Genomic DNA, 65,971 nt, shown 5'->3' with positions numbered 1-65,971 from the left:
CTCTGCTATGAAGCATCCAGTCTCCCCAATGTAGAAGAGACCGTATCGGGAACAATGGATACAATAAATGTTATTGGTGGATGTGCAGGTAAAACTTTGATGGATGTGGAAGGCTCCTTTAGGGCCTTGGATAGAGGTGAAGGAGGAGGTGTGGACGCAGGTTTTGCAATTTCTGCAGTGGCAGGGGAAGATGCCAGGACGGGAGGGTGGGTTGTTGGGGAGTGTGGACCTGACCAGGTAGGCACGAAGGAAACGGTCTTTGCGGAAGGCGGAAAGGAGTGGGGAGGGAAATATATCCCTGGTGGTGGGATCCGTTTGGAGGTAGCGGAAATGTCAGTGGATGATTTGGTCTATGTGAAGGTTGGTAGGGTGGAAGGTGAGCACCAGGGGCGTTCTGTCCTTGTTACGGTTGGAGGGGTGGGGTCTGAGGATGGAGGTGCGGGATGTGGACGAGATGCATTGGAGGGCATCTTTAACCATGTGGGAAGGGAAATTGCGGTCTCCAAAGAAGGAGGCCATCTGGTGTGTTCTGCGGTGGAACTGGTCCTCCTGGGAGCAAATACGGCGGGGGCGAAGGAATTGGGAATACGGGATGGCATTTTTGCAGGAGGTAGCTTCCAGGTAGCTATGGGAGTCAGCGGGTTTGTAAAAAATGTCGATGTCAAGTCGGTCATCATTAATGAAAATGGAAAGGTCCAGGAAGGGGGGGAGGTGTCTGAGATGGTCCAGGTAAATTTAAAGTCAGGGTGGAATGTGTTGGTGAAGTTGATGAATTGCTCAACTTCCTTGCAGGAACACAAGGTGGCGCCAATGCAGTCATCAATGTAGTGGAGGACGAGGTGGGGGGTGGTGCCCAAAGATGTAATGGAACCCAAGTTCCTGGTGCTGTAAGGCAACTGTGCTAACCACTGAGCCACCATGCCGCTCCTAGCACTTAATTCTACCTTGCAGTTCTACCACTTAAAACTCTAAGCTCCTTATAAAACGTACCCCCACTCACTGACCGAGCCCCCCACCCCAGCCACATGCATATGTGCATGCACACACAGACACACGCTCTGTCACAAAAACATTTGTGTTATTGGTGGAGGGAAGAACTGGGAAAGCAGTTCAAATGGTTTGTCAGGACTTGCTGTTGTTGATCTTGCCCTCACACTGAATTTTCTTATATCCTTGCAGGAAGGACTGGGCACTTGGCTTGCATGTTATAAGATCTCTGATTTGTTGGTTAAAAGCAACAGTCGAACTAAAATAACTTGGGCTTCTTTAGGTTTTAGGTTTGTTTTCTCTGAACTGCAGAGAAATGGATAGCAACTTCCTTTATGGAGGGCTTTTGACTCTCTCAATTGTACTCCCAAGTTGTGAAGTTACCTGGGAGCCAATCACATGGCTGTTGGCAGGCAAAAGGCCTTTGTCATTGATAACTGGTCACTACTCCACATACTAATCAGCTACGTGTTGCTGGCTAAATTTCATTCTGCACACATTCTCTGGTGCCAGGTCATCTGCAGCTAAACATCCTCCACTGTTTGAACAAATCACAGAGAACATAACACATACAAGTGCCAGTGGCTTGGTTTTAAAAGGGCAACAACCCCTTCCACATTCCTTGGTTTTTAAAACAGTCCTTTTCCCATTTCTGCCCACAATCAAAATTATAGTATTTAGCCAGCCTATGTAATTGAGACTTTCCGCATGTCCAGTTATGTCTATGCTTTGTCACTCCATGCAAAAAGCCATTAATTGCATTTTCACGTTATTATTTGCCTCTTTACTCTTTTTAAAAAATATCTCTACCCCTATTAGATCCTTTATCCTGATACAGAGAGGTTAAAATGACACGGGGGGTTAGGGGTAGGGGGTTTTGGGGGGAGGGGGTGCTGTCCTTCATGAAGCTGAACATGAGCCATACATATTTGCAGTTGTGGTTAAATGAGGATTGCCAGAAGTATGCTCCAATTAATACCGATAAGGGGTTTTATCAATATATGAGACTGCCACTTGGGATATTGTTAAAAGTCACACAACACCAGGTTATAGTCCAACAGGTTTATTTGGAAGTACAAGCTTTCAGAGCACTGCTCCTTCATCATGTAGCTCGTGGAGCAGGATCATAGGACACAGAATTTATAGCAAAAGGTCATAGCAGCAGACATAGTATCACAAACACATATAAGTCTTTAGGTTGAATTTGCATTTGCAGAATTGTATTTGCAGATACATTCTATGTTGTTCAAAAAACACACAATCTGCAGGCAGTCAATCCATGGGACATTTTATAAATGCCTACTTTGGAAACAGAACCAGTCTGACTCAAATTGGAATACTGTACATACAGACTCTAACCTCACACTTTTAGTGCATTGTCTGAGCTGAGATGTCACTTTTTTTTATAAAATCTTAAGCTATCTCGGGAATGTGGCTTGGAAGAAGTTCTGGGATTTGCATATTAATGAACCAAAACCTGCAACCCAATTTAAAAGATGAAAGACTTAATCGTAATCAAGGTTTGTTCAATATATCACCTCAGTTGTCTGATACTATGATCTTTTACTATAAATTCTGAGTCCTATGATACTGCTCCACTCACCACCTGACAAAGGAGCAGAGCTCCAAAAGCTTATACTTCCAAATAAACCTGTTGGACTATAACTTGGAGTTAGGTGATTTTTAACTTTGTCCACCCCAGTTCAATACCAGCACCGCCACACCGTTTGAGGTGTTGTCAGCCTCTGCAATTTTTCATGGAGTATATTTTGCAAGATCTACACCATGTCACCATTTATCTAGATGGCGTGCTAATAACAAAGAAGACCAATAAGGAGCACTTAGAGAACTTGGACGTTAATAATTTAAATGTTTCTAACAGGCAGGCATACACCTAAGAAGGGAAAAATACGTTCCAGGCATCCCCAAGTGACTCTATACTTGGGTTATAGAGTTGATAAGACTGCGTTAAAGTGGAAGATAAAGTGAGGGCAATCAAAGGTGCCTAACTCCCAAATATAAACCAAAGCTTAAGTCTTTCCTTGGGCGGGTGAGTTATTCGAGAAAGCTCATGCCTAACCTGGCCTCCATCCTGGCACCTTTGCATCAACTCCTAAAATAAGGTTCAGCCTTGGAAATGGTCACATAGCCAAGCTATAACTTTCAGGGAAGTGAAGAAACAGCTATCACCCTCTCAGGTGGTGGTACACTATGAAATCAAGCAAGATCTGGTATTGACATGTGATGCCTCCCCGTACAGCATCACGGTAGCTTTAGGTCATAGATGGCCCATGGAAGAGGAACCCCCAATAGTATATTCATTCAGGACTTTGGCTAATGTAGAGCCTAAGTATGCCCAGATAGAAAAGGAAGGTTGGCGGTCATATTTGGAGTCTGGAAGTTCCACCAATACCTTTATGGACTTAAATTTGCAATGATAACAGACCACAAACCCATGCTGGGTCTATTTAAAGAGGACAAGGCAGTGCCCTCCATTGTTTCTGGCCAAATTCAGCAGTGGGCTCTAATATTAAGTGCATTGAGCTGCCTCACGCTGACAGATACACCACTAGTGGTACCAGCTCTGAAAAATGGTTTTAAAGTTTCTGGACACTCTTCCAGTCACAGCTGACAATTTCAGACCAGTTGCAGAAAGGTCTGGTCCTGGCAAAACAGAAACAGCAGATAGTGATGGGAGAAATCAAACGGCCATCACAACCAGAACTGAAACCTTTTTGGACCTGGAGAGACCAATTACAGTAAAGGACAGACTGTTATTTTGCAGAACAAGAGTGATTATCCTGAGCAAAGGTCGTCACCAGATACTGGCTGAACTCCACCAGGGTCATCCAGGGGTCTCCATTATGAAGACTTTGGCAAGACATTACGTCTTGTGACCAGGCATGAATGCAGACATAGCCACATTGATGGGGCAGTGCCCAGATGCCAGCAAGGACAAAAGTTATGGCCAGCAGCTGTACCCTGTCCGTGGGAATGGCTGTGTAATCCCTGGACTCAGTTGCATGTCAACTAAGCAGGTCCTTTCATGGATTCAATGTTGTTGGTCATTGTGGATGCCTATTGAAAATGGCAGAATGTGCACAGAGTTCATTCGTCAAACACAGGGACAACGATAGAAACTCCTGGAAGTGTTGGTCACAAACAACAGGCCCATCATTTACCTGCAGGGAATTTGAGTGTTTCCTAAAGTCGAATGGGATTCAACATATAAGGACAGCTCCATACCATACATCATCCAATGGCCGGGCAGAAAGAGCAGTCCAAACTTTGAAAGCAGTCTTGAACAAACAGCCTATTGCTTTGCTAGATGCCAAACTGTCTTAGTTCCTATTTGATTATAACAGCACCCCTCATGCAGCTATAGAGACAGCTCCAGCAGAGTTGCTAATGGGGAGAAGACTCCACACCAGGTTAAATCTGATCTTTCTGGACTGTGGGGAGAGTGAAACAGCATCAGGAACACTGATATCAGACACCAGACTCTGTCAAGTGAGAGAGACAATTTATTACAGGGGACAAAATTTGGCGTAGGAAGCACAGAAATGGCCCTGCGTAAGGAAGAGGCACAGTCAAGGTGAGGTCAGGACAAGTAACATATCAAGTTTGAATAGGAGTTAGGTTCTCTGTAAGCACATGGACCATATGAAAGCCACAAATCAATGCCATTGTCACCTGAAGAAGAGAGTGAATCTCTTACTGGATGCTCTGGGCACAAGGTGCGAGCTCCTGTGCTTTTCATGCTGCCCATAACTGACACAAAATCAGAGGAAGTTGACGTAGTACTAAAACACTCCAGGAGGCACTACAAGCAAAAGGACCGGCCTATGCTCTTGAACTCTGAAGGGGAGGGATGTAGTGATTGTAAGAAGGACAGTTAAGTGGATCTCATGGGAAATGATTTCCCTGATTGGGGCTGTTAATCTGGTCTAATCAACAAGCCCTGGCTGACAGGTAAAAAGAGGAATGTCAGATATTCTGACTCTCTGAGAGTTGACTCTGAGGGAGCTGGACTAGTGGCAAGGAGCTTCCATGCGCAAAGAAAACATGATTTGGTGATGGGATACCGACCTCTGTGGAGGTATTTCACTCTCCATCCTCAATTCTAACAGTATACCTGAAGAGCTCACTTGTTCCTTCTTCGCTTGAGGGTATTTAATCAGTTGCCTCTGCCAAGTTCTTCCCTCCCACTAGCTGATCGTGCTGAACATCTGAGACTGTCACCTGTCAAGTGAACGTAAATAGTTCTTCTTCCTTTTCCTGCACCAGTATCTCCAGTACCCCTGAGAACCAGAGCAACATGATGGCTCAGTGGTTAGCACTGCTGCCTCACAGTGCCAGGGACCAGGGTTCAATTCCCGTCTCGGGAGACTGACTGTGTGGGGTTTGCACATTATTCCCGTAACTGCGTGGGTTTCCTCCCACAATCCAAGGATGTGCAGGTTAGGTGAATTGACCGTTCTAAATTGCCCATAGTGTCAGGTGTATTAGTCAGGGTAAATATAGGGTAGAGGAATGGGTTTGGATGGATTACTCTTTGGAGAGTTGGTGTGAATTTGTTAGGCCAAATGACCTGTTTCCATACTGTAGAGAATCTAATATAAACCCATCTTGACCCAATCCAATTTCTCATCTTCATGCTGCCCAATCTGAAAACCCAGCACCGTCCATCAGAATGACAACAACTGGATGGAATGAGTGAGATCTACCAGCGTTTATCAAAATAGGCTTGAACAAAATCCAAATATGTCACAAGATTTTTCATGATCGCCTTTACGAAAGCTCTGGAGATACTGAGGGTGTCGCTGAGGATTTCTATAGCAGAAAGATGGAGATGAGGCAGTGAATTCCAGTATTACAGAGGTTGAAGTAGGCAGTCTTAGTGACAGCGAATATGTGTTTGAAGCTCACCCTGGAGTCAAATAGAGTATTAATAGATAATGTGATTTGAACTGTAACGAGGCAGAGGGAATGGGGTGGAGCTGTTACCCTGACTTTCAGCATTGGGGAAATTTTACTCAGAAAAGATTTCCTCGGTTTGGCAACATTCTGGTTGCAATACTGAAGTTTGGCATGACTTCATAAGAAATGTAGTGTGTTAGCTGAACAGTGGCGTGCAGTTTGTGGCTTGCTGGAGCATTCCAGCTGTTGGCAGTACTGAGTGGAGGGGAGGACCCTGTTGCTTCAGGCAACATGATTTCATGTTCTACAACAAAGACAAACTTAACTTTATTTTCAAGCCAAGAATCCTTCAGTCTCTCAGCAGTCCTTGTACTACTGGTCATGAGAAATTTCAGCATTTATCTTGAGCAAAAGGCGTAGGTTCACAGTTCATGTTCTATTACTTCACATTTCCAGGTGCTTCCTTTTGACTGTAGTATTGAAGAGCTTCAAAACAATAACATGTATGTAAACTAATATCTTAGAAACTGAGATCAAGAAACAAGGTAGAAGCTTTCTCTTGCCTGTACTTAGGAAGAGCAAATGAACACATCACAACTCCCAAAACAAAATCTGTATAAGTAAACAAAATTGTCTCTTGTAACACCCAAAATTAAATGCTTTGCATTTCTTAGAAGTGTTATAATTCTGGATCTGTAATTAGAAACTTCTCTTTCACCCAACACTCCCTCCTGGTAAAATACTATTGTATTTTATTTACTTTATTAATTAATTACTTCAGAATCCCTGCTCTTTGCACTTTAAAGTATTTTTTTAAAACAGAATATCAATTTTAAACTTAACAAGCCATTAAAAATAGAGTTTAAAAAAGGCTAAAGGCCATAACACAAACTGAAGACCTTACTTTTATTTTAAAGACTAGAAATATTCACGACACCTACTAACCAATCAATTGCGCTCTCTCTCTAGTTGTGTTGTGTTATGGGGTTGTGACTTTTATCTGCACCTTCTATCCCCTCCAACTCACTGCTTGTTCAGGAGACTTTACTTCTGGCAGTAAACCTTATGCAAAGTACCTCGTACCCCCTCCTCCAAATTCCCTCTGTGAACCAATTTGCCAGTTATATTCACTTGACCTTTGTCTTACTCAAACAAAGTCTTCACTTATGCTGATATGGAAATAAACACACCATAATTTGCCAGTTCTTTTGGTTTTGTGCAATCTGCTCTACTTCTAATAGCTTTACACTCCTTTCTAGAATACCTTGAGGGTTGATGAGCACCCTGGATGCTTACCTGCACTTCACGGGCAATGTTGTGAAGAATGCTGATACTCACGTGGACAGATCTCATCTGGGATGAGAAAACACTTTGGGAAGAGACAACATTAGTTGCATGACTGTAAATCAATCAGTATGGTGTAAACCCTCTCCATCTCTGTGGTAGAGGTATGTCCCTTGCAAATTAAGATCTGTATGGCACAAGCATGAATTCCATGCAAGTCCATAGAACTTCAAGCTGATGCTCTGGCCATTAAACTTAACAACACTTTATTGGTGCAAAGGGAGCAAAGATATGAAAAATGTCTAACAAACAAAGTTTCATGGTAATAAAACAAGTATTCCTTTGAGGGCAGTAATGCTTGTGCATCAAATGTCCATGCAAAATCATTAGTTTACAAATCTAGCTGCTGTAAGGTTTTCTTTGGCCTGTTTTCTTACTACTGCCATCACTTCTTCATCATCTTCATGATCAGTTACTCCTGTAGCATCTCTGTCAGACTCCTTCTATTGAATAGTGACTATCCTGATCAGATCTTCTCTCATTGCATATCACACAAACTCCCGAAAGACCCTAGGGTGGCCACTTGAAAAATGCCCGGTTTACCTTACATTACCCTGAAATTGTCCAACAGTTACAAGGTTCTTGCTAGTTATGTGGATGAGAGTGGGCACTGCAAGGAGGATGAGAGAACTGCAGAACAAGAAGCCATTAATACGTGGGAAGGAAAAAAGTGTGTTGGGGTATAAAAGAACATAAACAATATAATTAGGGGATAAATACAGTTCTCTGCAGCTTGAGCATGAATCCTAAAGCCTGACTTGCCTGCCTAAATCCAGGGTTATCAACATCTCATCAATGCTAGAGAGGAACTTGGAGTGGAAGGGGAGGGATCCAATTGTTATCTTTCAAACTGAAACCAACAACGGTGAGAGTTGGAGCAAAATATATTAAAACTCAGAGGTAATTTCAAAAATAATCGGCTTGGGATTACTATCTGAGCAACTGTTAAACGGACACAGGGTAAATAAAAGCAAGGAGTTAAACTTGTGGCTCATTATTTGGTGTAGGAGGAATGGGTTTCAGTACATAGAGCACTGTCACCAATACAGGAATAAAAGGGAGCTGTTACTGCTTCACTTGAACCGTGCTGCAACTAGTGTCCTGGCAAAACAACTAACAAGGACTGTACAGAGGGCTTCAAAGTAACTAGAGTATGAGAGGATTTAGGAGAGGGGAAGTGTGGGCTTACAAAGCAAAGGGATGTGGCTACATTGTAGGGCAGCTATTTGGATAGTAATACCAGATGGGACAGGACATAACACAGTGTACAACTTCAAAAACAGTAACAAATAGGGTCAAGGGAGGAGAAATGCTAAAAATTCAAAATTAGTGGGTCTTTACTTGAATTAATTGTACAATTAGAGGTGAATGGTGACAATGATATAACATTTCAGAACTATGGTTACAAGGAGATCAAAGCTGAGAACTGAATATTCAGGGATATATCACTGTTTAAAGGACAGGAAAGGTAGGTGAGGTAACTTTATTAATGTACATTAAAGTATGTTAGCAAGAAACGATCTAAAATCAAAGAGTGTTAAATCCACATTTGCAGAAGAAATAAATAACATGGAAAAGAAACATTGTATGGTAGTCTATAGACAGTTAAAAATTGTGATGTTGTAGGACAGGGAATAAATGATGAGATAATGAGGGCATGTAAAAAAAACAGTGCATTAATATTGGGTGACTTCAAACTTTATGTTGACTGGACAAATCAAATTGACAAAGTAGCCACAAGAAAAAAATTATGTGTATTCAGAGCAGTTTGCAAGAACAATAAATTGTGAATCCAACCAGGGATCAGACTATTTTAGATCTGGTAGGTGTAATGAGGCAAATGGAATAAATTATCTTACAGTAAAAGAATCCCATAGGAAACAGTGACCACAACACACTAAGGTTTACCATTCAGTTTGGGAGTGAGAAACTTAGATTATAAACAACTGTGTTAAACTTAAATTAGTGCAGTTTGCTGGAGAAAAAAATGATTGAGGAACAATGGCAGGTTGTTAAGAAAATATTTAAGACTTGCAACAAACATATTTCCCAGTGAGAAGGAAGTATGTCAAAAAGTGGTAGCCAACCATGGTTAACCAAGAAAGTTAAGGAAAGTATCAAATTGAAAAAAAATACATATAATGTACAAAAGATTTGTGGTAAGCCAAAAGATTAGGAAAGTTTCAAATCCAACAAAAGATGACCACAAAATATTAAACATGTAAAAAATAAACCTTGAAGGTGAACTAACAAGTGTCGGCAAAACAACATGAGGAGCTTACTTAAATATATAAAAAGGAAGAAAATGGCTGAAATGAACTTGGGTGCTTTAGAGATTGAGCCTGGGGAAATAATAATCATAACAAAAAAGCAGCAGACCAAGGTTCAGGCTCACTTCAATCAAGGTGAGCAGATTTTGCTTAACCACAGTCTAGAACTCCAAATGTTCAGTCCTCCCATTGCATTGGGATTTCAGCTGAATGTTTCCCCTTGGCATGAGTTTAGTTTTATCATTTTGCCTCGATCTTACTTTCAAGGGTTTTATTTTTGGGTTGCAAACTAGGCCACTTTGCAGAAATCTTGTGTGGAGCCGCAGGAGATGGGGGAGTTATTAAATGAGTATTTTGAGTCAGTGTTTACTGAGGAAAAGGACATGAACGATATAGAATGTAGGGAAATAGGTGGTGACATCTTGAAAAAAGTCCATATTACAAAGGAGGAAGTGCTGGATGTCTTGAAGCACATAAAAGTGGTTAAATCCCCCGGACCTGTTCAGATGTATCCTAGAGCTTTAAGGGAAGTTAGGGAAGTGATTGCTGGGCCTCTTACTGAGATACTTGTACCATCGATAATCACAGGTGAGGTGCTGTAAGACTGAAGGTTGGCTAATGTGATGCCATTGTTTATGAAGTGTGGTAAGAACAAGCCAGGGAACTATAGACCAGTGAACCTGGCATTGTTGGTGGGCAAGTTGTTGGAAGGAATCCTGAGGGACAGGATGCACTTTATTTGGAAAGGCAAGGACTGATCAGCAATAGTCAACATGGCTTTATGCATGGGAAATCATGTTTCACAAACTTGATTGAGTTTTTTGAGGAAGTAACAAAGAGGATTGATGAGGGCAGAATGATAGATGTGATTTTGTGGACTTCAGTAAGGCGTTCGACAAGGTTCCCCATGGGACACTGGTTAGCAAGGTTAGATCTCATGGAATACAGGGAGAAATCCATTTGGAGACAAAACTGGCTCAAAGGTGGAAGACAGAGGATGGTGTTGGAGGATTGTGTTTCAGACTGGAGGCCTATGACCAGTGGAATGACACAAGGATCAGTGCTGGGTCCACTACTTTTCATTATTTATTTGATGAGTTGGATGTGAGCATAAAAATATATAGTTAGTAAGTTTGCAGATCAATCAGAATCCGAATCAGAATCCTTACAGTGTGGAAACAAGCCCTTCAGCCCAACAAGTCCACACCAACCCCCCCGAAGAGTAACCCACTCAGGCCCATTCAGCTACGCTATATTTACCCCTGACTAATGCACCTAACCTACACATCCCTGAACAATATAGACAATTTATCATGGCCAATTCACCCAACCCGCAGATCTTTGGACTGCAAAGGTGACACCAAAATTGGAAGTGCAGTGGATAGTGAAGAAGGTTACCTCAGATTACAATGGGATCTTGATCAGATGGGCCAATGGGCTGAGGATTGGCACATGGAGATGCAAGGTGCTGTACACTTGTACACTTAATGGTAATGTCCTAGGGAGTGTTGCTGAACAAAGAGACCTTGAGTACAGATTCATAGCTCCTTGAAAGTGGAGTCGTAGATCGATAGGATAGTAAAGAAGGTGTTTGGTATGCTTTCCTTTATGGGTCAGAGTATTGAGTACAGGTGTTGGGAGGTCATGTTATGGCTGTACAGGACATTAGTTTGGCCACTTTTGGAATGTTGCAATTCTGGTCTCCTTCCTATCGGAATGATGTTGTGAAAGTTGAAAGGTTTCAGAAAAGATGTACAAGGATGTTGCCAGGGTTGGAGGATTTGAGCAATAGGGAGGGGCTGAACAGGCTGGGGCTGTCTTCCCTGGAGCATCGAAGGCTGAGGAGTGACCTTAAAGAGATTTATAAAATCATGAGGGATAGGATAAATAGACGCAGTCTCTTCCCAGGGATTGGAAAGTCCAGAACTAAAGAGCATAGGTTTAGGGTGAGAGGGGAAAGATATAAAAGAGACCTCAGGGGCAACTTTTTCACACAGCGGGTGGTACGCATATGGAATGAGCTGCCAGAGGAAGTGGTGGATGGTATTATGATTGCAACATTTAAAAGGCATCTGGATGAGTATATGAATAGGAGGGGTTTGGAGGTATTGGGCTGGGTGCTGGCAGGTGGGACTAGATTGGGTTGGGATATCTGGTCAGCTTGGACGAGTTGGACCGAAGGGTCTGTTTCCATGCTGTACATCTCTATGACTCTATGACTCTATTATGATGTTGCATGAAGCAACAGTCTATCTGACATCTATTGCTTTCCTTTTGCAGCCATCAGTCTAATAGTCACAATCTTTTATCATCTTAAGATGTGATGACACTAATTTATTATATTGTGTAAATTGATTCATCAGAATCATTGGTTGACATTTTTCCAGCAGCCAACTTTATAACCTTGTTTTGCTTCTTTCTCACCAAGTACTTGCTGGCAAAGTGATTCTGCTCCTTGCAGTTAGAGCACTACTTTCCCCAAGCTGAACATGCTTACTTTTCTTTCACGTGATGCCCTCTGCAATATTTACTTCCTGCCTTCCAGCCTTGACTTTTCCGTTGGCACTCCTGCAAATATTTCTTCATTTTCATCAATTTAGTTTTTCATTCAGTCCAAAGTGTCTCTTTGTGTAATGCAAAGTCTTGCCTATTCTCCAGCTGATGATTGATACTCTGAGCTTTCACTCATTTCAGCAGCTTTCTTAAGAAATCATTTCTCCTCTCTCATCAAAAGTGCTGTCACTGTGGTATCTCTTTTACCTAAGACCATCCTATCACAGATGAGATCATCATTCAATTATCCAAACACAAAATTCAATTTGGATCAATTTCACGGATAACCAATAGTCCCTGTTTCCCCTTGACTTCAGATTTTGAATACTGTTCATAATAACATTAGTATGAAGTTTCAAATATGTCTTCAAAATATCTCTTGTCTGGCTTTTCTGTTCCTCAATGAGATCTCCACTGCAGGACAGCTTGAATTACTCTTTCTCCAGGGCTGATAGCAGGATTACAGCTCTTGTATGCTTAGGTTTCTAGATGAATTCTATTACTATTTCATAGTTTTGCCTCTGAGAGAGAAAACATTCCAATTTAATCTCATGCCTCCTTTCATTTCCACAGCAGCAAAGAACAGAAGATGCACAGCCATTTTGACTCACTCAGTAATTCAAAGGGACACTCTTTTCTGAAACTTTTCCCTTGCTGCTTCTTTCAGCAACTGAATATTTTACAGCTCTGAAAATCCATAGATGTTCAGCTGCTCCACTCTGGCACCATATTCTAAGTGATGTGTGATTAATGACTCCTACAGACTGCAGATAAAGGCAGAGGTAGAGCAAAGGTAAAGGTCACATATCTACATCAATCTAGCCAGTATACTTAGTCCAAATAGATAGGGCACCACCTGCTTGGTTCTTAATTAGGTCCATGAAAAACTAGTAGTTGAATAGGACTAATTGAATAGCTTTTTCAATGCATCAGCAGTGGCACAATTGACAGAATGGCCACTTTCTCTGCTGTACCATTCAATTATTCTAGTTTTAAAAATACCAGGTATTTGGCTCCAAGATCTGGAAGTCCATTCTGAGTAATGATCACTCTTAGTATATGTACATTCTGATAGACTGAGGCCACCAAGAAAATGCTGGCCCTAAATTCTCCTTCAATTAATTTGGGAAATGGGAAACATTGGGACTATGTGTATGTATAAGATTGTTATTTGCAGCTTCCTCACCTCAAAATGGTCTGAGATGGGATGGGGAAAAGGGGGAACATTTTTGTTCTCCAGTGCAAGCATACTTTGAATTTTTTAAAAATCCTTTGGTATTTCTCAGGATGAATTACTTCCAAAATGTGTTTTTATAATCCAGAATGTTAGCTGCCACTCTTTTGTTGTCACATTTACCTCTGAGTTAAAAGATTCTGAGTTCAAGTTTTAATCTATGGCTTGAGCACAAAAATCAGAGCAGACACTCCAGAGCAATACTCAGGGATTGTTGCACTGTTAGAGGGGCTGCCTTTTGGATGAGACATTAAACTGAGACTCCAGCCGTTGAGAGTGTGGTACTGGAAAAGCGCAAGTCAGGCTGCAACAAGGAGCAGGAAAATTGACGTTTTGGGCAAAAAATCCTTCGGCAGGAAGGGTTCCAGCTGCAATCTTAGGAGAATGTAAGAGATTCCATGGCAAAATTTGATGAGAAAATGGGTTGTCCCTGGTGTTCTGCCTAATGTTTATCTGTCAGTTAACACCACACCAAAAACTGATTGTGTGGCCAACATATCACATTCTACTTATGAGATCTGCTGTCTACAAATTGACTGCCACATAGCATACATTACAACATTGACTACAATTCCAAAAGTACTCCACTGGTTGTAAAATAATTTGGAGACATATGGTGTTTGCGTGAAGTGCAATACAAACAAAAATCTTTCTTTTAATATCTTGTTTTGCATCCTTGATTTCAAATCCCTACATGGCCTTACCACTCCCTAATGGTGTAATCGCATCCAACATCACAATAATCTGAGATAACTGTGCTCCTCTAAGTCTGCCCTCATTTGCAGTCCTAACTTTAATTGCTGCACCTTCAATTGCCTAGACCCAAAACTCTGGAAATTCCCTCTGGCTTCCATTTCTTCTTTCAGACACCCCTTAAAATCCACTTCTGAAATCAGGTTTTTGGTCATCTGCCTTATATGCACCTCATATAATATTCCTTTAAAATATGATTTGGAGATGCTGGTGTTGATCTGGGGTGTGCAAGTTAAAAATCACACAACACCAGGTTATAGTCCAACAGATTTATTTGGAAGCACTAGCTTTTGGAGCACTGTTCCTTCATCAGATGGTTGTGGAGTATAAGATCGTAAAATACAGAATTTATAGCAAAACTTTATAGTGTGATGCAACTGAAATCATATATTGAAAAAGACCTGAATTGTCTGTTATGTCTGTCATCTTTTAGAATGACCATGTTGGTTTCAGTTCTTTCATATGTAAATCCCAGAGACTTTTTCAAAGTTACATTCTCAAGTGAACTTTAACAATAGGTGCCACGCCAGCTCAGATAATGCATTGAAAGTGAGAGGTGTCCTGTGTAAGGCTGTTTGTGCCCCAGTGTTCAGATTGATTCTATTCTAACAAAAGGATTTATGGAATCTTGCGTAGATTCATGCAGTTTTTCAACGAAATAAAATGCAATTCTGCAAGTATAAATTCATCCCACAAACCCATAACCCATGGCTGATGGGCATTTCAACTCCACTTACCAGCATTCTCCCCGTAGCCCTTAATTCCTTGTGACATCAAGAATTTATCGATCTCAGCCTAAAAGACGTATAGCGTCCCGGCCTCCACTGCACTCTGCGGCAATGAATTCCACAGGCCCACCACTCTCTGGCTGAAGAAATGTCTCCGCATTTCTGTTCTGAATTGACCCCCTCTAATTCTAAGGCTGTGTCCACGGGTCCTAGTCTCCTCGCCTAACGGAAACAATTTCCTAGCGTCCACCCTTTCCAAGCCATGTATTATCTTGTAAGTTTCTATTAGATCTCCCCTTAATCTTCTAAACTCCAATGAATACAATCCCAGGATCCTCAGCCGTTCCTTGTATGTTAGACCTATCATTCCAGGGATCATCCGTGTGAATCTTTGCTGGACACGGTCCAGTGCCAGTATGTTCTTCCTGAGGTGTGGGAACAAAACTGGACACAGTACTCCAAATGGGGCCTAACCAGAGCTTTATAAAGTCTCAGTAGCACAATGGTGCTTTTATATTCCAACCCTCTTGAGATAAATGACAACACTGCATTAGCTTTCTTAATCACGGACTCAACCTGCATGTTTACCTTTAGAGAATCCTCGATTAGCACTCCCAGATCTCTTTGTACTTTGGCTTTATGAATTTTCTCCCCGTTTAGAAAGTAGTCCATGCTTGTATTCTTTTTTCCAAAGTGCAAGACCTCGCATTTGCTCACATTGAATTTCATCAGCCATTTCCTGGACCACTCTCCCAAACTGTCTAGATCCTTCTGCAGCCTCCCCACTTCCTCAGTACTACCTGCCTGTCCACCTAACTTCGTATCATCAGAAAACTTCGCTAGAATGCTCCCAGTCCCTTCATCCAGATCATTAATATATAACGGGAATAGCTGCGGCCCCAACACTGAACCCTGCGGGACACCGCTTGTCACCGGCTGCCAGTCCGAAAAAGAACCTTTTATCCCAACTCTCTGCCTTCTGTCAGACAGCCAATCCTCAATCCATACCAGTAGCTCACCTCAAACACCATGGGCCCTCACCTTGCTCAGCAGCCTCCGTGTGGCACCTTATCAAAGGCCTTTTGGAAGTCTAGATAGACCATATCCACTGGGTTTCCCTGGTCTAACCTACTTGTCACCTCTTCAAAGAATTCCAACAGGTTTTTCAGGCACGACCTCCCCTTACTAAATCCATGTTGACATGTTCTAATCTGACCCTGCTCTTCCAAGAATTTAGAAACCTCATCCTTAATGATGGATTCTAGAATTTTACCAACAACCGAGGTTAGGCTAATTGGCCTATAATTTTCCATCTTTGAGAGTCTGTGAGAGAGTGTTTGTATGTGTATGTGTGTGAGACTGAGTGTAAAGGGGTATAAGTCTGTGAGAGGGTGCGTGTGTGGGTGTGAGTGTGGGTGCATATGTGTGGGCGTACTGGAGAGAGAGAGAGAGTGTGTGTGTGTGTGTGTCTGTGTGTGTGTGTGTGTGTGACAGAGAGAGAGAGAAAGAGACAGAGAGAAAGAGACAGAGAGAGAGTGTGTGTGTGTAGTGCAGTGGGGTCACTAGGAGTGAGACTTTGCCACTGCACCACTCGCAAACTCCTCAATCATCTTGTGCACAAACTCTACAGCATGCGCCACAACCTTAAAATTAAGTTGGAGTCCACACTCTCAGCCTGCACTCAGGATACAGCAGTGCAGTTACAGGACACTGCCAAACAGGCAAGGCGACAAAACTACACCATGTACATGCACATCAAGAACAAGAAACTGGAGAAATTTGGCATCACAACCAGCACTAGCCAAACCTGCCCTGGCACCACAGTGGAAAATGCTATCAGCACGGGGAAGTCAATCATCAACTTATCAAACCATACCCTTCACCCGGAAGAGATTGAAGTTCTTAGCAGGAGTCTCAATTTCTGCCCTACCATCAAAATGACCCCATGGGTCTTGCAGCAGACATAGAAGAATTCATCAGATGTATGAGACACCGGGAATTCTTTCACGATGCCAGCAGTGATCCCACTGAGCCCACTGAGGAACCAAAACAGTCATCACAGGGATCAACCAAAGAAGGAGTCAATTTGGACCCCATCGGAGGGCCACTGCCCTGGGTTTGACATTATGCTCAAACCATCAGGAAATATATAAATGCCAGATTCATCAGCCATTACCACAAAGTAGAGCAAAACATCATCCGGACACAACATGCCATTCATACTCTCAAAACCAATTACAACATTGTCATCAAACCACCAGATAAAGGAGAAGCCATTGTCATTCAGAATAAAACAGATTACTTCTTTGCAGTAACTGAACAACCAGGAACACTACAGGCAAATATCAGCCGATCCAACCAAAGAGCCCACCCGTGAACTAAACACATTGATCAGGACTTTGGATTCAGTCCTTCAGAGTTCCCGATGCGCCCTCATCCCACGTACTTCTCATGTAGGCGACTTCGACTGACTTCTGAAGATATACGAAGCCAACCCACTAGGACGTCCCTTCGTATCAGGCAATGGGACCCTGTGTGAGAACCTCTCTGGCTATGTCGAATGCATCTTGAAACCCATTGTACAGGGGACCCCCAGCTTCGGTCAAGGCATGACAGATTCCTTACAGAAACTCAGCATCCACAGACCAGTCGAACCGGGAACATTCCTCATCAAAATGGACATTTCAGCACTCTATGCCAGCATCCCACACGATGATGGATTTGCAGCAGTAGCCTCAGTACTCAACACCAAAATTGCCAATCACTGAGCACCGTCCTACAATTCATCCACTTTATCCTCCACCACAACGTCTTCACCTTTGACAAATAGTTTTTCATCCAGACACACGGAACAGCCATGGAGACCAAATTTGCACCCCAGTATGCCAACATTTTCATGCACAGGTTTAAATAAGACTTATTTTCTGTACAGGACCTCCAACCAACACAATTCACCAGATATATTGATTTCATTTTCTCCCTCTGGATCCCTAGCGAGGAGTTACTGAAACAGCTACACAGTGATATCAACGAGTTTTATCCCACCATGGAAAACTCTTCAATGTCTGTCTCATTCTTGGACACATGCATCTTCATCAAGGATGGGCACCTCAGCTCCTTCGTCTACTGCAAACCCACAGATAACCTTCTCCAGCTTCCACCTGAAACATATTAAAACAGCCATCCCCTACGGACAAGCCCTAGACCTACACAGGATTTGTTCAGATGAGGAGGAACATGATGGCCACATGGAAATATTCAAGGCTGCCCTCGTAAGAACTGCAAATGATACTCAACTCATCGACCACCAGTTCCAACGTGCCTCAGCGAGAAACCATAATGAACTATTCAGGAGACAGACACAAGCTGCAACTGACAGGGTACTCTTCATTGTCCAGTACTTCCCAGGAGCCAAAAATCTACGCCATGTTCTTCACAGCCTGCAACACGTTATCAATGAGGATGAGCACCTCACCGAGACCTTCCCCACTTCTCACCTTTAAACAACCACCAAACCCCAAACAGACCATTGTTTGCAGCAAACTGCCTGGCTTTCAGGACATCACAATACAACCCTGTCACAACAGATACTGCAAGATGTGAGACAGTGTCAACATGGATACCACCATTATGCATAGGGACACCACCAACCACGTTTGCGGCAGGTGCTCGGCCTCATGCACTGCAGGCAAGGATGTCCTGAGGCATGGTACATTGGTGAGACCAAGCAGAGGCTGTAACAATGGATGAATGGACACCGCACAACAATCAACAGACGGAGTGTTCCCTCCCAGTCGGAGAACACTTCAGTGGTCCGGGACAGTCGATGCGCAGACCTTCAGGTGACCACCCTCTAAGCCGGACTTCAGGACAGGCAACTACGCAAAGTGGCCAAGCAGAGGCTGATAGCCAAGTTGGGTACCCATGGAGATGGCCTCAACCGGGACCTTGGGTTCATGGCACACTACAGGTGAGTCCACTTCACTACACATACTCTCTCTCTGTCGCACACACACAACACAAGCTCTCTCTCATACGCTCACACATACACTCCCACACTCGCACCCATACACGCACCCTCTCACAGACTTCTACCCCTTTAACCTCAGATTCACACACATACACATACACAAACGCTCTCACACTCATACACCCCCTCCCCCCCCCGAACATGTGCACGCGCACACACATATGAGTTTGTGGGATGAATTTGCACGTGCAGAATTACATTTTATTTTGCTGAAAAACTGCATGAATCCATGTAAAAGTCTATAAATCTCTTTTTAGAAATAGAATCAATCTGAACATTGGGGCACAGACAGCCTTACACTGGGGACCTCACACTTTCAATGCATTATCTGAGCTGGCATGGCACCTATTGTTAAAGTTCACTTGAGAACATAACTTTGAAAAAGGTTCTGGAATTTACATATGAAAGAACTGAAACCAACATGGTCATTCTAAAAGATGAGAGACTTAACAAACAATCTGGGTCTTTTTCAATATATGATTTCAGCTGCATCACACTGTAAACTTTTGCTATAAATTCTGAGTCTTACAATCTTATATTCCACAACCACCTGATAAAGGAGCGGCGCTCTGAAATGTAATGCTTCCAAATAAACCTGTTGGACGATAACCTGGTGTTGTGTGATTTTTAACTTAAAATATGTTGATATGCTTCATCAGATTAAAATCATTCACAAAGTGAATAAAGGCAGGTGTTTGACTCATTGTCTGCCTATAAAATTCTATGAGAACCAGAGAGGATAAATGCATGTCCTTGTTAACTAGAGAGCCCAGGTTTCATAATTTAAAGAAATGGGAAATGCCACTTAGAACTGAAATGAGAAGAAATTTCTTTATCTAGAGTGATTATGGAATTCTCTGAAACACAAAATGATCGAGGTCAAAACATTGAATGTTTTCAAGGAGTTGGATATGCTTCTTAGGGCTAAAGGGATCAAAGGGGATGCAGAGAAAGCAGGAACAGGTTGCTGTGTGACAATACTATGACTTTAGACATCTCATCACCTCTGTCTTAAAACATTTCTTTATAATAAAACCAGGACAAAATAGACCTCTTATTGAAAACTCATAAAATACACAGCTTGTGAGGCCTTGGATTTTACTTTTCAGTTGGAACAAAAGAAATAGCCTGAATGGGTGTGTTTAAGTTCTCATAGAACTAGGATTTTTAGGTTTTTTTAAGTTTTCAGTAGTAGCCGGTGCTGCTGAGGTTTTGAAGAAGTAGAAACTATTTTTCCCTTTCTTTATTACGGCTAAAATTTGGGGGTTCTCTTGCTGCTGCTGGAGTTGCTTTTTGAATTTGCCTTTTGCCAAAGGATTATGAGATGTTATTCTGTTGGAACAGTTAATTAGTAATGGCTATTGTGTTATTATTCTGTTAAGTTTTCCAATAGAGTTAAATTATTCCAATTTCTTTATTCTTTCTTCTGTTGTACTTCACTGGAGTGGATGAATAAAGCATGTTTTGCTTCAGATCTGGTAATTTGACTAATAGAATTGCATCTGGGATGCTGCATCTTACACTTATCTTTAAAATAAGAAAAAGTTAGGATTTAACTATCTTATTAATTTATTTTTGAGAGGATCTAGTCTAGTCCATAACAATGGCTTTAGATGATCGTCCATGAATATATTGATTGACAGACCAGACTCGAAGAGTGCAGTGACACATTCCCACTTCTATATTCTATGTTGCTACAGCCAAACTGGATACAAAATTAGCTTGAAGGTAGGAGACAGAGGGTGGTGATAGAGGGTTCCTTTTTGGACTGGAGGGCTGGAATCAGTGGTATGCCACAAGGATCAGTGCTGAATGCCCTGTTTTTGATCATTTATATAAATGATTTGGATGTGAATATGGGATGCATGTTCAAATAATGATCAAAATTGGTGAGTAGCAAAAATAACCTCTTTTATTCAGCAATCACAGCACAAGTTTGAGGCGGCAATAGAATCGCAAAATACAGTTCTTACAAGAACCCATTATACACAGTTCTAGCATATATTAAAATTCCATTACTGTGGTGTTACATTTTTTATGTATAGTACATAAAGGTTTAAAGGGCTTCTGTCCTGGGAGACAGGAGATGGGTTAAAATGTGCTAATGCTGCCAGCTACTTTTGATGGGTTGTCTGTCGGGTCTGCTTGAATAATTATAGAGACATAGAGTCATAGAGAAGTACTGCATGGAAACAGACCCTTTCGGTCCAACTCGTCCATGCTGACCAGAGATCTCAACTTAATCTAACCCTATTTGCCAGTACCTGGCCCATATCCCCGCCCAAACCCTTCCTATTCATATACCTATCCAGATGCCTTTTAAATGGTGTAATTGCGCCAGCCTCCACCACTTCCTCTGGCAACTCATTCCAAACACACATCACCCTCTTGTGAAAAAGTTGCCCTGAGGTCCCTTTTATACCTTTCCCCTCTCACCCTGTGCCCTGGAGTTTTGGATTCCCCCACCCCAGGGAAAAGAATTTGTCTATTTATCCTATCCATGCCCCTCATGAATTTATGAACTTTTATAAGGTCACCTCTCAGCTTCCAACACTCTAGGGAAAACAGCCCACCTCTTCCTATTGCTCAAATCCACCAACATTCTTGTAAATCTTTCCTGAACCCTTGCACGTTTCACAACATCCTTCAGATAGAAGGAGACCAGAATTGCATATATTATTCCAAAAGTGGCCTAACCAACATTCTGTACGGCTGCAAAATGACCTCCCAACTCCTATACTCAATACTCTGACCAATAAAGGAAAGCATACGGAACACCTTCTTCACTGTCCTGTGACTCTACTTTCAAGGAGCTATGAACCTGCACTCCAAGGTCTCTTTGTTTAGCAACACTCCCTTGGATCTTACCATTAAATGTATAAGTCCTGCTAAGATTTGCTTTCCCAAAATGCAGCACCTCAATTTATCTAAATTAAACTCCACCTGCTACTCCTCAGCCCAATTAGGAGGTGTTAGCCCTTTTGTCTTTTAAATTAAGAAACGTTAGTAAAAATACCAGTCCCATATGCTCTAAATAAATTAGAAATCATCATAAAAGAATAAAGAATATTAAACTGATTATTAAACTGAATTTTATTCATTCATGCAATTTCATGCAAGCGCTATTTTGTCTTAAAGGGGTAATGGCCCAGTTAGAAGATAATTAACATGTACTTAATTTATTCAGGTCCAGGAGATGGTTGGTAAGGGCTGCTTAATATTATAATGTGTCGTAGAGACCTGACAGGGATGGTATAGTTCTGTGTGGGATGCTTGGTGAGGGCTGATTAATATTATAATATTTCATGAAGACTTGATGGAGATGCTGAGGTAAACACTGCTTGTAGCGGGGTGATAAGGTGTAGGAATGCAGTGATGGGTTTGAAAGGGTTTTTTTAAATTTGGAAAATATAAAACTGCAGTTTTATGAATGAATGAATAAAACCGCGTTATAGTAAATGATGGGTGAGTAAAGGGTTATGAATGAATGAATGGGAACCCTGTATTAATTAATATAGCAAGCTAGTAAGTGAGTTAATAAAGATAGCCTATAACACAATATCTCATAACACAATATCTCACAATGTTAGTAAGTTAGCAGATGACACCAAATAGGTTGTGTAATGAATGATGAAGAAGAATATGTCAGAATACAATGGGTCCTTGATCAGATGGGTCAATGGATCAACAAGTGACAGATGGATTTTAAGGGAGAAGCTAAATAGGCTAGAGTTATTTTCCCCGAACATTAGAGGCTGAGGCGTGACCTTGTACAGGTTTATAAAATTATCAGGGGCATAGATAGGTTAAATAGAGAAGATCTTTTCCTGGGGTGAGAAAGTCCAAAATTAGTTGGCATAGGTTTAAGGGGACAGATTTAAAAGGATCTAAAAAGCAATTTTTTTGTCCATGGTGTATGTATGGAATGAGCTGCTAGAGGAAGTCATGGAGGCTGGTACAATTACAACATTTAAAAGGCATCTGGATGGGTACATGAATGGGAACGTTTAGAAGGATATGGGCCAAATGCTGGCAAATGGGACTAGATTTATTTAGGATATCTGGTTGATATAGACGAGTTGGACTGAAGAATCCATTTCCATGCTGTATATCTCTGTGACTCTAAATAAATGTGAGGTATTGCATTTTGGTAGGGCAAATCAGAGCAGGACTCATACAATTAATGGAAGCGCCCTGGGAGTGTTACTGAACAAAAAGACTGAGGGATGCAGGTGCATAGTTCCTTGAAAATGGAGTTGCAGGTAGACAGGCTGGTGAAGAAGGCATTTGGCATGCTTGTGTTCATTGGTCAGCACATTGAGTATAGGAGTTGGGATGTTATCTTGCGGCTGTACAGGACACTGACTAGGGCACTTTTCAACTACCACATAGAATTCTGGTCGCCTTTGATGTGGGTACAACGGATCTTTGTTAGAAGAAGATGCTCTTTTGAAAGCAGTTGAATGGAGCAGTCCTCTTCAGAATTTACTGACTTTTGTGAGTGGTTATCATCACAGATTAAACTGTTGTGTAATTTGGAAGAACGTGTAAATTCAACTACCAGTAGTGTAGTCTATTATCAAAACTTCTACTGTTTAAACACAATGCTTCCTTCTCATTCACTCTTATATTTAAAAAAATTACCATGAGATGAGATTGCTCCTCGATCCCGAAGATTTCTCTGAAATGTGTTTCTAAGAAATGTTTAGCTTGAAGTCTGTTTGTTAACTTGAGAGTGTGCAGCAAAGATTTACAAGAATGTTGCTGGGTCTGGAGCATTTGAGTTATACGGAAAAACTGACGAGGCTGGGGCTTTTTTCTCTGGAGTGTCGGAGACTGAGGAGTGATCTTACAGAGGCTTATAAAATCATGAGGGGCATGGATAGGGTGAAAAGCCAAAGTATTTTTCCAAGGATGAGGGAGTCCAAAATTAGAAGGCATAGGTTTAAGGTGAGAGGGGAAAGATTTAAAGGATCTGAGGTGTAACTTTTTCATATAGTGGGTGTATGGAACAATTGCCAGAGGAAATGGGAAAGGTGGGTACAATTAGAACATTTAAAAACCATCTGGATGGGTATATGAATAGGAAGGGTTTACAGAGATATGGGCAAAATGATGGCAAATGTGACTAGGTCAATTGGGATGTCTGGTTGGCACGGATGAGTTAGAGCAAAGGGTCTGTTTCTATGCTGTATGACTCTATGGCGGGGTGGGGGGGGGGGGGGGTCCAGAACTGGAGGCCATAAGTTTAAGGTGGGAGGGGAAAGATATAAAAGGGACTATAGGGGAAACTTTTCCATGCAGAGGGTGGTGCATGTATAGAGTGAGGTGGAGGCTGGTATGATTACAACATTTCAAAAGGCATCTGAATGGGTACATGAAATAGGATGGGTGTACAGGGGCACAGGCCAAATACTCGCAAATGGGACCAGATTTATTTAAGATATCCGTTGGCATGGACCAGGTGGCCCAAAGGGTCTGTTTCCTTGATTTACATTTCTCAGACTATATGAAGTATAAAGTTAAAAAAAATCACACAACACCAGGTTATAGTTCAACAGGTTTAATTGGAAGCACAGTAGCTTTCGGAGCGTCGCTCCTTCATCAGGTGGTAGTGGAGGGCTCAATCCTAACACAGAATTTATAGCAAAAATTTACAGTGTGATGTAACTGAAATTATACATTGAAAAATTGATGGTCTATTAAGCCTTTCATCTGTTAGAATACTATGTCAGTTTCACTTCTTTCATGTGTAAATGACAAAACCTTTTTTAAAAAAAGTTGCATTCTCAGGTTAGCTGTTAACAATGGTGATAGCTGGACAATATGTTGAAGGTGTTAGCTCCCAATGAAGTGTATGTTGATTTAAACGATGATTGGTCTTCATGCACGTGCTTCGGAGGGCGGGAGCACCTCCCGGCCAGCAGGGCGGCGCTGTTTGTGGATGTCGAGCAGGGTGGTTGGTGGGGTTTATTTTCTAAGCGAGGAGCTGGAGGCGCCTCTTGCCGTTTCCTTCTGGAACAAAAGGAGCGGGAGGAGGTTTGAAAGCAGCGGCATCGGCAAATACACCGAGAGAGCAGGCCCCTGAGCTGGTCCCGTGTTGAGGCTGCTGTGTGGCCGATCGCCTCGGCCTCGGGCTTGCTGTGGGCCCTTACCCTGAGCCTGTGTGCGGGGCTGTCACCATGGCCTTGGAGGGGGATGTCCTGGATACGCTGGAAGCCCTGGGGTGAGCCGCCTTTTCCGGCAGGGTCCAGCATCCCATCTGCCGCCGAAGGGTTTATTAGGTCTTCTTACTCTCTTTGTTTTTAACAAAAAAAGCAGAGGAGCGAAGTGGTGAGATGGGTTCTCCCTGTCCTGTCGCTGCAGGGGAATGAATGGGAAGGGGGTGGGCTTCCAGCACAGGGACCCACTGTGGCCATTCACTTATACTGCCCCATCCACGGGGAGAGCTCTCCCTCTCGCTACAAGCACCTCTCCTCCCTGCATAGTTTCACCAACTGTCCCACTACCCCCCTCTTCTCTCCCCCAACTATTACCAGCTCCCCCTCTCCCCCCACCTCCCTCTCTTCCTCCCCCCCCACTATTACCAGCTCCCTGTCTCCCTCCCACCTCCCACCTCCCACCACATTACCCCCTCAACTACCATCTCACCCCGTCAGTATCACCAACTCTCCCTCCCCCCCCCCCCCCCGTATCACCAACTCTCTCACCTTTCCCCTCTTCCCCCACTACCACCGCCACCTTGCCCCACAACTACCGCCAGTAACATTTTTCCCTCCCCCCACTGCCAGCAGCAACACCTTGCCCCTGCTGCCCTAACACAACCTCCTCTGCCCATCCCCCTGACTACCATCACCTGCACCTCCCCTACTCCTGATCATCTTCACCCCACACACTTCACCTTCACTCAGTCACTGCTTCTCCCATGGAGAAGTACTGGTGACACTTGGACCATAAGAATGGGTGGAGTAGGGAGTTGAGGGTGTTGGTGCTACTGTCGGTCATATAGATGAAGTGGTGCTGCTCACACTTTGGGAGAGGAGAAAGTAGATGCAATTGCCAAAATCAAAGATATGGGACAAAGGCTGACATCATGGCAAGCGACATGGGACAGCCATGTTATATGCAGGAGGGCTGTCAAGTCCTGTCAGTATGGCATATGGTGCTGCAGCATAGAACTTTGTGGAAGCAAGGGGAAGTGATTGCTGGGCCCTTTGCTGAGATACTTGTATCATCGATCGCTATGGGTGAGATGCCAGAGCATGCCATTATTTAAGAAAGATGGAAAGGAAAAGCTGGGGGACTATAGACTGGTGAGCCTGATGTCTGTGGTGGGGATTCTGAGGAACAAGATTTACATGTATTTGGAAAGGCAAGGACTGATTAGGGATACTCATCATGGCTTTGTGCATAGAAAGTCATGTCTCATTAACTTGAGTTTTTTTGCAGGAGTGTCTAGGAAGATTGAAGGCAGACTGGTGGATGTTGTCTACATAGGCTTTAGTAAGGCAAGGTTCTGCATTGTAAACTGATTTGCAAGGTTAGACCACATGAAATACAGGGAGAACTAACCATTTGGATGCAAAATTGGCTCGGCGGTAGGAGACAGGATGGTGGTGGAGATTTGCTCTTTGGACTGGAAGTCTGTGACGTGTGTGTACTGCAAGGATCAGTGTTGGGTCTTTTTTTGTCATTTTATAAAAATGATTTGCATTTGAATGTAGGGGATACTATTAAGTTTGCAGATGCCACCAAAATTGGTGTTGGGACAGCAAAGAAGATTACCTCTGAATACAACAGGACCTTGATGAGGTGGGCAAATGATCCAAGGAGTGACAGATGGAGGTTAACTTAGGTAAATGTGCTGTATATTGGTTGGGCAAACCAGGGCAGGACTTATACACTTAATGGTAAGGTTCTGGATTGTGTTGCCAAACAAAGAGACCTTGAGATGCAAATTCCTAGTTTCTTGAAAGTGTAGTCACAGTGTAGTGAAGAAGGCATTTGGAACACTTGACTGTATTGGTCAATACATTGAGTATAGGTGTTCGGAGATCATATTGCATTTGTACAGGACATTAGTTAGGCCACCTTTTGTATTACTGTGTTCAATTCTGATCTCCCTGCTGTGTAAAAGATGTTGAGAAACCTGAATGGGTGCAGAAAAGATTTACAAGGATGTTGCCAGCGTTGGAGGGTTTGAGCTATGGCATGCAGCTGAATAGGCTGGGGCTATTTTCCTTGGAGTCTTGGAGGCTAAGGAATGGTATACAGTAGAGGCCTATAAAATATTGAGGGGCATGGATAGGGTCAGTAGCCAAGATCTTTTCCCCAGGGTTGGAGAGTCCAAAACTGGATGACACATATTTAAGGTGAGAGGGGAAAGATTTACAAGGGACTTAAGGGGCAACTTTTTCATGCAGAGGGTGGTGCATGTATGGAATGAGCTGCCAGACAAGATGATAGAGGCTGGTACAGTTACAATTATTCTGGGTATATGAACAGATGGTTTAGAGGGATAAAGGCCAAATGCTGGCAAATGGGGCGAGGTTAACTTAGAACATCTGTTGGCCTAGATGAGTTAGACTGAAGGGTCTGTTTTATTGGTGCATATCTCTCTGACTCTAGTGATGCTACTGGCTCATAGTTTGGTTGCTTACATTAGCTTTTCTTTCTTTAGCAAGTTAGCATTGACTGCCTATCCTTAATTGTACTTGACGTGATGATCGTGAGCTGTCTTTATGAACTGCTCTAGCTCATGTGCTCTAGATGTATCCACAATACTATTGGGAAGGAAGTTCCAAGATTTTACCCAGCTGTTGTTTTAATAACACTTTCAATTTCTAGTAATAGTTACACAGACCTTTTTTTTTGATGCAGATACAATGGACCCTTGTTAGAAGAAGATGCTCTTTTGAAAGCAGTTGAGATGGGGCCGTCCTCTTCAGAATTTACTGAACTTTGTGTGTGGTTATCATCACAGATTAAACTATTGTGTAATTTGGAAGAATGTATAAATTCTACTACCAGTAAGTGCAGTTTATTATAAGAACTTCAATTGTTTGAACACAATGTTTCCTCTTCTTCCGCTTCTATATGAAAGATTTTTCCTCAGTCTTGAAGACTTCTCTGAAATGTTTCTCGGAAGTGTTTAGCTTGAATATACTGTCACTGAGAATATTTGCAATTCATTAGATGTGAAAGCATAGCTAAGAACTTCTGTTACAGTGGTTTAATGCTCCTTGTAATTTTAGTTTATAAGTGAGAAGTTCAATTCATTTTAGCCAAATTGTACCATATTTTTCAGTGGAAAGTTATCCAAGAGATTATGGTTGGTCAGTCTAAGTGCATGTGGAAGGTGGCTTGATTATTTAACATCCTGGAGGAGAAAGTGAGACTGCAGATGCTGGAGATCAGAGCTGAAAATGTGTTGCTGGAAAAGTGCAGCAGGTCAGGCAGCAAGCAAAGAGCAGGTGAATCGACATTTCGGGCATGAGCCCTTCTTCATGAGCCCTGAAGAAGGGCTCATGCCCATTACGTCGATTCTCCTGCTTATTTAACATCCTGTTAACATCAGTTAGCTGAAGTAAGTTTTAAACGTGTTACTACAATAAGCAAAATATCTTTTCAATTTTCTGTTTTCAGTAGAATCCTACTTATGTGGTAAGTTAGGGTACAGGTTGGAAATCTATTAATATAGAAAATTGAATAATTGGTTAATCGATGGTATCTTCTACAGACACAGTTGAGAGTTGAAGGGCAAGTGATTTACCTGATACCACAGAGCAGTTGGAAAGGAACCTGAAAAGATGAGAACAGTACAAAAAAAACCTTCAGCCCAGCCTCTGCTGATTTTAAAAACAACTACCTATTATTATCCCATTTTCCAACACTTAGCCCAATGCCTTGGCATTGGAAGTGCATATCTAAATACTTATGAAGGTTTTGTTTTTACCACCCCACACAGGCAGAGTTTCAGATTGCCACGACCCTCTGTAAGACATAAACCTCCTGCCCCTTACCTTTTCTCTATGTTCCCTAGCCATTGATCCCGGCCCCAAGGGAAACAGTGCCAGGCTCTCCAATCACTCTTCACAACTAAAACTCTCCATCCCTGGGAGCATCTGGTAATTCTCTGCACACTCTCCAGTGGAATTACATCCTTCCTGTAAAATGGATTCCAGAACTGCACACAATAATCTAGCTGTGGCCTAATCAATGTTTTATACAGTTTCCCAACTTTTAAACTATATGCTTTGGCTAATAAAGGCAAATATCCCATATACATTAACTACTTCATCTTCCTGCCTTGCTACCTTAAGGGATGCTGGGCGTGCATACCAATGTCCCTCTGATCCTTGGTGCTTCCGAAGGTCCTGCCATTCATTATTTCCTTGTTTGTCCTGCTCAAGTGCATCAGTTCACACTCAATTAGGTTGAATTCCATTTGCCACTGATCAGAAGAAATTGAGTGGGTGGGTTAAGAAAAAGAAAGAAGCACATATCAGTATAGACAAGATAGATCGAGTGAATCCTTAGAAGTGTATAAAGGCAGTAGGAGTATACTTAAGGGAAATCAGGAGGGCAAAAAGGGGACATGAGATAGCTTTGGCAAAAAAAGTTGAAGGAGAATCCAAAAGGTTTTAACAAATACATCAAGGACAAAAGGGTAACTAGGGAGACAATAGGTCTCTCAAAGGACAGCAAAGCGGCCTTTGTGTGGAACTGCAGGAGTTGGGGGGAATTACTAAATGTCGGTGTTATGTGTCAGTGTTTACTGTTGAAAAGAACATGGAAGGTATAGAATGTAGGAAAATAGATGTTGACATCTTGAAAAGTGTTCATATTGCAAAGGATGAAGTGCTGGATGTCTTGAAACATATAAAGATGGATAAATCGCCAGGACCTGATCAGGTGTACCCTAGAACTCTGGACGAAGCTACTGAAGTGATTACTGGGCCCCTGCTGAGATATTTGTATTATGGATGGTGACAGGTGAGGTGCAGGAAGACTGGAGGTTGGCTAATGTGGTCCACTATTTAAGAAAGGTGGTAAGGACCAGCCAGAGAACTATAGACCAATGAGCCTGATGCCGGTGGTGGGCAAGTTGTTGGAGGGAATCCTGAGGGACTGGATGTACATGTATTTGGAAAGGCAAGGACTGATTGGGGATAGTCAACATGGCTTTGTGCGTGGGAAATCATGTCTCTCAAATTGTAATTGAGTTTTTGACAAAGTAACAGAGGATTGATGAGGGCAGAGCAGTAGATGTGATCTATATGGACTTCAGTAAGGCACTCGACAAGTTTCCTCATGGTAGACTGGTTAGTAAGGCTAGATCAATGAAATACAAGGAGAACTAGCCATTTGGATACAGAACCGGCTTGAAGGTAGAAGACAGGGTGGTGGTGGAGGGTTGTTTTTCAGACTGGAGGTCTGTGACCAGTGGAGTGCCACAAGGATTTGTATTGGGTCTGCCACTTTTCATCACTTTTATATAAATGTTTTGAGCATAAGAGGTATAGTTAGTAAGTTTTGCGGATGACACCAAAATTGGAGGTGTAGTGGGCAGCAAAGAAGGTTACCTCAGATTACAACGGGATCTTGATCACATGGGCCAGTGGGCTGAGGAGTGGCAGGTGGAGTTAAATTTAGATAAATGAGAGGTGCTGCATTTTGGGGAAGCAAATCTTAACAGGACTTATACACTTAATGATAAGGTCCTAGGGAGTGTTGCTGAGCAAAGAGACCTTGGAATGCAGCTTCATAACTCCTTGAAAATGGAGTCGCGGGTAGATAGGATAGTGAAGAAGGTGTTTGGTATGCTTTCCTTTATTGATCAGAGTATTGATTTAGAGGTGTAGGGAGGTCGTGTTGTGGCTGTACAGAACATTGGTTAGGCCACGTTTGGAATATTGCGTGCAGTTCTGGTCTCCTTCCTGTCGGAAAGATGCTGTGAAACCTGAAAGTGTTCAGAAAAGATTTGTAAGGATGTTGCCAGGGTTGGAGGATTTGAGCTATGGGGAGAGGCTGGACAGGCTGGAGTTGTTTTCCCTGGAGCGTTGAAGGCTGAGGGGTGACCTTTTATAGAGGTTTATAAAATCATGATGGGCATGGATAGGATAAGTAGACAGTCTTTTTCCTGGAGTTGGGGAGTCCAGAACTGGAGGGCATAGTTTTAGGGTGAGAGGGGAAAGATATAGAAGGGACCTAAGAGGCCACTTTTTCATAGAGGGTGTATGGAATGAGCTGCCAGAGGAAGTGGTGGAGGCTGGTACAATTACAACATTTAAAAGGCATTTGGATGGGTATATAAATAGGAAGGGTTTGGAGGAATATGGGCTAGGTGCTGCCAGTTGGGACTAGATTGGGTAGGGATATCTGATTGGCATGGACGAGTTGGACTGAAGGGTCTGTTTCCGTGCTGTACATCTGTGATTCTATATATACATGCCTGTACTTAAAAGCTTTCCATCTCACGATTTACCACCCCATCTCATGGGATGTGGCTGTCACTGGCTGGGCCAGCATTTATTCATTGTTTTGAGCTGCACTTGAGGTGTGGTGAGCTGCCTTCTTGAACTGCTGCAATCTATTCTATGACTGTGCTGTAGACAGATGCACAATGCTTTTAGGGAGGAAATTCCAAGGTTTTGACCCAGTGATAGTAAAGGAATAATGATAAGCTTCCAAGTTAGGATGGTGAGTGGCTTGGAGGAGAATTACCAAATGGTGGTGTGCCCATATGTGTTTGTCCTACTAGCTGCTATTGGTCATGGGCTTGGAATTCTTAAACAATCAAGAGCCAAGCCCCAGTCCAGCTGAGCTCCCCAACTGACTTGGTAATCCTGAACTAATTGGTTACGATTTGCAGAATTGAGTACAACTCGATGCCTGCATCCTGATTGCACGTTGCAGCCCATCCCCTGGACTAATGGTTCTTCTGAGAAATTATGGTGTCACTCTGTGACTGGCTTAGGGACTTCTCCCTTTGGACTTCCAGTCATAGCTACTTGGTTGCAGCACATGCAATGTGTGCTGCATAAACATGCAGTAAATTCACAGTGATGTGGCACAATACCATACACAGCCAACAAAAAAGCTGTTAGTGCTGACAACAATAACAATGTGCCAGACTTTCTGTGCTCAAAGGCAATGCAGTTCACTCTGAGCAGTCACTTCTGAATGAAGGGACGTTAGGTAAAAAGATATTACAAAGCTGTTGTGAGTATCTGAGTGATAGTTAAGAAAGCAAACTAACAGTTTCCAGCATCTGCAGTCATTGTTTTTACCTAACAGCTCTGAAACAATACAACTTGTTCTGATGCATGAGCTAGGTACATTTTCCTACGTGCACAGTGGCCTGGCAGCAAAATTGCAACCTAAGATGTTGGTGAGCTCCAAAGTGCAGTTTTGAGGTGCTGAGCTATATTCTAAGTTTAGTTTGAGGTGTGCAATAATGATGTGATGGGCTGAGGCCTTTGACAATGCTGACTTCTGTTGATGGAGAGTGCAGGCGGTCACTTCAAATAAGATTTTGGGGAGTGCTGGCCAACCTGGACAGCCAGGCAAGACACCAGTCCGTGTCAGCATCGTGGTAATCATTCTGGTTTTCAAGTTGTGAATTGGTGATATCTGCTGTTTCAGCGGAGCTTGAGAGCATTGTGAGCTGCGTGTACATGAGATGAGATCAACATCACATTATCAAATAACAAATGCAAATACAGCCCTCACTGCTTGCAAAGTTGAGAGATTTGTATCCAGTTTTTAAAACCATAAGGGAAGAATTGGATTTTGTTTTTCTCAGTGTTGAGACTTTTTTCCTTGCCATATTTTCTGAACTTTATCACCTTTGACCATATCATTCTAGACTGAGAAAATTCCACCCTATGATGTATTTGACAGTGTCACCCTCTTATGTGAATCTTAATTTAAAAATCAGTTAGTATTGGATAATAATCAACTTGTTAAACTTTGAAATTAAGTTTAAATTATTTCAAGCATTCATCAAAATATGAAAGTGGATAGAAATTTGAGATTCCAAGCCAGGACATGCAGAATGGTTAACAATTGGGAATAATTAGAGTTAACTGTAAAACCATTTAAGAGTCTAGACAGCAGTATGAAAATGTTAATCATTTTCACTGAATTAGATTCAGACTACTACATTTCTTCCTGTGATTTGAGTCAACGAAAGTCATATTTTTAGCTGTATGTTTTCAGTTTAAATAACCATAGCTCACTTCAATACAGCAAAAATATGATTTATCAAACTTCATTTTAAGAAATGTTAGGGATGTATGTATTAGTAGTTGGATTAGATCAGTTAATAAAATGCGATCTGAAGATTTGTAACCAGATTTAAGGGTACAAGTTGGAATCAGACTTTTTAAGAAACTATCACCATTTCCAAATGAGTTTTGAATTCTTGTGTGATATATTGCATTGGTGATGGTGCTTTAGCTTAGGTGTGGGAGATAAGTAACCTAGAACATCATACCTTTTCTTGGATGGACTCTGTTTTTGACAATAAATGTCCTCTTTGAGTATCTTTTCAGTTCTGCTTGGTTTGCTTTTTTTTAAGGTGCTGATGATACAGAAAGCTTTCTGCTGGAGATTAATGGCTTCTTGAAAGAGATGTTGTGCCCTTTCTCATCACTTCTCACTGGAGATTTCAAAGAAAGACTAAGAAAGAAGGAAGACTGCTTAAAACTTCTTTGTAAGTTGAATGGTAGTTTGGTAGATGGAAAATATCAGTCATAAGAATTCTATACAATTTGCAGGAATTGTTGTTGGAATCTTTTATTGTACTTAATCAGTAGAATTGCTTCTAACATATTGCAAAGAAATACTAAAGTGGAAGCAGCAAATTTTACAGCACAGAAGGACGAATGTACAGTAAGCTTTACAAGTAGCGATATTGCCAAACTGAGTCTCTTTTAATCTTTAGTGTTTTGAGACCATCTGACTTACCATCATTCACCACAAGGTGTCCTCTTCATTCCATGTTACAGGAACTGACATTTTTGACGAAGGTAGCAAAAGCTTATGTTCCTCCATAGTACTCATTTGCTTAATCCTTGCTTTGACTAACAGTTTAGGGAAGTAATTGTCCCTGAACACCAGATATTCGCTTAACCATTTTTTTCTGATAGCAAAGGTTCTGCACCCCCTTCCCCACACCCAACCTCAGTAGCTATGATCCTGTGTTTGCGTATCTTGCTTTATCCATTTCAAGCTTATCTTGTCAATGAAGCCACTCTCATTTGACCCCATTACTGCTACATTGTTGATAGCCAACTTCTTTTCCTGGTCTCTGTGCCAGTTGCTATTTTTATTGTTGTTTCCTTTTTCCAAAGTGCTGCCATATGCTCCTCCTTAATCTGAAGTTGACAGATTTTTGTTGTTAATTAAGAGTTACACACAGTGGATTGTGTTGAGATGCAGATCAACCATAAATGGCATAGCAACCTCCTAGAGCTGAATATTTGCTGCTGTTCCTTCATTTGCTTGAAACAACAGTCTGAGGCTGGGAAAGGGGCATTATACAGAGGAACCTCGATTATCCGAATGAGATGGGCGGGCACTATTTCACTCTGATTAATTGATTCAGTTCCTCTGGGGCTCAGTTTTCTGTTAAATCCGCTCCCCATTCAGGAGATGAGGTAGCAGCACACCACGCGCGGGCCCCCCGCTGTGCCCCCCAACCCTGTCCAACACCACCCCCCCCCCCATCTGCCCTGCCCCCTCTCTGGGGCAGCTGGACTGAACACCAACAGCAAGGCAGCTGCTGTTGCTGCTATCGCCTTTTGGGGGGTGAATCTCCAAATAGCAAGCATGAGCACACAAACTTTTTACTGCAATGTTTTGACAGGTTCCACCTTTGCCCTGTACAAGGCAATGTTGGAGAGATTATCTGGTGGGGAGGGGGGGGTGGTGGGGTTAGGGTACACCACTATGTACAACTGCAGGGAAAGTGTGTGGGGGAGAGATAGGTGGTGGGAGGTCAGTCATTTGGACTGTGTGCCTGGGCCGCCATCGATGTCCAGGACTGTTCTCGACAGCATTTCAGTAAGCCAAGTTCACTTTTAATCACCGTAAACAAAAGGCACAATCAGTGTTGGAAACACGTCTTTGATGTAATGTTTCTATCAGGACCTCCGAGATCTCCTTCAGATAATGCGATATTTGGATAATTAATGTTCGGATAATCAAGGTTCCTCTGTAAATGCTTAGTTCAAAAACAACTAGGTCTGAATAAATTAACGAACTGCAGATTCTGAAAGTCTAAAAAGAAAACAAATTGTTGGAGGAACAGCATATCTGGTGGCATCTGTGTAGTGTAAGCAAAGTTAATATTTCAGGTTCAATGACCATGCTTTAAAACAGATTTCGAAGTAAACATTGCTTAGAATTGCTTTTTCAATTATTTTAGCATGATAATTTTTTTTTAAACTACGCTAACCTCTGCTAAAGGTAGACATTTTATTGTGCTGGAAATATAATTGTAGCAATGAACAGAATTTTTTGGAGCCTTTTTTCTCCTGTAGAAAGATTGGCCAGCCTTATCTAATAAGGCCTTTGTAACTTTAATGTATAAAATGATTGATAAATGCAAATAATTGGATTATAAATAAAGCTAATTTCCTTTACCCAATGTGTTTTTAAGTTAAACTACGTATATGTTTAACATATACAGATAAATAAAATATTGTTGTATTTGTTTGTTTCCAGTATACTTATCATCTGAGCTTCAAACTGCTAGGATCCTACACTTTAAATCTCCTCCAGTGTCTAAAACTGAAAGCAATGAAGAAGTTCGGCAAGAAATTAGGTCTATTTGTGCAACATTGAGTGTGCCCTGCCCTGTATCTGGTGCTGCCGATGCACATTTATTTAAGATTCTGGAGGAAAAGGTTGGTGCTACAGCTTGTCATTCTCGTGTTGTAATGCGTATTTGCTCCACTTGAACCATTTCTGAATATATCCTGTTCTTCTTCTAGGTGAAAAATATCACTTCCAAGGTTCCCAAAAACCACATGGGAGAGCCCTTGCTAAAGCTAACATTAACCCCTGACCAATGGGTAAGAGACAGATTCCTCAATAAACTGTTGTTGCTATTATGTAGGTAAACATTGTGTATCTACCTTGTATGCAGAATTTCTTTGAATCAACAATGAGGTAAATGATCTTTTTAAATGTGGTTTTTGATGGTTATATTTCAGGGAGGAATGTTTAGTCCACCACTTGATGGTGTTAACTGTCCTCTTTACATTAAAGCTTTGAGATTTGTTTAACCTCCAAATAGATCACAGTTGCGTGGCAAGTGCCACCACTTATGTACTGAAGGTTTTATCTTCAAGTTGCCAATAAGCCGGTATGACAGTATAGCCTCAGGTTATGCCTTTTTAAAATTCAGCAACACTTAGTTGAGCATTCAGGGTCCAGCACAAACAGGTCGGAGTGTCAAGTTTGACTTAATATGCAGGAACAGTTATATCCTGCGATACCATACACTTCTGACACTGGAAGTTTGGTTATTTTAAGATTGCTGCACATGGCGAACTGTCTTTCATGGTTGAACTAAAAAAGGAGAAATAATAATACAGATTCTAGTGGTTTTCACATTCTCAGGATATTTGAAACTGTTTTACAGCCAATCAGATGCTTTTGAGATATAGCTGTGCAGAATGCCAAATTGTGTACAGTGAAGTTCCACAAATGTGATTAACATTGAGCAATGAATCTGCTTTTGGTGGTTGTGATTGATCGATTCATCCTGACTGGATATCAGGAGAGACGTCTTATAGAATATAGAATATTACAGCATAGTACAGGCCCTTTGGCAGCTGATGTGTGTTGGTTCCACAGGTAAATCTAAAGCCAATTCTATACTATTCCATTTTCATCCATGTTTATCCAATGACCATTTAAGTGCCCTTAAAGTTGGCGAGTCTACTACTGTTGCAGGCAGTGCATTCCACACCCCCTAGTACTGAGTAAAGAAACTACCTCGGACATCTGATCTATATCTATCACCCCTGAATTTAAAGCTATGTCCCCTCATGATAGCCATCACTATCTGAAGAAAAAGGTTCTCACAGTCCACCCTATCCAGCCCTCTGATTATCTTGTGTCTCAATTAAGTCACCCATCTACCTTCACTCTAAGGAAAACCGGGTCAAGTCCCCCAGCCTTCCCTCCATAAGACCGTCCCTCCATACATTCTCTTTACTAGGCAATATCCTAGTAAATCTCCTCTGAACCCTTTCCAAAGCTTCCACGTCCTTCCTATGATGCAGTGACCAGAGCCATATGCAATACTCCAAGTGCAGCTGTACTAGAGTTTTGTACAGCTGCAGCGTGACTTCATGGTTCCAAAACTCTCATCCTCTATCAACCTGGGTGGCATTTTTCAGGGATCTATGTACTTGCACACTGCGATCTCTCTGCTCAACTACACTATCTAGAATCTTAACATTAGCCCAGCACTTTATATTTCTATTGCTCCTTTCAAAGTGAATCACCTCACACTTTTCCACATTAGCTCCATTTGCCACCCCTCAGCCCAGCTCTGCAGCTTATCTATGTCCCTCTGTAACCTGCAACATCCTTCAGCACTATCCACAACTCCACCGCCATTAGTATCATCTGCAAATTTACTAACCCATCCTTCTATGCCTTCATGTAGATAATTTATGAAATGACAAACAGCAGTGGCCCCAAAGCACATCCTTGTGGTACACCACTCGCAACTGAACTCCAGAATGAACATTTCCCATCCTCCACCACCACCATCTGTCATTTTACACTTAGCCAATTTCTGTTTCAAATCACTAACTCACCCTCTCCCATGCCTCCATATTTTGTGTAATAGCCTACAGTGGGGAACCTTATCAAACGCCTTACTAAAATCCGTATACACCCATCATCCACCTGTTTGGTCACCATCTCAAAGAACTCGATAAGGTTTGTGAGGCACAACCTATCCTTAACAAAACTGTTGATGATCTCTAATCAACTCATTCCTCTCTATTTGATAAATCCTATCTCTTTATAAACTTTTCCAACACTTTACCCACAATCAAAACAAGACTCACTGGTCTACAATTACCAGGGTTGTCTTGGGTAAGAGAGGTAGGCGGCTAGAGCAGAAGTCTTTTGTGGATATACCCACTTCAAACAGGTATGCTGTTTTGGAAAATGTAGGGGTGATGGATTCTCAGGGGAACGTAGCACGAACAGCCAAGTTTCTGGTATTGAGACTGGCTCTAATGCAAGAGGAGTACGTCAGCTTCCAAAAGAGCAATTGTGTTAGGGGATTCTGTAGTCCGAGGTACAGACAGACATTTCTGTGGCCAGCAGAGAAAAAAAACAGAGAGGTGTGTTGTTTCCCTGGTGCCAGGATCAAGGATGTCTCCGAGATGGTGCAGAATGTTCTCACTGGGGAGAGGGGCCAGCAGGAGGTCGTTGTCCACATTGGAAGGGAAAAGGTTGAGACTCTGAAGGGAGATTACAGACAGTTAGGTAGAACTTTTAAAAAGGAGGTCCTCAAGGATAGTAATATCTGGATTACTCCCAGTGCTGCGAGCTAGTGAGGGCAGAAATGGGAGGATAGAGCAGATGAATGCATGGCTGAGGAACTGGTTTATGGGAGAAGGGATTCACATTTTTGGATCATTGGAATCTCTTTTGGGGTAGAAGTGACCTGTACAAGAAGGACGGATTGCACCTAAATTGGAAGGGGAATAATATACTGGCAGGGAAATTTGCTAGAACTGCTTGGGAGGATTGAAACTAGTAAAGTCGGGGGGTGGGATGCAGGGAGATAGTGAGGAAAGAGATCGATCTGAGATGGGTACAGCTGAGAACAGAAGTGAGTCAAACAGCCAGGGCAGGCCGGGACAACGTCGGACTAATAAATTAAACTGCATTTATTTCAATGCAAGTGGCCTAACAGGGATGGCCGATGAACTCAGGGCATGGTTAGGAACATGGGACTGGGATATCATAGCAATTACAGAAACATGGCTTAGGGATGGGCAGGACTGGGAGCTGAATGTTCTAGGATACAAATGCTACAGGAAGAATAGAAAGGGAGGCAAGAGAGGAGGGGGAGTGGCGTTTTTGATAAGGGATAGCATTACAACTGTGCTGAGGGAGGATATTCCTGGAAATACATGCAGGGAAGTTATTTGGGTGGAACTGAGAAATAAGAAAGGGATGATCACCTTTATTGGGATTGTATAAAATACCCCCCAATAGTCAGAGGGAAATTGAGAAACAAACTTGTAAGGAGATCTCAGAATAATAGGGTAGTTATGGTAGGGGATTTTAACTTTCCAAGCATCAACTGGGACTGCCATAGTGTTAAAGGTTTAGATGGAGAGGAATTTCTTAAGTGCGTACACGACAATTTTCTGATTCAGTATGTGGATGTACCTACTAGAGAAGGTGCAAAACTTGATCTACTCTTGGGAAAGAAGGCAGGGCAGGTGACTGAGGTGTCAGTAGGGGAGCACTTTGGGGCCAGTGACCATAATTCTATTCGTTTTAAAATAGTGACGGAAAAGGATAGACCAGATCTAAAAGTTGAAGTTCTAAATTGGGGAAAGGCCAATTTTGACAGTATTAGGCAAGAACTTTCAAAAGCTGATTGGGGACAGATGTTCGCAGGTAAAGGGACGGCTGGAAAATGGGAAGCCTTCAGAAATGAGATAACAAGAATCCAGAGAAAGTGTATTCCTGTCAGGGTGAAAGGGAAAGCTGGTAACTATAGGGAATGCTAAGAAATTGAGGTTTGGTTAAGAAAGAGAAGGAAGCATATGTCAGGTACAGACAGGATAGATCGAGTGAATCCATAGAGTATAAAGAAAGTAGGAGTATACTTAAGAGGGAAATCAGGAGGGCAAAATGGGGACATGAGATAGCTTTGGCAAATAAAATTAAGGAGAATCTGAAGGGGTTTTACAAATATATTAAGGACAAAAGAGTAACTAAGTAGAGAATAGGGCCCCTCCAAGATCAGCAAGGCGGCCTTTGTGTGGAGCCACAGAAAATGGGGAAGATACTAAATGAATATTTTGCATCAGTATTTACTGTGGAAAAGGATATGGAAGATATAGACTGTAGGGAAATAGATGGTGACATCTTGCAAAATGTCCAGATTACAGAGGAGGAAGTGCTGGATGTCTTGAAACGGTTAAAGGTAGATAAATCCCCAGGACCTGATCAGGTGTACCCGAGAACTCTGTGGGAAGCTAGAGAAGTGATTGCTGGGCCTCTTGCTGAGATATTTGTTTCATCGATAGTCACAGGTGAGGTGCCGGAAGACTGGAGGTTGGCAAACGTGGTGCCACTATTTAAGAAGGGTGGTAAGGACAAGCTGGTGAGCAAGTTGTTGGAGGGAATCCTGAGGGACAGGATGTACATGTATTTGGAAAGGCAAGGACTGATTCGGGATAGTCAACATGGCTTTGTGCATGGGAAATCATGTCTCACAAACTTGATTAAGTTTTTTGATGAAGTAACAAAGATTGAGGGCAGAGCAGTAGATGTGATCTATATGGACTTCAGTAAGACGTTCGACAAGATTCCCCATGGGAGACTGATTAGCAAAGGTAGATCTCATGGAATACAGGGAGAACTAGCCATTTGGATACAAAACCGGCTCAAAGGTAGAAGACAGAAGGTGGTGGTGATGGTGCTGGTGGAGGGTTGTTTTTCAGACTGGAGGCCTGTGATCAGTGGAGTGCCACAAGGATCGGTGCTGGGCCCTCTACTTTTTGTCATTTGCTTAAATGATTTAGATGCGAGCATAAGAGGTACAGTTAGTAAGTTTGCAGATGACACCAAAATTTGAGGGGTAGTGGACAGTGAGGAGGGTTACCTCAGATTACAACAGGATCTGGACCAGATGGACCAATGGGCTGAGAAGTGGCAGATGGAGTTTAATTCAGATAAATGCGAGGTGCTGCATTTTGGAAAGCAAATCTTAGCAGGACTTATACACTTAGTGGTAAGGTCCTAGGGAGTGTTGCTGAACAAAGAGACCTTGGAGTGTGGGTTCATAGCTCCTTGAAAGTGGAGTCGCAGGTAGGTAGGATAGTGAAGAAGGCATTTGGTATGCTTTCCTTTATTGGTCAGAGTATTGAGTACAGGAGTTGGGAGGTCATGTTGTGGCTGTACAGGACATTGGTTAGGCCAGTGTTGGAATATTGCGCGCATTTCTGGTCTCCTTCCTATTGGAAAGATGTTGTGAAACTTGGAAGGGTTCAGAAAAGATTTGCAAGGATGTTGCCAGGGTTGGAGGATCTGAGCTACAGGGAGAGGCTGAACAGGCTGGGGCTGTTTTCCCTGGAGCATCGGAGGCTGAGGGGTGACCCTACAGAGGTTTACAAAATTGAGGGACATGGATAGAATAAATAGGCAGTCTTTTCCCTGGAGTTAGGGAGACCAGAACTAGAGGCATAGGTTTAGGATGAGAGGGGAAAGATATAAAAGAGACCTAAGGGGCAACCTTTACACACAGTGGGTGGTACGTGTATGGAATGAGCTGCCAGAGGATGTGGTAGAGGCTGGTACAATTGCAACATTTAAGAGGCATTTGGATGGGTATATGAATAGGAAGGATTTGGAGGGATATGGGCAGGGTGCTGGCAGGTGGGACTAGATTGGGTTGGGATATCTGGTCAACATGGATGGGTTGGACTGAAGGGTCTGTTTCCATGCTGTACATCTTTATGACTCTACGTTGCTACCCTCCAGTTTTCTGGCACTATTTCTTTCGGCAATGATGACATAAAGATCAAAGCCAAAGGTTCTGCAATCTTCTCCCTGGCTTCCCAGAGATTCCTAGGATAAGTCCCATCTAGCATAGAGGATTTATCTATTTTCACACTTTCCCCGATTGCTGACACCACCTCCTTGCGAACATCAATCCAGTCTAGTTTAGTGGCCTGTATGTCCCTATTCTCCTTGACAACATTCTTTTTTTTTTGTAAATACTGACGGAAAGTATTCATTTAGCCATTCCCTCGGACTCCATGCACTATTTCCCACCACTATAATTGATTTAATCTTTCTCTAATTTTTTTTTCCCTGATATACCTGTAGAAAGCTTTAGGCTTTTCCTTTCCTCTACATCTCTGGAACTATTTGGAGGCCTTTGAAAACTCCCAACAGGGTGACCTCTCCTTTCCTGTTTCTAACTAACCTCAGTAGACAAGTCCTCATGCATCCTTTCTGCCACTGTAATGCTGTCCTTGACTAACAATGCCATGTCACACCTCCCCCTCTTTTACCATCTTCTCGTTCTTACTGAAACATCTAAATTCCATAATCTGCAACAACCATTCCTGTCCCTGCTCTATCCATGTGTCCGAAATGGCCACAACATCCAAATCCCAGGTATCAACCCATGCTGCGATTTCACCTGCCTTATTCCAGATGCTCTTTATTCTTGCTCTTTATTTGATTTTAAAAAGTGGCTGCAACATTATTAACAATCCCCTGACATGGGAGACAGGTCTTGGTTAACTTTAATGTTAGAGATACTTCCAATAATGTGTCACTCATAATGCATGGAAGTGTTGGCTTAGATTTTGCATTCAATCTACAAATGTCTGGCAGTAAGTTGAGCATGTTACACTGAATAAAACTGACACGTGAATGTGTCCATGCATTCAGATGTACAGTTTTTGTTATGGCCTCTTATAAATAATTGTACACATGCTGTAGTAGAGTTTCTGAATGAAAGAACTTAAGTTTACAGGGGAACCTCGATTATCCAAACAAGCTGGTCGGGCACTATTCCGTTCGGATAATTCGGTTAATTGATTTAAATGCCTTTCCTCTGGGGCTTGGAGTTTTGTTATAGTTTGCTCCCCGCTCAGGAGACTGCAGCAGCATACAGCACGTGAGATCCCGCCCCCAACTGAAGCTGCAGCTGCCTTTGGGGTAAGTCTCCAAATAGCGTGTACACACCGCCACAGCCCTACATACAACTTTTTCTTGCAACTTTTTTGACAGGTTCCATGCTTGCCCTGTACAAGACGGTGTTGGAGAGATTATCTGGAGAATGGGGTTGTGGTTTAGGGTAAACCCCTCTGTAGAACTCCAGGGAATGTGTGGGGTGAAAGAGAGGGCAGGAGGTCAGTCATTTGGAGACTATGCCTGTTTAATCATTGTAAACGAAAGACGTGACCACTGTTGAAAGCACATCTTTGATGTAATGTTTCTATCGGGACCACGAGATCTCCTTCCAATAATCCGATTTTCGGATAATCGAGGTTCCTCTGTATACATTTTCTCCTCTGTTTAGAAACCTTCTGCCATCTTAAATTTCCTAGAAGGAAGATGAATAGAATGGGTAACTGTCAGCCTGGGAGAATGAATAGTTGTTAATGGGTCCACTAGTGGCTGAGTTCCTAGAAGGACTTACCGTTATTACATAAGCTTTAGTGGGCCATATTTCGCACACTGTCCTTTGTATGGGTTACATTTATCTTGTGTTAGTGTACAGGCTGATTTACATTTAGACATATACATATTTTATATGTTCCAGTGCACACCAGACATGGGCTACTACAAAAAAAAACACAGCTACTAGTGGTACCCATTAGCAACTATTCATTCTCTAAGGCTGACCTTTACGCATTTTTGTCTGTCAAACTGCTTTTCTCTCTCTGTATCTCCACCTATCTTTTGCTCCATCCCATCTTCAGTATATATCGACATTTATCCTAGCTACAACCAGTTCTGAAGGAGGGTCACTTTACCCAAAAAGTTAGCTTTGAGAGAAAACAGAGTTGTGAGACCTGAGTTTTTCCAGCAATTTCTGATTTTATTCCCTCCTAGTTTTATGTCTGGGTGAATCTCAGAAGTCCCTGTATGACAGCAGCTTCCAGAGAGAAGCTCTGTTCGGCACCCTGATCAACACCTGTGAAGCTTCCTGGCTGCTGTGTAGCTTAGTGGGAACATTTGTTAGTGTATTTTGCCGTGAGTGTCCGCTGCTTTTCCCCCATATGAATGTGTGCGCGCAGACTTGTTTAACTTTTTCTTCTGAAAATAAAGATGAAATCTACAATAGGATGATGAATCAGAATTCCTGCAGCTCCTGCATGTCATAAGTAAAATACAGATCATAGGCACAAGAGATATGGCTGATCAAGCAGTTACTCCAGACTCGCTGCGAATTTCATAGATGGAACTATTTTCATCAGCCATAACAAAATGTATTAGCTTCTGAGAAACTGCAGGATACCTCAAATAGTTGTGAAGTGTGCTAAAATTAGAAACATTTGAAGACTCATTCATTCCTAACAGATTAACAGGAGAGCCATGATCCCATCTTGTTCAAATGTTTAGGAGAATCAAAAAAGCTCTTATGAAATTTAGGGATTGTTAGATGAGTTTGAGTATTTCGAGTTCTACAATAAGAAGATTCCATTAATTGTCTCAGCGTAGTAATGGAATTAAAGAACTGATTTGAAGTCTATGGCAGTTTAACAACAATGACAAGATGAAGAACAGAACATAGGAGAGCTGAACAAACTCCACAAAGAGTTGGAACTGTGAAATTTGGACTTGGTGGAGAAACAGAATTGTAAATTGTTTTAAGCTAATTAAACTTTTTGAAGTACTTCAGAAAAATAAATCCTACTTGAGTCGGTGGAGGGATAATATGTAGTGTAATGAGAGAATGGCATTTACAGTGACAGGATGGTGACCTTGAATCATGTGCTGAGAGAAGGAATGGTCTCCACCAGTTATAGGTGGACTTAGGTTTGAAATGCAGAATACAAAATTGTGTTTTGTTGAAACTTACTTGTTCACTCATCAGTAGAGTAGATCCTCCCTATAGCAGAACTGGGCACAAGTTACCCAAAGATGCATTTCCACTTATTCTAAAGTGGAACCAAACCACAAATCAAATGCAATCCAGGCTATTATTTTCTGCTTTATCTGTCTTCAGTATTATATGCCAATTTTCACATCTGATCTGCTGTCATATCAATACAGATCAGTTCACAGTTCATAGCTCATGAAATAAAGGGGACAGTAGCGATTAGATACAAAACTGGCCATGTGCTTGGAAACAGAGTAATGGTTGATGAATAGTTTTTCAAACTGAAGAAATGTTTTTAGTGGTATTTCGCAGAGATTTTTATTGGGACTGGTTTCTTTGATTTATATTAATGATCTCGGTTTTAGAGGAGAGGGTCAATTTTCCAACATTTGCAGAAATTACAAAACTTGGATGCATTGAGTGGAGGACGATGTTGAACTTCAAAAGGACATTAACAAGTTGGTGGAATGGGCAGGGAGTAGGTATTATGTGAAGTCCAGTAAGGTAATGGCAGGACTTTAAAGGGTGTGCAAGAACAGAGGCCTGGGTGTACATATACAAGTCATTAAAGGTGCTGGGCCCGTGGAGAGATTGGTTTATGAAATATATAGTATACTAGAATTTAATAGTGGCACACTAGAACAGGGAGAAAGAGTTAACATTTCTAATCCAGTGACTATTCTTCAGAACTGTTCTGTTGCCAAGAATTGTCATTGAACACAAACTATTATTTGTTTCCCTCCACCGACGCTGCCAGACATGCTAAGTTTCTCTGACAAGTTTTTATTTCTGATCCCAGGATTTTGGTTTTACAAGAGCAGGGATTTTGTGCTTTATCTTGCACGGAATTATTTAGATTACAGCTGGAATATTGTGTACAGTTCTAGGCATCGCACTTCAGATGTGAATATGTTGGACAGAGTATTGAAGTTTATAAAAATGGTCCCAAGATGTGAAATCGCAGTTATGAACATGAATCTTGAGAAGTTGGAACTGTTTTTCTTTGACTGGACATTTTGTTTTAAGTTTTCAAAATCGTGAGATCTGGACAGAGCAGATGGGGAACAACTGTTTCTACTCTAAAATGGATCAAGAACAAGAGGGCACAGATTAAGTGATTTTGCAAAGCAAGTAAATGTGATCTGAACAGAAACTTTTTCATGTAGCGTTGTTAGTACCTGGAATATCTGGAAGTGATGAAAGCAGGTTTAATTGAGACTTTAGATTATTATTTATAATGTGCAGATTACTGGGAAGGCAGGATTATGGGTACTAAGTCAAGATGCTTATTTGGAGAACTGGGGCAGACATGGGCCAAATGGCTGCTTTCTGTACCATAACTATTCTGAGATTCAGTCCAGAGATTCAGTCCAAAGTAATATAAAAGCATGTGTTGAAAAAAGGTGAAGCAGTTTTTTTTAGCACTCTAGATTTGATTTCTCTGCCAAGCTTACATGCAACATCTGACATTAATCTTCGCTGCACTCCTGCTAGAACAATGATCGTTTTATATTGGCTTCATTTCTAAAAAAAAATGAACCTTTTGTAAGGATTTTCGCTAACGTTATGATACTTTATTTACAGTTGTTTAACTACTGAGCCCAGTATTGTTCAAGAGAAAAAAAATTCCACAGTTTTTACCATAAACATTGCTCTTCTCTTTTTTTTGGTTTCTTGTCTCCATTCCAATTGTACACTATAGGCTGAATCAACTGTTTTTTTTTACAAGTATTGAAATCGAAATGATTCAAAAAAATTAGATTTACACGGTCTCCTGTTACAACATGTGATTAAACCTCCCCTCCCTCGCTAATTTAAACCTGCAACATAGAAATGATTTAACCCATGCTGTAATCTGTTAAAATTCGAGAGGCAAAGAACTATCCCAAAAGTACCTATTTAAAGTAAAAATTTAACAACTTTAGTTTTTAAGTCTAACAGAGAGAATAGCTAACTAACTATTTTCAACTCATTTATCCAACCTATTTTTTTACCTTACCCTCTACAGTACTGATCCGATTAAACCTCCCGATTAAGATTTACAGAAAAATTCACATTTCAAAACCAGCCAGCTGTTGAATCTTCTCTAGATTTACTCTCTAGGTCGGTGTCAATCTTTTTTTCCTGTGCAAACTCCTTCTCCAGACAGGTTCCTCTCAAAGTTCTTACTTGTAGCCTACATCTGCTGGTCTTTTGGCAGTTCTCTTCCAACTGGTCAATTTTTCCTGGTCTTATACCCCAAAGCATCGAATCATTTCACTGGTTTTAATATTGTCAAAATACCAAATTCAAACTTGCTTGGAGTATCTTGGGGCTTAAATTAAGATTGTCAAATTTGAATTGTTCTTTTTCACATAGCAGTCCAGGTACTGCTAGCTGCTCAACCAAATGTTACATTGTAAATTCTCCAGCACTCTGTGTCCTTGCTAAGTCCTTCAACTCTCTTAAAGGTACAGTACTCTTTACACCTTCATAACACTCCTTTGGTCGTTTTTATATTTGAATTCACCTAACCTAGCGTACCCATTAGATTATTTAGGATCTCAAAAGTATTGCACTGACAGAGGAGGCCTTTCAGCCGATCATGTCTGCACCAGCTCTCCAAATGTGTGTGCCATTTTGTTCCATTTCCCTGCCTTCTCCCCAGAATGTTCCAGATTGTGCCTTTTTTCAAATAACAGCATTTTTCCATTACTAATCTCATTCCAGTATGCACTCGATCAATTGTGTACCAGATCTTAATCACTCCCTACATGGAAAAGTTACTTTTTTTTAACCTGCAACAGATATCCATTATAGCACCTGTATATGGTATCTCAAAGTAATGGTCAGTGGCAGCTTTGAGTCTAAAACTGACCTAGCCAATGGAAGCTGTTGTATTCTTTGTTCTGTATTTGACCCCTTTTTTTTGATCTGTGCTATTTATTGATTCTGTTGCATCTTTTTAATTCTCTATCTTTTAATTACATTGTCTTTTTTTTTTCAATGGTGCTTTGAATTCTATTTTTGTTGCTGCTTTTCCACAAATAATTGTAAATCATTTAAATCTTTATTTTAGTAATAGTGTTCAAAATGATCAGCAAGAGCATACTATCTAGGCTGGAGTGTGGAATATGTGCAGAAATTATTTCAATTTTAGCTGGATTCCTTTTGTGTAGTAAGCTTCTGTTTTAATGATGAAACCAAATCTGCAACATTGCATGCTTATATTTCAATGCAAAACTGCCACTCTTTTTTTATTTTAAAAAACTGATCTATCAAACCAGATTTCAGTCCAGAGTCTGACTTGCCCAGTAATGACATGTCTGGGATTTAGCCAGAACAGGAATAGAACCAATGCTGCTGCTGTTTTCATCAACCACATGCTAGCCATCTAACCAACTGAGCTAACTTAAAAGATTGTATGGTATAGAAAATGTTAAGATGGAATATCTTTCTAGTAGATTGAATGTCTTTTCTCATCTGTAAAGGCCTTGGGATTTATTTTTAAGGTATTTTATAATAACTTGAGTGCCATACTTGATTTTAAATGTGTGGTAAGCTTTAAGTAATTCCATTTAAGAACACCTTTTGTACAGTACCATCACAAGAACTGCAGCTGTTCAAAAAGAACACTGACCATCTTCTGAGTGTGGAGGATAGTTATTAAGTGCAATTGTGGGAGGATCACACGCATTGATTATCAGTTGGTTTTTGTTAAAAACAATTTTGAACACTGTTTGGATAGATTAAAAGCTCAGCTGAGCTGAAGTTGGAACTTGCAGCTGGTGCATTGATATTTTATAAAACTGATTTGTTTCTCAGTAGATAGTAACCACCTTCTTTCTGCCTAGGAAAAGCTCACGGCAATAAATGATGCTCTCACAAATGAATATGAAGTGCGCAGAAGAATGTTAATCAAACGTTTAGATGTGACTATCCAGTCATTTGGGTGGTCAGACAAAGCCAAGGTAAGGATCTAAAGATACAGAATAAAATTTATCTTCAAATTGCTTTTGTAACTCCCAAACTCTGTATTCTAACTTTAAAAACTTAGGAACTCTGGTTGTGCACTGAGGAACAAACTGTGATTTGAAGCAACATTGAAGTATGAAATAAGTGCTTGGCAGTGAATGTGTTAAAGCAAAGAAATTAAGATTTTATCATTTGAGTGGTTACTTTATTATTGTTGCCTTCTGACTAAGTTATAAATATATGCGTGTTGACGCTTACTTTGAAACTGAATTTAAGTTATGCTCCTGATGTTTAGATTCAACCTTTTACTGGAATCTCAGGACCAGTAAAGTTTTAGGCAAAATCCATGATGCCTAACATTAGATGGGGTAGGAAAATTTGGAGGGAGGAGTTATTCTCTGGCTTCATGTTTCCCCTTTGAGAGTGACTGGCTTAGCAGGTCACTCTGGAAAAGAGCACGCAGGTCAGGTTTTTGAAGATATGTAGTTAAGCAGTGTGTGTCTTTATCACATTCCTTTCTCCTTTTTTTTAAAAATTATTCTCCTAATATTCTGTGTAACGACGACAATGTGCGAGACTGTGGGCAAATGCATTCCTCTCATTGTTTGTTGCGTTCTGTCTCTGCTATTTCCCTAAGTGCTATCATTATCCTGCAATGCATTTTGCACATTGCAGTGATGAGATATTGACTAATCATCTGGATACTGGTGAGTTGTCTGCCCAAGATGATTAAAGGGTTGCGAACAATATTCTGTGATGTGTCACCTAAGATTAAGAATTTGCACTGCTGCTTGATATAATGTGTATTGTAAGTTGGTGTTGAATGAATATTTCATATTACCAAGGGATTCCATTCAGCACATCAGGTGGTGATAGTCCAATCCATTTTATAATTAAGACTGACATAATATTTGCTTTCCTAATTGCTTGCTGTACCCATGTGAACTGTGTTTTGTATACAATGGCATTGAGGTGTCTCGGGATTCATTTCCTGGTCTTGCTATTTTTAAAAAAAAAACTTCTTCAACCTCCAAAAAGAAAAGCTCTCAATGATTTGTCAAATACTCGTCCCTTTTAATAAATCCACACAGACTTAGTCTAATTGTATTGTGATTTTCCCAAGTACTCTGCTGACACGTTCCTAATAATAATCTGACTTTCTTCCTACAAATATGAAGTCCAGTTAATTGGCCTTTCTCTAGGTATATATATATTCTTCCTTCCTACTTTCTTGAAGTATTTTTTATATTATCTCCTCAATCTATGGAGTGATTTTATGGAGATGTTTCTGGAGCAGGTGGGACTTCAATCGGGATTACATCACACCAACACAAGTCCTGAAAGGGCTATGTTTATTACCTTGCAATCCAGAATTTAGGGAAATCTGGAAGATCAAAAACAATGCATCCATTAGCTCTTGTAGCAATTTTTTAAAATAAAAACCCTTTAGTTAGGCTATTGGATCAAGGGGATTTCTCACTTTTTGACCCATTAATTTCACCTGTCCTATTTTTTTCCTCATCTTTGTTTGGTTTCTCATTTACATGGACCCTGGGTTTCCCACTATTTCGAGAATTTTTGTTTTCTACAACTCCTAATGCACTCGCGTTTACTTTCGTTAATCATTTTACATACCCATAGAAACCTTTAAAGTGTCTTTTATCTCTTAGTTTCCACTCATTCTGTTTCTTTAACAATTTCTTGGTTACACTACTTCGACGTGATGCCATTTTAACAAAATATTGAAAATCTCTTCTAAGCTAATTTTGTTTGTCTAACTTCATTTGGCTGCATATTTCTGAGGTTTTTATCCCTTTAAGTGATATTCTGAGACAAAGTATGAGTGAGTCACAGCATTTTCTTATATTGCACACATGCTTATTCACGAGACCAAGAACACACTCCAAATGCTTCCATCAACAAGCTGACAATTCAGCTCTACATTTTTGCTACTACGTTATAACATCCAATAACAGCGGCAACGCATGCCTTTACTGACCTCAGGAATATTGGACTACACTTTTAGAACTTGGGGCCTATTAAGTATGTTATAAATAGAGGAGGCAGTTTTGCAGTTGCAAGGTCTCTCAAATACCAGCGAGGTAAATGATCAACAGAATCATCTGTTAATATTTGTTAAATGTATGGGAAATGACCAAAACACAGGTCATTTCTTTGAAATAGTGTCATGGATTTTTATATCTGAGGGGTTTGAGGTTGTATTTGGTTTTGCCTCCTTAATCTCGCTCTCATTATTTTACAACTGCTTTTGTTCCCACGTGGTCCTAAAAGGTTCACTGCTTCCTTAACCCATTTCCTGTGTGGTGACCTAGTGCGTATAGATGTTTTCAACACCACACTGATCCTTTCAGTAGTTACTGATATCCTGAAAAATTTGTAGTACAACCCCACCTGAAAAAGTCAATTTTTTTTTCCCGATTGCTTCAATTGGAAAATTTACTTTGCTATTCAATTGCAAATATGTAGTGGTTACCCAGACTTGGATTCTGCTCTCTCATTCTCTACTCAAATCTTTTCAGGACATTTCTTATCCACATCAAGGAGCACCTTTGGAATTGTAATTTTCAGTCTTTTGTCCGCCTCTACATATGGAGAAACAATAATTCAGGCTTTGCTGAGGTCCAGTCTGTCGATTTAAATTACACCTCTCGGTTGGGATATCATGGTCATCTGTAAAATCTGATCAATAAAATGTGTTGTTCTTATCGAAATTGTATATAAGTTGTTTCCAGTTTAACTGGTCAGCCTTCCCACTGAATAGAACAATCAGTGTTAATATACTGGAAAGGAGTCCTATCCTTGTTGCGAAGAAAATATGTCAATTAAAACAAGAATAATGGAGTTTTACTTTTTAGGCAAATACAGATAATATGGCAAAAGTGTATCAACCAAAAAGGCACACTTTGTCCCAGGGATCTACTGTAACACTGGCACACCTCTTGGCAGCCCGTGCGGATTTATCCAGGATTTTAAAGACCAGCAGTGGTTCCTTAAGAGAACGGACATCCTGCGCCATTAATAAGGTAGGGCTTTTGATTTAAACATAACCTTTTAATTTGGAAATTGACTGCATATATAAAATGCTGCCTTACTGTAGATGGTGCTGTGGAGTCATTCAATTCAAAAGGCAGTTTCAGTTTCCCATTGTAATTTTACATTGTAATTTCCCATGACATTTTGTTTGTTCATAGCATGTGGATGTTGTTGGTATAGGTCTATGGTATGTTGTCTTTCATTAGCAGGGGGATTGAGTTGTAAGACCCATGAGGTTATGCTGCAGCTCTATAGAGCTCTGGTTAGACCACACTTGGAATATTTTACTCCGTCCTGGCCGCCTTATTGTAAAAAGGTTGTGGAAGCTTTAGAGTGGATGCAGAGGAGATTTGTCTTATGAAGAAAGTTTTGAGGGAGTTATGGCTTTTCTCATTGGAATAAAGAAGGATGAGAAGTGACTTGATAAAGGCGTACAAGATGATGAGAGGTATAGAGTGGAAATCCAGAGACTTTCCTAGGTCAGAAATAGCTATCACGAGGGGGCATAATTTTAAGGTGTTTGAAAGAAGGTTTAGGGGAGATGTCAGATGTAGGTTCTTTACCACCACTGCTGGCAGTGCACTCACGCACCCACCACCCACATACACAAGGGATATTTAAGCAACTTGTGGATAGGTACGTGGATGATGGTACAATGAAGGATATGTAGGTTAGTCTGATCTTAGAATAAGATTAAAAGGTCTGCACAACATAGAGGGCAGAAGGACCTATACTTTGCTGCTCTGTTCTATATTCTGTGTCTCTTCTAAGTAGAATAGAAGGATAGAAAAAGGCTTGAGTCTAATGCAGAGTGGGAAACAACTTTGAAGTCATCAGTAACGTGGTCATTTTAGTTATGACAACTCTGGGTAAAGGGTTCACTAATGCTTTCAGTAGAGGGCGTTTGGCCCTTGAAGAATAGCCACTGTCAGATTACATATGGTATCTGTGCAATTTTGCAGCCTTGCTGATTCTGGTCTGGGTTTGAAAGTTTCAGATCTTGCACAAATGCAATCAAATCATCAATGAAACAATTGCAGGATTGTGTTGAAGTTTGTTGGACATCCTGTCTTTGCAGCATAATACACACAGCCTCACAATGTACTGAGTCAAATGCTTTTGGTTGGTGAATGCGGCGAAGGGTTTCTGGTGGTGGTGTTCATGTTTTTCTTAGATTTGTAGATCATGCAGACCATGACAGTGATTCCTCTGGGAAATCTAAAGCATATTGTCTCTGGGAGAATTTCTTCACTCTCAGGAAGTAAGTGATTCATGTGAATGAGTGTCAGGGTTTTTTTCCTAAGAGGGAAATACCTTGATAAATCATACTGTGGAAACTATCTCCTTTCTTGAAGATTGTTACAATTGTGACATCCGTGAAATCTGGGCATTTGAAGGAATTCTTTTTCCTGTCTCATTCACAGGATTAATGCATCTAGTAATGATGTGAGCAAAAAGCCACCAACTTACCTGGAATACCATGCAGGACTTTTGAATTTTGTTGTTTTTCATCCATTTTTGCTACAGCTTTCTGATTGTAATATACCCATAGATGTTACTGCAGCTTGTAGATGTAGCCTAGAAATTGTCAGCTGCCATATTGCATACACAGTTGATCAGTCTTTTTCTAGATATTTCTGTTGGAGAAGGTTTTTTAAAAAAAAATTGCAATACATCAACCACGCTACTCAAAGAAAAAAAAGACAGAACAAAACTATATGTGTGCATATACACACCACAACAAATTAAACAAACGAATAGGAATAATAAATCAAACTTTACAGCATAATAAAACAATAGCTCTCAACCTTTATTGCGCAGTCATTTATTCAAAATTCTCCCTCTCGGTAATAGATTTACTAAATCAAATCTTCATGGCTATACAAAAGATCTAATTAGCGTAGAAGACAAGTCTGCATCCAGGTAATTCAAAAAGGGCAGCTATGACTGATATAAAAATTCCGTTTTTGATGCACTGTAGTTGAGAAAATCCAGCGGGATATGCTGCACGACTAGCTTATGGCAACCTGACAGGTGTGGCGGTTTTACAGACACCCAACACTTCAGAACATTTTTCCTTGCACAGAAAGTAAGGGTGTCTTTTTCCCCATGAGCATAAAGAAGATAAATTGGGCTGGCCCAGGAGAAGGGAGACTGGGTTCACCTTAACTTTAGTCCCCGAGACCCCCTCTGTTACTCCTACCACAGCCCTTCAGTATGTACAAAGCCTGTGGCAAGACCACAAACAATGATTGAGATTATCCATGCTTATTTTACACTCCGGATACTCCCGTCTTAAATTTTGAGGCGTGATCTGGGGCCAGATGGGTCCTATAAATGGTCTTCAGTTGCATGGCATGGTTCCTATTACAGATCAAAATCTTTCTAGTGTTTTTCACAAATGTCCTCCCATGTCCAGAGAAGATCTCAGCCCCACCTCTCTCTCCCAGACCTCATAAAGCCGCTCAGCCTCATCTGAGGGGGCACGCCCCAACAGATAGAGCGCTAACTGAGAAAGTGCTTGTAGCATAAAGCACCCTCATCTCAATATATGATCTGTACGAGTTGATTAAAGGTGTAGTTCCTTTTTTAAATAAAGTCCCTAATCTGGAAAAAATGAGAAAGGTCTCTATTAGATAATCCATACTTAGGATTTATTTGATCAGAGCACGTCATTTTTTTTTCCCCTTCAAATAAATTACCCAAATGGGAAATGTCCCTAGCTGCTTCGAGTTTAAACCCAGGATCCATCACTCTGGCTTAAAACCCAGTATACTGACTATAGTGGTGGATAGGTTTGAATAGATTGCCCTTGCTCTGCTGAATTGAGCTTCATACTTTTACAGTATTAATAATTATTGGATTATGACAACATTCCATAACTATCCTCATTTTGTCAAAGAACAGCCGGCTCATAAGGGGGCATTATACCTGAGAAGCCTCAATATTTAACCATATTGACGCTGGATTCTCACAGACCCAGTCACACTCGAAAGATAAAAGGGAGCTCAGTTGGTATCTTCTAATGTCCAGGAGGTCCACTCCCCACCCCAAATCTATGGAGCTGTTGCAATTTGACTAGCTTGATCAGGGACCACCTATGATGCCAGATAATGGAGCTAAACCAGCCATTAAATCTCCAGAAATTTTGCCTATGAAAGATCAAAGGATGCATTTGTGTAGGGTATAACCAACAAGGAAGGATATTCATTTTAATGAGGGCGACTCAGCCTAACCAAGATGGTGGAAGTGACTCCATCTTTGGTCTTGCTTAATTCTGTCAAACAAGTGGACAAAATTAACCTTAAATAACTGATCAAAAACGGCAGAAACAAAATCACCTAAATAAAGAAAACCCACCCCTGTGACCATTTAAAGGGAAATCGTGATTCACTCTTGATGTTGGGTATCCTTCTAAGATTCCCCCGTAGGCATAGCCTCCAATTTAGAAAAATTAATCTTACAGCCTGAAAAGGCACCAAATGAATTAATACATTGTATCAGATGAGGTACTGAAACTACAGTGTTTGACAAAAAAAAAGAACATAATCCACATACAATGTGATCTTATGTGATTTTGATCCCATTTCTGGGGCAGCTCTTTTTAAGATCCCTACAGACTGGTGATTGATCCGCTGGCAGAGGTATATAAAAAGCAATGGTGAGGGAAGACACCCTTGCCAACAGCCCCTACCTATATGAAAATTATTAGATCTCACACCATGGTGAGAACCGTGGCTAGAGGATTGCCATAAAGGACCCGTACCCATCTAATAAAGGCTTCACCTCGACCAAACCATTCCAGAGTATAGAAAAGATATGGCCACTCGACCCGATCAAATGCCTTTCTAGGGAGATCAGTAATCCCTACACAGATTATTGCTGACACGCTTGGTTCCCGTGTATACATTAATGCTGATTAGTATCAGAAAAAAATCCAACAACACTTTAAGAAAAGGGAAAAGCATTATTGTCCATGTACATTAAACTATCCAGCCTAGTTTAGAGTCCAGAAAGTTTTTCATTTTTTTTCTGAGGAGTCAAATGAATGTTGTAAGTAAAACAAAGCACCGCTGGATACCCTGCACAATACTGAATCCACAGTCCCTCAGTCTTCTCTTAATATCATCAAAGGGCTTCCTTTTTTTTTGAACCACTGCCACAGAAAAGTTCTGGAAAAACATAATCTTGAAGCCTCATGAATTAAGGCCTGAGGATCCCTTTCTCGTGTTCTGGAGGCTTCCAGAGCTTTTTGCTTGTGGAATTGCATTAGGACCGGGCGAGGGAGTTGGTCCAAACCTGACCTGCGCACCACAGCTCTGTGAGCTGTCTCGATCTTATCCCAGCCTGCTTCAGCCTCTAAGCAAAGGAATCGTGGTAACCAGCTCTCAAAAAAAAACTCATTAGCTGACTGCCTTCTGCTCCCTCCAGCAGCCCAACAATACGGGCGTTCTTCCTTCTACCTCTGTTTTCAAGGTCGTCAACTTGCTCAGTTAAGATACTGACCTGTTTTTCAAGGGCCTGGATCCTCTCCTTTTGAGGAATTGATCATGGTCTCTCATACTGTGGTCCAGCGTTCAACTTCCTCCATTCTCTTCTCTTGTTTTGATGTCAAATTTAACTAAAATAGCTGAAGTGTGGGGGGGGGGGGGGGGGGGGGGGGGGGGGAGGGGAGGGGGGGGGGGAAGAGGGGGGGGGGGGGGGGGGAGAGGGGGGGGGGGGGGGGGGGGGGAGAAGAGGGGGGGGGGGGGGGGGGGGGGGGAAGAAGAGGGGGGGGGGGGGGGGGGGGGGGGGGGGGAGAGAGGAGGGGGGGGGAGGGGGGGGGGGGGGGGGGGGAGAAGAGGGAGGGGGGGGGGGGGGGGGGCGAAGAGGAGAGGGGGGGGGGGGGGGGGGGGAGAAGAGGAGGAGGAGGGGGGGGTTGGGGAGAAGAGGAGGAGGAGGGGGGGGTTGGGGAGAGAGAGGAGGAGGAGGAGGGGGGGGTTGGGGAGAAGAGGAGGAGGAGGAGGAGGAGGATGGTTAAAGTACCACTTTGCTTTGCTTGAGTGTGACGCAGAGCTCAGCAAAGCAGACCTTTCAGATCACTGCCATCTTAGATCAGTTGTTCTTTCTTGTGTTGACAGATGAAATTATCATCCTTCAGATAAGTGCTGTACTGTGAACAAAGGAGATTTTGTCCATTTGATGACCCTCATGGCTTGAAAAACCTTTGCACATATTGTTGGCTCTCTTCTTTTTAATCATCTGAATTTTATTTGGCCTGAGCCATGAACTGTTGAAATTCTTGATTTGTGATCCAGATAATCAACTAGGAGATTCCATACTTTGGCATAGTTCTGACCAAATCGATTCTGATGAAAATGATGCTGGAAATTGATAGTTTGGACAAAGATGTCAAGTATAATTGACTTTGCTGGAGAGTTTCAGGCTTGCAATCCTTTCTTTGCTAATTCTCCATTATCACAGGAGTTGGCAAATGGACCCTAAACATGCATGGTTTTGTTTAACGTGAGGATTGTGGAATACTGTCATTGCCCACATGATCTTGACTGGTTGACTGGTCAGACTTTGGTGATATATTGAACAATGATGACTGGGCCACTTTACCAGTGCAGCATTCCTCCTCCTCCTCCAGAGTGAGGTGAGGGACATGGTCATCCTTCGCCTGTTATAACAGCACATTGTCCAGAGCCCGTCCCACAAATCTGCTACAACAGTTAGACCTTTAAGGTATTCCTGGTGACATCGCTCAAGGGATCGTCAAAATTCTGAAATCTCTGTTTAGTACAATGGCAGTCAACTGAAGGAATTCAAAGTATTAGTGGTTTTGTTACTGGACTAATAATATTTCTGGTGATAGCTTGCTTTGTCAGGAAAAGTATTCTACATCTGATAGTTCCTCCTTCCAGACACGGAAAGGTTAACAAGAGAATGTTTCGCCATTCTTTAAGTAGAAAATACTCTGAACACTGAGAATTTCATATCTATTCCAGGGATACAATTAGTAAGTCGCTTGTAAATGCAATTGCAACTATAATCAAAATATGAATATTATAAAATTAAGACTTGCATCTATTTGGCTCCCGGTTGCAGCTTTGACCCATTTTCACAGTTTGAACACTGATAAATATAGCTACATGCTACAGGTATAATATAGGTATAATATAGGTACACACAGGCAGCAAATGAATACACAAAGTAGTTCATTTATCAATTCATTTAAATTAATCAATGATTTGTTAGCATTTTCATTACATTTGGGTTTTTTTTTATGCCATTCTCCCTTTACTGCATCTAATTGTCTGAGCTTTGGATGAAAATTGCTTCTCTCAGCAGCAAAAAATCTTGCAGCTGAATGAGTAACCAGCTTGCACTGGCTTTTCTGGGGCCTGGGAGTGGGGGGCCTAACACACCATTTCTGATGTATTGCACAAACTTGCAAAGTAGCACATCACATTGTAAGGCATTCTGAATATAATTGTATATTTTTGATTAAGTGCAGAATGGAAGCTTGCCTTCCATCCGCATTTGAAAAGAAAAATGTCAGTTAATGTTTCAGATGAATATGTGTTTATGTTCAGAAGAACATAGTGTGTAAGCACTAAAAGTGATAAATGAGTGTTGCCAAAAGGTTTGAGCAGTGTGTTAGATAAGCAAGTTGAACATCAAGGTCTAGATGGCTGTTTTTAGTGTATAGTGTCAACATGATACTTAAAGAATATTTTCATTTTAATCACCAAAGGTAAAGACTGCATTGGATCTTACTGTATACCTAAACTTCTATAACATCAAACCTATAGCTACTTGGATGATTTCGTAGATTTTGCAATTCTAGTCATTGGTAGACAATTTGCTGCTTCTCCTTCTCTAATTTTTTGTTTTTATCTATCTCGTCCAAGTAAGTGGAGAAAAACGAGCATTAAAAAATTGCATTCCCAAGAAAGTGAGTCTGCATTTCTTTCTGATTTGGAACACTTACATTAAATTGATTTAAGTTTGTTCTTGATGTTATTGTGGTAGTTTTGCCTCAGTGCCGAAACTGGCAGGCTTTGAATAAAGCTTGGAAGGATGGTTGCATTCACATGTTGTGGTGAGCTTGCCCAGTGTGCTGGTCAACTCTTCATCTCTCTTAATACATCTAGGAATAAGTTTTTTTTTAAATGATAACTCTTCTTGATTGAAGTAGATTGCTACTGCATTTAGATATCACACTTTAAAGAAAACTGTGCTTGAAGCATTTTGAAACACTGCCCCTTGATGTGTGTGTTAAGTTTTTGAGGTTGGGGAGATTCAGTGTTTTGATGTGTTAATGTGTCCCAAGTTTGGCCGAGCTACTTCTGCTTCTGCGGGTATGACATTTTCCTTCAGTTGCCTACCATGTGCATTCCTTAGACTATCAATTTGTTTCTCGTTTTGGCTCAAAAGTATATAATGACTAAATTTTTTTGGCATTTGACTTTTTTAAAAAAATATGTTACACAAAGCAATAGGTGAAGAGGTTTGACTGGAAGGAATTAAATTCTTGTAAAGCTCTACCTCATCTTTTGTCATTTTTATGTCAGTAAAGTCACTTGGTAATTGTACAAATAGTTGACAATTAGTTCTTCAAAGCTAAAGCTCTAGTGCTAAAACATGCAGCTATCTTTTAACAAATAAAACATTTCCGGTCATAGGGTTTTGTACCAGTTCTCGTGTCTTATTCTGTAGCTTCCCTCATTCTCAATGAAAGGCCACAATGTGGCAGTAGTTCTTTTCTCATTTATATTCCATTCCAAGTTAGTAAATCTATGTGAGAACATATTATCTGTAAAGGTCAGCAAATGGTCAGTTTTTAAAAGAAACATGCTCTGCTGCTTTGACCCCACATTGTGGTTTTCTTTGACAGGTCATGATGGGAAGAGTGCCTGATCGAGGAGGTCGGCCATCTGAGATAGAAGCACCACCACCAGAGATGCCACCGTGGCAGAAGAGACAAGATGGAGGGCGAGGTGGGGGGCGTGGTGGAGGTGGTTGGGGTGGTGGCAGGGGTGGTGGAGGGAGAGGTGGCCAAGGTGGAGGCTGGGGTGGGGGTGGTCAGGGTGGAGGCTGGGGGGGTGGGGGTGGCCAGGGTGGAGGCTGGGGTGGGGGTGGAGGAGGCCAAGGTGGTGGTTGGGGTGGGGGTGGAGGAAGCCAAGGTGGTGGTTGGGGTGGAGGTGGTGGTCATGGAAGTGGAGGTGGCTATGGAGGAAGAGGTGGTTATGGAGGAAGAGGTGGCTATGGAGATATGGGAAACTATGGAAGAGGAGGATATAAACGGTACTGAATGGGTATTGCAATCTATTTGTGATGCTTGTATAACGAATGAACTCCTCTAGTTACATTCATTTGTCACAATAGTAGAGTGTGAATGTTGAACCTGCAACTGTAAATTGATTATTTTATCTATTCAATTGAGAAAGAAATGCACCATGATGTCCTTTTTAAGGTAGATAATTGAAGACTTTTTTTAAGACTGCTCATAGATATAAGACCTAAGATAGAAACTGTTTACTACTGTAACAAAAATCTTTTTTTTACATGTTAATTGTTGAAACTTGCTTTTTCTATGAGAATGTGATTATGAAAGTGTTTTACTTTGGAAATGTTGGAGGGTTCTGAGGAGCTATGACCAGTCAATTTTTTTTAAATGGAAAAGTTTTAGACATGTAGTGAATAAAAAAGACATAAAGAAATACTTGGATTTTGTATGGCCTTCTTGTGTGACTCTTCAGTTCTCCAGCTCAACATCTGCATCCATAGGATTTGAAAATATCCAAAAGTTTTGTTATTGTCTTGTTTCCTTTGTCCAGATGAAATTTTATCCTAAGCTCTGGAGAGTTAATTCTCCCAATAACTTTCTCTCTTTCTGTTGTCTTGATCAGGTGAGAAGGAGTGAATCAGTTGCCCTCTTTTCACCCTCCAAAATTGTCCGTGACATACATTTATTTTTTTAAACACTGGGCTAGATCTCTTCCTAATTGCAAAGTAGTTAAGTATTTTCTACTCTTGTAGTAAGGAGTCAATCATGAGAGAGAGCAAGGGAGCATGTTTATTACCAGCTAAACCGGAGAAAAAATAATAAAGACACCAAGGCCAAGTGCCTGGCATCCATTCAGTGTCTCAAAAAAGTATTGTGTCCAGGAAGGGAAAGGAACATTGTTTAAAGTTGATAGGGCATTGTTGAGGTGCAAGGTTTTAACCTGACATTCCAGTTGTTTAGTTGATGACAGGAAATATTGTAGTTATCCTTTTAACTTCCGATGTGTTTCTTTTTTAATTATCGTGTATACCAGTGTAATTGCTGAATTATTTAGACAATCTTTAAGGTTAAATTTGAGGTAGAGTATTACATGGATACAACAAGATAGGGGCTAAAATTCATGGTCCAAAATACCATATGAGCAGAAGCCTAATTGATCTCTAAACGAATAAAGAAAAAAAATGAGTCATGGTAATTCCATGAGTGCTACAGGGGAACTGAGGTGCACACAAGGGGAGGTTGTCACCTACTCAGACCTGATGCATCTTAAATGTTCGCAGACAATTCTTCCATTTCCCTCCATTTTCTATTGCCTACTGTTTTTGTTTTTCAAATTAGCATTTTAATTTCAGATTTTAAAAAATTAGACATTCGACTCTCCTACAGTCTCACTGACCATTGTATCCATGAGAAGTTGTCAACAACTGCATTGTGCTTATAGTGAAGTAAGTGCATATAGGTGTGTCTAATACAGGAAATGATGATGCGGTAAATTTTGTGTCACACTAATTATAGTGTTCGTTCAATAATGAACTTAAGAAATCTGTACCCTAATGTTGGTGTGAATTGTGCATCAAAACACCTAATACCACGAAAAAAAAGTTCATTTCCTCATCATAGCATTTATGTACAGGATAACACCTTGACTCTTAAATGTTGATCTGTTGCCTGAAGAGCTTGGGTCGACTTCTACAGGAGATGTATGGAAAATTCCAGATTTTTGGCCAAAAATATTGGATCGATTTAATATTTTTTCTTTTTTTTTCTCTCTCTCGAGTGCGTGCAGTAGTAATGTCACCAGGAGCTTTTTGTTTTGTTTGAGTGAGTAAGTGAGTTCTTGGCCTGTCATCAGTGTTGCATCCTTAGTTTCATCTTTGCTCTTTGCCAAAGCACCTTCTTGAAATACAAATGAGCCTGTATCTTCCATCTGCAAAGTTGTTTTTAGAATCTGGCCTACAATTAAGAAGCCTATTGTCCAATATGTGACGATTTATCTAAAGATATAAATCAAAACAGAAGATGAGGGCCTTTTTACACTTCCCAGGGGATCTTGCTGGCTGATTTCATTGTCTTTTGTAAAATGTTAATTTTAGCTAGGGTTACTGTGGTCTAACCCACCTTGGTTTCCCAAGGTGAAGCCTGTGGTCATTTTAAGATAGTGTTTTGCTGCTTTTTTAAAGCTGTTTCAGGCCATGAAAATTCTAGGTATTGAATTGGATAAACAAATCTAAAAAATCAATAATGCTTATTTTATATCATTATGACACTTAATCTAATATATTCCTCCCAGATTGCAACATTTGTCATGTCTAGTTTGCAAAAACACAATACAAATTAATCATTAATAACTACAAATTTCCTTCCAAACAATACGATTTATCCTTGAGTTCTTTAATAGGCCCTTTTTTTGGTTACCATTTTGCTATTTAGTGCTTTATTTTTTTAAAGCTTTATTTTCCTTGATTTTATTTACTGGTATTTGAACATGCTTTGTACTTGACTTCCTAACTTTATATGTTTATGCCAACACTTCTATGTTCCTCTAGGCTTTCTGAAGTGTTAAGTTTATGGTATTTGTCATATGCTTTCCTTTTACGCTCCTTGACCTCCATGGAACTCTGGAGTTGTTTGTTCCACCATGTGTAATGGGATGTACTTGCTTTGGAACAAAACACAATGTACTGGAGAAGCACCGCAAAATTAGACTTGCCTGAGTTGAGTACTTTTCTCCTTTTGGTTTGTGCTCATTAAGATCACTTCCACTTGCCAGCTTTGTCCTCAAAACTAACGCTTAGTCCCCAGTTGTCCTGTGTCATGTTGGAATTGCTACATATTGGTAAACGCATTCTGGATAACTTTCATTAAGCATTCTGCCCACAACTCTGTCTTTCACACTGTGTCCCAGTAAATAATGGGATAGCTGAAATGCCCTTTTATTTCAGTTTTGTTGTGTTTGCACCTCTTGAGATTTGCTGACGTATTTACTGTTCTAGATGACAATTTAGGAATCTGTTATACCCCACTAGCAGTTTGATTTGTATCTACTTTGCTCTTCGGTTCAACCCATATGACTGACTTGTTTTTTTTAACCTCACCCACTAATTGTTCTGTCATCTATCATCTTTAATTAATATCCACAGCTGATGAAATGCTTGTCTATGCCTGTCACTACAGATGTTGCTTTTCCTCTTTTTTTTTCTAACCTGTCCTATCTGATCCCCACCCCACTACTCAACTGTGCAGCTGAACCATTAATGTGAGTTTCAATTTGGCTGCACTCCCAGGGGAACTATCATTCTCCAATAATCAGAACTGAATACCAGTTGAAAGGAGAGGGGGAGAGAGAGAGAGAAAGTCATGTGATCTCTTCCCCCATGCAGTCATTGTGATATCTCTTTTATTTTATGGGGAGGTGGTGGCCTCGTGGGGTTATCGTTGGGATATTAATCCAGAAACTCCAGTAATGTTCTCGGGACCCAGATTGGGATCTCGCCATGGCAAATGGTACAATTTGAATTCAATAAAAATCAGGAATTGAGTCTAATGACCATGAAACCACTCTCAATTATTATAAAAACCCATCTGGTTCATTAATGTCCTTTTTTGGGGGGAAGAAAATTGTCATCCTTACCTGGTCTGGCCTGTGTGACTCCAGACCCACAACAATGTGATTCTTAACTGCTCTTTGGGATAAGCAACAAAAGCTGGCTGAGACATCAAAAACGTCGTTATGAATGAATGATTTGGAAAACAAATCCATATTGTTCCCCTCATACTGTCCCTAAAGCAGCTCTACCTCCACCTTACTTTAGTCTCTTAAAACACTCCTTAAAACCCTACCTCCTTGACCATGCTCTTGAACATTGGCCCGAGCATCTCAAGTATTTAAGTGTTTTATCTAATTTTATAATGTTGCTGTGGAATACAGGGCGACCCCCCCCCCGCGTGTCAGTGAAATCATTTTCCGGGGTTTCAGTTACCAATGGTTGCCTGTGGCCCAAACAGTAAAAAGGAAATGTTCCAGAACCAGGCACCAGGAGGCTACCAGGAAGGTAAATTTGCCATTTTAAATGAACGGATTAGCTCCTATTTGTGACTTCGGCCTTGCGCACTAGGTCCTGGAATGTATCCCCTGCCAGTGCAGGGGGACTACTGTACTTTGTGATGGTCATTACATTTAAAGGTGCTTTTTAACAGGTTTAAAGTTATGACACCATGCATGGAATGCAGTTGTTAAATTAACCATTAGAGGGAGCTCCTGTCACTGAAATCAGTTATAAAATGTTAAAAAAATCACACGACGTCAGGTTATAGTCCAACATGTTTACTTGGAAGCACTAGCTTTCAAAGCGCTGCTCCTTCCCACCTGATGAAGGAGCAGCACTTAGAAAGCTAGTGCTTCCAAATAAACCTGTTGGACTATATCCTGGTGTTGTGTGATTTTTAAGTTTGTAAATCCCAGTCCAACATCTCCAAATCAGTTATAACACATTCAAGTTGTTACCAAAGATGAAAAAAAATGCACACTTCTAACTACTGGAAGATATTTGACTTTTTTTAACATTGTTTTCTTTATTAGCATTTTAACTGTAATATTACGTCAATGCTTTAGAAGCTTTTTATTTTATTAATTTATTTTGAGCTCAAATGATTGTTATTGGAATTCTGAAATGTTCAGCATACCCTGTCCAGTTGTGGAGTTACATTTGATAATATTTGAGCAACAAGTAGTTAGCTGTTTCACAATGCTACTATTCAGTAGCCATATGGGTGGTATTTGTCTTTAACGGGATACTCCTATTGAGCCAAATAGGCATTCTGCTTGTCAGATATGAGTGATATAGTATGAGTTTCAGTGATGCTTTGCAGTGATGCCAGATACAGTTGGCAGATCATATCAAAATCAATCCTTTTGATTGATCAGAATAGGCTACACAATAGAGTAGTGACTACTTAGCTATCTGGTCCTGGGTAAGCGCAGAGCATACTGTTTAACATGAGACGGTGCAGTGAACTTACTGAACAACCTTGATTGTGCTAATAGTTACACTATGAGCCAATTGAAAATGACCAATTATGCTGGCATTCATAAGCCTTTGTAAGAAATAGGAACATTTCTAGCCATTTTGCACTTTTTAAAGTAATCCGAACTGTCAATTGACAAGTACCTACATCCTCATGGACTTCATTCTGGTGTCTTAATGTAAGTGCCTAATGGAAAAAGTTGATGCATTTGTTTTAATTTCCCACAACTCCATCAATTCAGGAAAGGACTGGAAGATAGCAAGTGTAACTCCTGCAATCAAAATCAGGAGTTAGAAAGCAAACTGCAGGGCAGTTAATTTAAAATCTGTTATAGAGAAAATGTTGGAAACTGTTATTGAAGAAGTTATAACAGGGCAAAGTTCAACAATAATCAGGCAGAGTCAACCTGGTTTTCTGAAGAGAAATTGTGTGGAGGCCACACATGCAGGGAAACTGATGGAAGAACTATACTTATTTTCCAGAAGACATTTGATAAAAGGACACATCAAAGGTAACTGTGAAGCATGAAAGCTTATGGTGTAGGTGGTAATATTGGCATGAATAGAAGATTGGCATGCAGAGCAGGCATAACTGATTCTTTTTCAGCTTGGCAAGGTGGAGTGAGTGGTGTGCCAGTGAAATCAGTGCTGGAACCTCCGTTGTTTACAACTCGTATAAACATCTGGTTGAAGGGATGGAAGGTAGGTTTGCCAAGTTTGCTAATGACATAAAGGCAGGTGGAAAAATAAGTTTGTGGAGTGGACGTGAGACTACGGAGGGTTATAGATCAAATCATTACAGTACTGAAGAAGCCTTTCAGCACATTAGCCAAAATATCCTATTACCCACACCAGATCTCACTTTCCCATACTAGACGCATAGCCTTAAATGTTATGACAATTGAAAGTTAAACGAGTGAACAAAGGTGTGGGAAACAGAATATAATTCTTTGGACGATATAAAATTGTCCATTTTGGCAGGAGGAATAAAGAAAT

The 65,971-nt window shown here is 41.1% G+C and overlaps 1 protein-coding gene across 1 annotated transcript; it reads left to right on the top strand.

Moving 5' to 3' along the window:
- The first annotated feature begins 24,757 nt into the window (after positions 1–24,757).
- On the top strand, positions 24,758–60,384 carry fam98b (family with sequence similarity 98 member B). The gene is made up of 8 exons (XM_060828370.1): positions 24,758–25,045; positions 27,700–27,848; positions 33,404–33,538; positions 35,554–35,735; positions 35,823–35,903; positions 48,502–48,618; positions 51,499–51,666; positions 59,559–60,384. The coding sequence occupies exons 1-8, from the start codon at positions 25,002–25,004 to the stop codon at positions 59,973–59,975; spliced, it is 1,293 nt and encodes a 430-aa protein (XP_060684353.1). The 5' UTR covers positions 24,758–25,001; the 3' UTR covers positions 59,976–60,384.
- The last annotated feature ends 5,587 nt before the right edge of the window (positions 60,385–65,971 follow it).

Source organism: Hemiscyllium ocellatum, chromosome 8 (genome assembly GCF_020745735.1).
Source record: "Hemiscyllium ocellatum isolate sHemOce1 chromosome 8, sHemOce1.pat.X.cur, whole genome shotgun sequence".
NCBI classification, from domain to species: domain Eukaryota; kingdom Metazoa; phylum Chordata; class Chondrichthyes; order Orectolobiformes; family Hemiscylliidae; genus Hemiscyllium; species Hemiscyllium ocellatum.
The sequence above is the reverse complement of the archived record's forward strand: the minus strand, read 5'-3'. Positions and strand labels throughout refer to the sequence as shown.

What these genes read in the sequence shown, in the direction of transcription:
- fam98b (XM_060828370.1), top strand. Translation starts at nt 25,002, where the DNA reads ATGGCCTTGGAGGGGGATGTCCTGGATACGCTGGAAGCCCTGGG. An exon ending in TTAAGATTCTGGAGGAAAAG is followed by an intron (nt 35,736 to 35,822) that starts GTTGGTGCTACA and finishes TTCTTCTTCTAG; the next exon opens with GTGAAAAATATCACTTCCAA. An exon ending in CATCCTGCGCCATTAATAAG is followed by an intron (nt 51,667 to 59,558) that starts GTAGGGCTTTTG and finishes TTTCTTTGACAG; the next exon opens with GTCATGATGGGAAGAGTGCC.